At 45.7% G+C, this 70,317-nt stretch overlaps 3 protein-coding genes and 1 non-coding gene across 7 annotated transcripts; 3 read left to right on the top strand and 1 right to left on the bottom strand.

Moving 5' to 3' along the window:
• Nucleotides 1-830: 830 nt before the first annotated feature.
• LOC118089148 (leucine-rich repeat-containing protein 52-like) lies at nucleotides 831-4,607 on the top strand. Its single transcript, XM_035123564.3, has 2 exons — nucleotides 831-1,491; nucleotides 4,357-4,607. Exons 1-2 carry the CDS (start codon nucleotides 831-833, stop codon nucleotides 4,605-4,607), a joined length of 912 nt encoding a protein of 303 aa, XP_034979455.3.
• A 6,372-nt stretch (nucleotides 4,608-10,979) lies between these two features.
• Nucleotides 10,980-21,940, top strand: MGST3 (microsomal glutathione S-transferase 3). Of its 3 annotated transcripts, none has more exons than XM_088674867.1 (6): nucleotides 10,980-11,673; nucleotides 14,173-14,296; nucleotides 16,289-16,362; nucleotides 17,730-17,787; nucleotides 20,392-20,464; nucleotides 21,726-21,940. In XM_088674867.1, exons 2-6 carry the CDS (start codon nucleotides 14,180-14,182, stop codon nucleotides 21,833-21,835), a joined length of 432 nt encoding a protein of 143 aa, XP_088530993.1. In that variant the 5' UTR covers nucleotides 10,980-11,673; nucleotides 14,173-14,179; the 3' UTR covers nucleotides 21,836-21,940. The 3 variants fall into 3 exon arrangements, with proteins under 3 accessions (XP_088530993.1, XP_034979738.1, XP_060132625.1); XM_035123847.3 differs by having other exon boundaries at nucleotides 10,980-11,028; XM_060276642.2 differs by having other exon boundaries at nucleotides 10,980-11,025.
• On the bottom strand, nucleotides 11,466-11,535 carry TRNAL-GAG (transfer RNA leucine (anticodon GAG)). The gene has a single exon. It is a non-coding gene; the product is annotated as a tRNA-Leu (tRNA).
• A 2,834-nt stretch (nucleotides 21,941-24,774) lies between the features above and the next one.
• TEDC1 (tubulin epsilon and delta complex 1) lies at nucleotides 24,775-45,067 on the top strand. Of its 2 annotated transcripts, XM_035124114.3 has the most exons (8): nucleotides 24,775-25,013; nucleotides 26,881-26,959; nucleotides 27,562-27,764; nucleotides 30,390-30,557; nucleotides 31,119-31,217; nucleotides 40,882-40,968; nucleotides 44,008-44,211; nucleotides 44,469-45,067. In XM_035124114.3, exons 1-8 carry the CDS (start codon nucleotides 24,888-24,890, stop codon nucleotides 44,865-44,867), a joined length of 1,365 nt encoding a protein of 454 aa, XP_034980005.3. In that variant the 5' UTR covers nucleotides 24,775-24,887; the 3' UTR covers nucleotides 44,868-45,067. The 2 variants fall into 2 exon arrangements, with proteins under 2 accessions (XP_034980005.3, XP_088530991.1); XM_088674865.1 differs by lacking the exon at nucleotides 44,008-44,211.
• The last annotated feature ends 25,250 nt before the right edge of the window (nucleotides 45,068-70,317 follow it).

Genomic DNA, 70,317 nt, shown 5'->3' on the forward strand with positions numbered 1-70,317 from the left:
TTGTGGGGTGCCTCAGGGTTCTGTCCTCTCCCCCATGCTTTTTAACATCTACATGCAGCCGCTGGGAGAGATCATCAAGGGGTTTGGGCTGGGTGTTCATCAGTATGCGGATGATACCCAGCTCTACCTCTCTTTCAAATCAGAACCAGTGAAGGCAGTGAAGGTCCTGTGTGAGTGCCTGGAGGCGGTTGGAGGATGGATGGCGGCTAACAGATTGAGGTTGAATCCTGACAAGACAGAAGTACTGTTCGTGGGGGACAGGAGGCGGGCAGGTGTGGAGGATTCCCTGGTTCTGAACGGGGTAGCTGTGCCCCTGAAAGACCAGGTGTGCAGCCTGGGAGTCATTTTGGACTCACAGCTGTCCATGGAGGCGCAGGTCAATTCTGTGTCCAGGGCAGCTGTCTATCAGCTCCATCTGTATGCAGGCTGAGACCCTACCTGCCTGCAGAGGGAGACCCAGCCAGATGGGCAGGGTATAAATAATATATTATTATTATTATTATTATTATTATTATTATTATTATTATTATTACTTGGAGATTGCCAGGCACCCTAGTCTGCCTCAGGTACAGAAGACGTACACTCTCTCTTGTGTATACATACACACAAAGCATGCCCAAAACCTGTGTAGGGATGACCCTTGGGTGACATAAAGGTGTCAACTGGCAGTCAACGCGATACAGAACAGCAAGTGGCCGTTTTGCACATTCAAGAAAGTGAGCTCCCTGCCCCAGGTGCTTCAATTGGCAGTTTGCCCGAGATGTTGACAAGCAAAGAGTTTGCAGAAAGCAGAGCACCTTAGCTCCCCACAGGATCGGTGCAGAGAAGAAATGGCTCCCGGCCCAGAATGGAGTGGAGAACATGGGGGTGCGAAGGGAGCCGGGAACTGCTTGCGGTGGGTGGTGCTTCTCCTAGGAATTGGCAGGACGGCAGAAGGTGTGTCGTGTCCCCAGGGGTGCACTTGCGAGTATCTGGTTGTGAACTGCACAGGGAAGCAGCTTGCAGAGTTCCCGGAGAGCATCCCTCTGGACACCAGGCAGCTGATCCTGGCTCAAAACCAGCTCAGCTACTTGCCGTCTGTGGAGCTGAACTTCCTCAGCGACTTGATCTATCTCGATTGCAGTGGCAATGCTTTGGGCCAGGACCTGGACTTCACCTTTGTGAGCATCATCAAGCTTGTCTACTTGGACCTCAGTTTCAACAACCTCACGCTGGTCACGTTTGGGACCTTTTCCCAGCTCGGCAGCCTGGTTGTGCTCAAGCTCTCCGACAACCCCAGTCTGGTGGAGATTGAGAAGGACTCCTTTGCCAACAACACCTGGCTGAGGCACCTGGATGTGAGCCGCTGTAGCTTGACGTTCATCGATGCAATTACCATCAGGGACCTGCCCAACCTGAGAAGCCTGGGCTTAAGCGGGAATCCCTGGTTCTGCAACTGCTCCTTCATGGAACTGTGCAGCTTGATAAAAGAGAGTGGCATAACTATCCCAGGTGAGTGGGAAATGCTGAGCATCTAGGGGAGGGTGTCCCATCTCCAGGTGAGCTGTAGGGTGAGCACTCAGCTGCTGGGCTGAGAGGGTGGGCAGTCTGTAGACTCAGGACAACTATGTCCCTCTGGCGTTTGGTCAAGTGCCTTTAAAAATACTGTAAGTCCTAAACTATTGCACCAGGAAGGTACTTTCTTGCCGAAGTTAATGGGAGAATAATAAGAAGCTCTTTGAAAATGTCAAGCAAAGGCACACAAAGATTTCGTCTTGCCTCCTTCTCCCCTCATTGGCCATCAAGGCGACAGAAAGCTGTTTATCCTGAATTTCTTGTGATTTCCAAGTCAAAATATTGTGTCCAAGATTCTCCATTATTCTGAGTAGAGTGTTTCTTGCTTTATTACCTGCAATTTTGCTGATGCCATTCTTTTCAGCTGTTGTTGCATGATAATAAGGCTTGCCGTATTATCATGGTAGTTTTTTTGGGGGAAACCCATGCAATTCACAAAGTTTCGATCCTTCCCTCGCACTTTTACCAAAGCGGGGGCCCTTTCCCATTAATTCCCTTTCTGAATCGTTCCCTCCCTTCCCATATTCCAAGCAGAGATAAAGCTATGCTCCCAGAAGAATATTTCTATTCCTGAGTCGTAACTCTCAGAGAAGGGGAAGGGGAAAGGAGAAGGAAGCTGCTTATGTTTCAGGGAAGGCAACTCAGTTTCCCAGTTATGTCACACAACTCACCTTATAGCCTTGCCACTGCTGTTTCAAAGAGCAAGCAACACTGTTTGTGTGTGAAATAGACACGTCCTTTTGCATTCCTCTGCGCCTTGTTTGAGAGCAGCGGTTAAATTTTAATGCTGGCTGCAAGCTGATCTGGCTACGAGAGCTCCTCTTTCCTTCTGGAAATGAAATAAGACACACCCTGCTCCATGCCAGCCGGTGGCACAAGATGGCACATCATGATAACTTTGTGGATCCACTTGACCGCTGTCTTCTACAACATGAGAGCAGGGCAGGCAACCTTCTCCCTCGCAGTCTTTGAGAGCTGCACTAGGCGAATGGTGGAAATCCAATAAAGCTAGGTGGTTCTGGTGCCAGAGTTGGGTGGTCCAACACGGCATGAGTTCTGCCAATGGCATCACCACCGTTTGGGCAAGCTGGGACACGGCTGGCGCTGTGGTCTAAACCAGTGGTCCTCAACCTTGGGCCTCCAGATGTTTTGAGACTACAATTCCCATGATCCCTGACCACTGGTCCTGCTAGCTAGGGATCATGGGAGTTGTAGACCAAAATTATCTGGAGGCCCAAGGTTGAGGACCACTGGTCTAAACCACTGAGCCTCTTGGACTTGCCAATCAGAAGGTCGGCGGTTCGAATCCCCACGATGGGGTAAGCTCCCGTTATTCTGTCTCAGCTCCTGCCAATGGCTCCCCAAAGATCTCTCCAAACTAGGAGATAGGGAGCAAAATGGGCAAAAGAGGTTCTGTGTAAGGAAGCACAGAGTGACCACACCGCCACAAAGATGGAGTTGGGCTAGGTCATCTTGCCCAACTCCCAGCCAACCCAATGCTACAGGATCCTTAGTACATGGGGGGTGCGGGTGGCGCTGTGGTCTAAACCACTGAGCCTCTTGCACTTGCCAATCAGAAGGCTGGCACTTCGAATCCCCATGACAGAGTGAGCTCCCATTGTTCTGTCCCAGCTCCTGCCAAACTAGCAGTTCGAAAGCACGCCAGTGCAAGTAGATAAATAGGTACCGCTGCAGCAGGAAGGTAAACGGCGTTCCGTGTGCTCTGGTTTCTGTCACGGTGTCCCACTGCACCAGAAGCGGTTTAGTTCTGCTGGCCACATGACCCAGAAAGCAGGGGCATAGGAAGATAGGGGCGGTAGGGGCCAGTCAGATCAGCCACATCAGCCCTGCTGACCAATTGAGTGACAGATGTCATAGCCAGATCACCCTTGGATTCACCCACTAACACGGATTAATAATAGCTTTTCATTCAGTATTCACCAAGACAATTATTTCGGAAGGATTACCAACCCCCCCCCCAAAAAAACCAACCTCAGTTGCAGAAATCTTTCCCCCAAAAGTGATGGAGAATTCTGCCTCCCCCTCCAAGAATATTTGGTCCCTGGGAATGGGTCCAGTAATCAGTCTATTGGGCAGTAAGCACTCTAGCCTGCCATTTTAGATGCTTAGTAGAAAGACAACAAACAAAAATGCTGATTTATTTTTGTTTCCTGAAATGTATGGTATATACCACTTGCTTACCTTCCAAGTCCCGGACTGCAGAATCCGGGACCGGCAGCCGTGTGACACCGGAAGTTGTGTCGACGTAACTTCCGGTGTCGTTTTGCCCTTCTATGGGCACCCAAAATAGCCGCTGCCGGCATCGAAAGTTGCTTCTACGCATGTCAGGAAGTGCGTCGACGCAACTTCCGGTGTCGCTCTGCCCATCTATGGGCACCAAAAATGGCCGCCGCCGACACCGGAAGTCGCGTCTATGCACTTCCGGGCATGCCTAGATGTGACTTTTGAAGCTGGCGACGGCCATTTTTGGTGCCCGTAGAAGGGCAAATCAGAAAAAAATGGCCGCCGGCAGGAGAAAATAACGGAGAAAAACGGGAGACGAAGTGATACGGGGGACCACCAGGAAAAGGTAAGTAAAAACGGGGGTTTCCCAGGGGAAACGGGGTACTTGGCAGCTATGCACTTGCCTGGACATGAAAGCAAGTTAGGTCTGAGTTTAAAGGGAAGGGTGTCTTCCTGGGTCTGCAGAGGACCAAGGCCACAGGCCTGCAGACAGGTCCTTAATTGACATGTTGTTTTATGCACAAGTCGAGACTTGTCACCCTTGTGTTTCTTCTGCAGACTCTGACAACGTCACCTGTTACAGCCCAGCTTTTGTGCATGACTTGAAGATGCTGGAAGAGGCACAGGAGCAACTTAATTATAAATGCTTCGTCCATTTTGATGACCAAGACTATCTTTTCCTGGGGCTGGTTGGGTTCTGCATCTTCTCTGCCGGCACAGTGTTTGCCTGGCTCTTGGGAGTTTGCGCGGCTGTGTATGAATTCTTAACTGGGACAGGAGATGAAGACGAAGAGGACAGGGGCGAATGAGCCTAGTAGACTCTGAAAATGGGCTTGGTGATATATTGAGAGCGTCATCCTACGTATCTTTACTTGGAAGTAAGCCCCACTGATCACAGTGGGACTAAGACTGCAGTCCACCACACATGTCTTAGGAAGCAATTCTTTTTTTAAAACAGTGGGGCATATTTCGGAGTAAACAAGCGTAAAATGCCTGAAAATAAAGACATCCTCAGAATCATATTTGAAACTCTATGACAGCAAATGCCAGCAAATTACCTTACTGGAATAGTTTGGCTTTGGAGAGTGATATTATTCTGTTAAGATGTTGCTACTATGCCTGGCGCTAGATTGGAGCGCAGCTTTCCTCATATTTGGTAATGGCTCAGAATGGCTCTTTACTTGCAATAGAAATATTATTAGCGAGATGCAATGCGATAGCAACCCTTTCAGATGCTTACTGAAAACATGAGATGTGAAGCGCACAAAATAAGTTTCTAGCACGAACACTGCTAACTGCCAAGGAAAGACGCACAGACACACACCCCACCCCCAATTAATTGAGTGTAACTACTGTATATCTCAGGTTGAAACTATTTTTCACTGGCTCTCCTTCTCAGCCTGAGATGGCTGACCTTTAAAGCCCTAAACGTCCTCGGCTCAGTATACTGTACCTGAAGGAGTGTCTCCACCCCCATCGTTCAGCCCAGACACTGAAGTCCAGCTCAGAGGGCCTCCTGGCAGTTCCCTCACTGCAAGAAGTGAGGTTACAGGGAACCAGGCAGAGGGCCTTCTCGGTAGTGGCACCCGCCCTGTGGAATGCCCTCCCGTCTGATGTCGAGGAAATATCTGACTTTTAGAAGACATCTGAAGGCAGCCCTGTTTAGGGAAGTTTTTAATGTTTGATGTTTCATTGTGTTTTTGATATTCTGTTGGGAGCCTCCCAGAGTGGCTGGGGAGGCCCGGGCAGATGGGCGGGGTGTAAATAAATAAATAAATAAATAAATAAATAAATAAATAAATAATTCTTATGCACAAATTGACAAAGTGAAAGTTACTTTGTTGTTGTTTAGTCGTTTAGTCGTGTCCGACTCTTCGTGATCCCATGGACCATAGCACGCCAGGCACTCCTGTCTTGCACTGCCTCCCGCAGTTTGGTCAAACTCATGTTCGTAGCTTCGAGAACACTGTCCAGCCATCTCGTCCTCTGTCGTCCCCTTCTCCTAGTGCCCTCCATCTTTCCCAACATCAGGGTCTTTTCCAGGGAGTCTTCTCTTCTCATGAGGTGGCCAAAGTATTGGAGCCTCAGCTTCAGGATCTGTCCTTCCAGTGAGCACTCAGGGATGATTTCCTTCAGAATGGATAGGTTTGATCTTCTTGCAGTCCATGGGACTCTCAAGAGTCTTCCCCAGCACCATAATTCAAAAGCATCGATTCTTCGGCGGTCAGCCTTCTTTATGGTCCAGCTCTCACTTCCATACATCACTACTGGGAAAACCATAGCTTTAACTATACGGACCTTTGTCGGCAAGGTGATGTCTCTGCTTTTTAAGATGCTGTCTAGTTACTTTGCCATGGAATAAATCAGAGGTAGCTGTGAGTGGAGAAATTTCACAAATAAATGAAGTATTAACCTCTCATTTACCCTCTCTCAAACCCACTGCCATTCAGCTTCCTCCCTGTTTGAGGAGTTGCATAAACGTGACCCATCAATAAAGACTTGTGCTTGTATATTGCCTTGGTTGATGTATCGCCTTTTCTTTTCTTTTTTTTTAAAGAGATTTTTATTAATTTTTCAAACAAGAAATACACAAACAAGACATATAATATAACACTGTCCCTTCATTTTCCCTCCACCCACCGGTCCACTTCTGCCACCAGTAGGGCCCGTGTGCTTTAGGAAACAAAGGGGTCCAATTGTGAGTTGAGTTCTGCTTCCCCCCTCCCTCCTCCCTCCATATCCCCCCCCTGCCACTGAGAGAACAGGGAGGAAGGAGTTATGGGGATCTGCATCCCCCAACTCTTTCATAATCATATTAATAAACCTAGAAAAAAAAGAGAAAGAAAGAAAGGAAAGAAGAAAAAAAACAAAAACAAAAAGAAAATTGGGAAGAGTTCAAACTTCCCAGTTCTTATTATTTTGACATCTTAATTGCGACTCCCTCGGTTGTCTTCCTCATGGTTTTCCTTGCAAATTCTAATTACTTGTAGCGAATTTTCCAACTCAGCTTCAAATCTTAATCTTATAATATTAACTCAATCCTCCTCCTTTTTCATGCTGCCCTCCCACAGGTCCCCTCCTGCCACAAGAGGTGCCTGCAGGGTACAGCACTTCCAAGGTTCCATTTCCTCCTCACCCATCTGGGCACCCCCTGCCACTGAGTGCCTCAGAGTAAGGAGAGGGGGGCAGGCAGCTTTCTGCCTAAACACCTCACTTAACCTGCAATAATTTACAGTAACTTAAAAATTCTTTCCAAGCCATTCTTATACTCCCTTAAGGAAACATAACACTTTTTTCCCTTTCTTTTTTACATTCCATCTCTTCTCCCTAAGTCTTTTTCCCCCAATTGGTTCAGCATTTCCATTGTCATGCCAAGATTTCGAAGACCGTCTTTCAGAAACCAAAACAATACCTTTTAACTAAAGTTTTTACCCCACACCCATTCTTTCCCAAGTCCATCTCCAGGCCTTTGCCCCCCCCCCTGCCCCTGTCCTTCCCATCCCTCAAACACCCCACTCCACATTTTAACCCCTCCATGATCTTCAAATCCATTAAACTTTAAGTCCCTTAGTCTCTCATCTTCTTGTTCTGGTTGTTTTTCTTCCTTTTGGAAGTCATATTTTGCTTCATCCCAAACAAATTTATCACAGTCCAAGTCCTCTTCCAATTGTTTCTCCTCACACACAGTCTCAGAATCAGCAGTCTCCAAATTTAGATTTAAATTATCCTCTAAGTCCTGGACTTGGACTTCAATCTCAACTGGTGGTAAGTTGGGATGATGCCATTCCTTGTAGAAATCTTCCCATGACAGCAAGTAGTTCAGTACAGTCTCCTGGAAGGCTCGAGACAGCTTTGTTTTCATACCTCTCGTAACCACAGATAAACAGGGGGTAGGGAACAATGGGTACTGGAAAATTCCTCTCTCAGACGATCGACTCCATTTTGGCTGTTCTTTTTCTTGATTCTTAACTCAGTCCCAAATCCATTCTTACTTCCAATTTAAATAGTTCTTTCACTTTTACCAACAATTTTTCCTGTTCACAGCAATGCAATCAATCCACCTGGTCTTTTGACAGTTTGACAGCTTTTGACAGCTGTCAAAACACTATTCCCCTTAATGCCGCTGTACCTCAAGGGGTGCCGGACTCGGGGGCTGAGATGGTTCCAAAAAGTCTTTTTTCCCTCTCAGGACCACAGTTTCAAATTCTTTCGTTATTCAGCTTTGGATTTTTTTTTCCAAACGCCTCCCAGTTTCCCATTAGGAAGAGACCGGCTTCCGTTTCTTTAAGTCTCTCCTATTTTCCAATCAGCAAATTTAGGATCCCGATCAAAGTTCCACTTACTTCTTTAGGAATCTTTAGTATCAAATCGGAAGAATCCGCCGCTTGCCGGGTCAGGACTCGGAGCTTCGCTTCCCGGAGGTAAGATGTGGCCCAAAATGGCTCCCGCGGTTCAACCCCACCGGCTCACGATCGCTCTATTGAGCTCTCGGGCGGCGGGGGATCCGCCAAACGGAGCAGCCGCTGGACGCCTGAGTCATCGGAACTCTCGATCCGATGCTTTTACGGGGAGTCCGCTCGCTCTGCGGACTTCCCCCCCCCTCCGAGAAGCCAGGGACCTCGGCACACGAAGTCCCTGCGTCCTTCTCACCGCCGCGACGAACCGGAAGTCCCCGATGTATCGCCTTTTCATAGCTGCCAAGTTTTCCCTTTTCTCACGAGGAAGCCTATTCAGCATAAGGGAAAATCCCTGTAAAAAAGGGATAACTTGGCAGCTATGCGACTTTTTCTTTAGGAACCGTGTGTCATAAAAGAATTGCCAAGTCTTTGGTGTTTTGGCCTCCCTAATCTGATATGTGAGTGTATGACATAACCTCCCACATTTTTTGTCATCTAGTCCACATGGCTGGGAGAAGATGGAAGACGCCACTAACCCAGCCGGGCTGTCGGAGGTACCAGGCACAAGCAAGATAGTCACTTTCTTCACAGGTACAACAGAGAGTCACTGGCCGGGTCTCCCCAGGAGGGAAACATAATCAACCAATCAGATGGTACTCATTGTGTAAATAATGTATATAAAACCTGAGGTTTGCCGGGGGGGGGGATTCATTTTTTTTTAAGATAATTTTTATTGGATTTTACATATAGGAAAAAAACAATAAGAAAATACAAAAATTATAAAACAATATCATCAAATCTTATTCTCCAATACAGTGGAACCTCGGTTTATGAACACCTCGGTTTACGAATTTTCGGTTTATGAACGCCGCGGACCCATCTGGAACGGATTAATTCACTTTCCATTACTTTCAATGGAAAAGTTCACTTCAGTTTATGAACGCTTCAGTATATGAACAGAATTCCGGAACCAATTACACCCATGCTTCAGGTTAAGTACACTTCAGGTTGAGTACTCTGCAGACCCGTCTGGAACGGATTAATCCACTTTCCATTACTTTCAATGGGAAAGTTCACTTCAGTTTATGAACGCTTCAGTTTAAGTACTCAGCGGGCCGTCTGGAACAGATTAATCCACTTTCCATTACTTTCAATGGGAAAGTTCGCTTCAGTTTATGAACAGACTTACGGAACCAATTGTGTTCATAAACCGAGGTACCACTGTATTCTTCACGTATTCTTCACGTAAATGACCAAAAGATAGAAAAAAGAAAAATAAACCTAAATTAATACTATATTACTTTAAATCTAAACATTTCGGACTTCCTCATACCCCCTTCTTGAGTTCTCAATAATTCACTAGCTATTGCAGTTTCCAACTCTAAAATCACATTCTTTCTTCCAAATTATAACATCTTTTAAACTATTAACTATTAACCCTTCACACTTCACATTACTATTTTTTACCTAATATTCCCTACCCTTTACCCAAAAATATTCAAACTTAGCTATCGAACTCTTTTACCCCTTTTTATTCCCACCCACAAAACTAAATCTACCCCCCTTTCAGCCAGCTCCTTAATACATTCCGAATTCAGACCATTTTTTAATCAGTCCATAAAAATTAATACAGTTCTCCCTCATCCCACTCCTGCTCTGTCCCAATCTAAATTTTGCCGAATCCTTTCGGGGGGAGGGGGCAATTCAATCGCTGTTCCTATGAGCTGAAATAAACAGCATGAAATTACTTCTGGAATCTAAGTATATTTCAGGGTCACTGCAAAGCACGTGAGCCTCGGCATGGCCTTAGTAGTACTTCTCAGAGCTTTGAATCTGTTATATGGAGTGTGTTGGTGCGTCTTTAGTGTGAGGGCTGGGGAATGGGGGTGTCACATTTTGGGCTTGCTCCCCGTCCCTCCCCGCCCATTCAACAAAGCAGTGTGTGGCCTGTAGGTTGTGTGTCGAAATACTCTTGCAGTTCACTATTTGGTATGAGTAGTTGGACCGCCCTGAGGTGCAGGATCATAAGGAATGTACCGGTAGGTAGCACTGGAGTCTAAAACCGCTGAGCCTCTGGATCAGAAGGTTAGCGGTTCAAGTGACAAGAGTTCGAAAGCATGCCAGTGGGAGTCCCAGCAAAGGAAGAATGGATACAAAAACATATGGAATAGGCAGAAATGGCGAAACTTACTGGAAGAATAAGAAATCAAGATAACAAACTTTTTTTATATATAAAAGAATGGAAATGGTTCCTTGAATATTTACAGACAAACTGTAAACAGGTAAGAACATTGGCAGGATTATGGTAACAACCTGCAGTAGTTTCATAACAGTATATATTTAAAGTAGATGAATAAATGAGCAAATTAAGTTAATTTTGGATACGCAAAAGAAGATATTCAAAATAAATTTAAGGAACCGCAGAAAGAGGGGGAAGGAAGTCGAGTTTTGAAACGTCAAAAGAATTGTAAAGTTAGTGAAATGTATAAACCTGAAAACATAAATAATTTTTGTTTTTTCAAAAAGGCTAACTAGGCAATACTTTTTAAAACAAACAAACAAACAAACAAACAAACAAACAAACCGAGAGAGAGAGAGAGAGAGAGAGAGAGAGAGAGAGAGAGAGAGAGAGAGAGAGAGAGAGAGAGAGAGAGAGAGAGAGATGTGCTACCGTAAAACTTTCCTTTCTCCATTGGAGAGGGCGCTCTTGCGCGCTCCGCGTTTCGGAGCAGCCGCGCCCTCGGGTGGATCCGCCCCGACGTGGGCTGGGCTTCCCTCTTGGCCCGGGGCGGCGCTGCGTTTCTCAGCCTACTCTTGCTGGGCGGCGGCGGCGGTGAGTCCGGGTCAACGGGACGGGCGGACGGGAGGGCGAGGGTCTTCGGAGCCGGGCAGAGCTTCCCGCAGCCGTGCGCCCTGCTCCTGCTCGGCCCTTTCCCAGGCTCTCGGGCCCGGTGTCCCCTGGCTCAGCTCCGGGCGTCGCGGGCCAAGTTCCTCCCGCCCCGTCCGCGGGGGCGCTTTTGCCCTTCACGGGCGGCTCCCTCCCTGCCCCGGCGGCGAAGCGGCTGCTGGCGACTCCCAGCCCTCGAGTGCGAATCCTGCCGGCTGCAAGCCGCTGCTGGTCGGGCTGAGATTGTGGCAAAGCTTGACAGCGCGTTTGTAAAAACGGCAGGGCTTGTGAGCGAAACCCGGCCAAGCATAGAAATCATAGGGGTGCAAGGGGACCCTGGGCACCATCTAGTCCAGCCCCCCTGCAATGCAGGAGTATGCAGCTGTCCCATGCGGGGATCGAACCTGCAACCTTGGCGTTCTCAGCACCACGCTCTCACCAACTGAGCTAAACATGCCAGAAGATGGGGCTTTGTCCACGGCTGGCAGGATGCTGGATGGCAGGGCCAGCCCCTTGTCCTGGAGGGTGCCCGTCCTTCAGCAGAAACTGCTGACTTTCAGCCGCGTGGAATGAGCAAGGGCTGTTGGAGAAGTGAGTTGGTGGAGAGTAGATTCCCTTGCACAATTTTGCAGCAACTGGTTTGCGATTTCCTAGTGCCGTTACCATTCTCCCAAACCACATGTGTGGACTTGACCTGATATATCTGGGGCAAATCACGCTGGCTGCAACCTGCTCAGGATGACTGAGCCTTGCAAGGGATGTGGTGGGCACGGCAGTTGAAGATATCACCCATGTACAGTTTAACTTGTTGGGGTGAAAGGACATCGGGTTGCAGATAAGCGCCCTTGTGTGTTTGGACTTTACACCTTAAGGGCTCTTGGTGGGGCAACTTTACACAAGGCGAACTCGCTCGCTGTTGCTTTTTCTTCCGGACCAGGCGTTGCAAGTCCCAGGGCCCTCAACTTTGCCCAGACTTGGCTGCCTCGAGAAGTGCAATTTCCTCTTGTCACTGAGACATAGTAGAGGAAAAATCCTGCGAAAAGGCAGCCTCTGCCCCAGAACATTTTATAGCTGCCTGCTGGGCATCCTTCCGTCTTTGTCTTCCTCTTTTCCAGTACTTCAAGCTTAGGCGGTTCCTCTGGGTGCATTGCTGGGATTTTCCGCCTACACGGCCTAGGATTTCTGCTAGAGTATTGTGGGAGGGGGCTGTTGCTTGAAAAAAGCCTCCCCTGTGTGTATAGATTTCAACTTCATAGGCAAGGTTGGCAGATACCCGGAGATCTGGGGTGGTCTAGTTAAGACAGAGTGGGGTATCTGGTGTGTTTAATGCAGGCATTTGAAGATAGAGGGTGCCAGGGGAAAACATGCCAGTACGCCTGCACCCTGGCGCATGTATGTGCTGCAACAGCTACCCTTCATTCCTCGATTCTGCAATGACTTGTTGCAAAGGCATCGTCCGCCTGTCTGATCTGAACATGCGCAGACTGACACAGTAATCTAGAGTCAGGAGCATTTTGGGGCACATTAATTTTATTAACAGCCACTAAAATAAGACATTGCCCTCCTGGGGCTTGTTTATGGAAGAGAGATAACATCGTTGGCCTCTGGAAAAATAGTGCTGGCTCTCATTTCTGACTCTTCAAGTCAGAGCATGTTGATTGCTCTAGCTATAATAGTAGAGAAATACTGTAAACAAGTTTTTCAGGGGGGTCAGAAAAATGACCGACAGCAGCATCGATAAATCTCAGGAGGGAGGGAAGGAGCTCAGTAGCAGAGGCACCACCACAGAAAAGGCTGTGTCGTTACTTGCTGTTTCATTATATTTGCATTGCTTATTGCGTTGCTTTAATTATTCTTAAACTATAAGCTACCATTTGCCGTTTTACAGCTGAAAGAAGGAACTGAAATTACTACAAGAAAAAGGGGATAAAGAAATAGATGTACCGTAGGCCATTGCCCCAAAGGATGTGAACTGCCTGGGGCTACAACCCTATAGTTAGTTTCTGAAGGAAAATTCCACTGAATTTTGCAGGTCTTACTTCCAAGCAAACATGGAAGTCAAGCAGGGTAAAGGTAAAGGGGCCCCTGACCATTAGGTCCAGTCGTGACCGACTCTGGGGTTGCGCGCTCATCTCGCATTATTGGCCGAGGGAGCCGGCATATAGTTTCCAGGTCATGTGGCCAGCATGACAAAACCACTTCTGACGAACCAGAGCAGCACACGGAAACACCGTTTACCTTCCCGCTGTAGCGGTTCCTATTTATCTACTTGCATTTTGATGTGCTTTCGAACTGCTAGGTTGGCAGGAGCTGGGACCAAGCAACGGGAGCTCACCCCACCACAGGGATTCGAACCGCTGACCTTCTGATCAGCAAGCCCTAGGCTCAGTGGTTTAACCACAGCGCCACCTGGGTCCCTTGTAGGGAGAGCGAAAGAGCAGAATATGCCCTGCAGCTGATCCGCACCAAAACTTTGTGCGTTTTAATTGAGGAGAAAACAGAGAATGTGGGCTGCAATGCAGACTGTGCTCTCCCCTCTCCAGAATATCAGCAAGGCTCGTCCCTTAACCCCACTGCGTATCTTCCCCTTTGGTGGTTGCACCAAACGCAAATTAGGCTGCCAGGTGGATGAACACAACTCACCCGCGTTCTGAAATTAAGATTGGAGATCAGCGAGTTCGGGAGGAAGGCAGCAGAAATGCAGGTTGAGTAGAAGTTGATTAAAGGCACAGATAGTTCTGATTACAATAGTATGTTTTTTCCGACCCCTGACACCCAGTGCCGACATACCAAGGACTTTGGCATCCTTTCTCTACTTCGAGTTAGGGTAGCAATGGAACTGGAAGCCGGCTTCCGAGTTGCTGGACTGCAGAGACTGGCTCCCACTGTGTTTCTGCTCTGCTCCTTTGTATGACCCTCAAATCCCTTTCCTATTGTGCTCAGGGTCAGGAGGCTTCTCACTGTGACCTGTTGTTGTCTGTCTCTTGCTACCAGAGTGATGTGTGCTTGCCCACTCTGTGTGTCTTTGGGGGGGGGGAGTGATTCTGATTCTTGGGCTTGGACTAACCTTCCCCTTTTCCCTCTCCTCAGTGCCAAGATGGTGGTTCTCTCGAAGGAATACGGCTATGTGATTCTCACCGGTGCGGCCAGTTTCATCTTGGTAACACACCTTGCCATCAATGTGGGGAAAGCCCGCAAGAAATACAATGTTCAGGTGAGGGGGGGGGGCATTGCTGCATCAAGTCTCTGGGAAGACAAGAGTACAGACGCAACATATCCAATATAATCTGATCATTCTGCTTATTTCCTGCGGGGTCTGTTCTTCCTTTTTTCAAAGAACCATGTTTTTTTAGACCTCATGGCCAGTGGCGTGGGATTTTTCCCCTTTGCTGACTGGAAAGTGGGTGGGTTCCCTCTCCCCCTTCCTTTGGTGCGCTCTTGAGTAAGCCATGCGCAAATGGCAACACTGCAGGCAGCTAATGCTACTTTCTGCCAGGTGACATGCTGCCTCAGTGGAACCTCCATAGTCAAAGGCAGTGTACCTCAATGAGTGCCAGTTGCTGAGAGGGCTCGTCCCTTCATGCCCTGCTTGCAAATGCCCAAGTAGCACATGGGTGGCCGTTGATGGGAACGGCCTAGATAGACCTTGAATCTGTTCCAGTTCTGGTGTTTGCACGCATTATGTAGGCAGGCCTTGAAGGTGGCTCAGGGCATCCTTGACAGTAGATTTGATATTCATATCATAGCTTCCAACTCTCTCTTGGTTTTTTTAATCTGTGAGGACTTGGGCGAGGAATTTGTGAGTTGGCTTTTGCCAAACGCCCACAGCTGGCAGCGCTGCACCAATGTTTCTAATCTGAAAGCTGCCGCAGGGGGAACGAGCTGCGTGGCCGCTCTTGCCGGCTTCTGTGGTTCTCAGCTGCTAGCATTGCTTGGAGAGAGGGTGAGCCGTTTTCCAGGGGTCTCCAAAACAGAGGAGCCTTCCAAGAAACCCTCCGCTCCAAATCGTGCACAGAAAATACTTCCTCTCCTCTTCCTGGAAGGCTTTGCTGCCACAGTTGGGAAGGAGGCCAGAGGGTGTGTCTGCTCGCTAGTGAGTCATAAGCCTCTCTAAAAAACAACTGGAGCCGGGCTTTGTGCATGCTTTCTCGTGGCTCAGGAATGGGTGGGGGGACTTCAGCCATGAGACTGGCAAGCCGTGTCCCTACCACTCCTCTTCCTTGGCACTCTCGCTTCTGTGTTAGTTCATTCCTGCAAAGAGCCTTTGAAATGCACTTTTCAAGCAAACATAAAGGGAGAAGAAGCAACTTGGGAGGGGAGGGTTGCTGCTGTTGTGTTTGGGCTCTTATCCCCCTTGTGGCGAGTGACCTGGCTTGTTTCACCTGCTATTGTTGACTTTTGCTTTGAGACGCCATGGCTTCTTCCAGGTCTGGCCGGAGACCAGGCTGGAGAAAAGGAGAGTTTCTTCCTCTCCTGCCATGGTGGGAAGGCTTGCAGGCAGAAGGCAAGAGAAAGATGGCAGGAAACAGCAGGAAAGTCTCGCACAAAAGGAGCACGCTCAGACACACGATATGTCTGCGAATGTGCGTTTCCGGCAAAGTGCAAAACAGAAACCCAGTCAGTCAGTGGCTGCCATGGCTCCCATTCTGTGTGCCCATTGGGTGTGGGAATAGAGTAACACATTGATCACTAGGTAGCATGTGGAACACTTAAATGGCTCAGGACCGCAATACTTCAAGGACCGCCTCTTTCCGTATGGACCTACCCAGACCCCGAGATCATCTTCTGAGGCCCTCCTTTGTGTGCCTCCTCCTCGAGAGGCCCGATGGGTGGCAACACGAGAACAGGGCCTTCTCTGCAGTGGCTCCCCGCCTGTGGAATGCTCTTCATTATACACCTTTAGGCGCCAGGCAGAAATGTTCCTTTTTAACCAGGCCTTTGGTTGATCTGATTGACATCCTATGCCCTTTTAAAATGTGGCTCTTTTGTAGGGGGGGCTATTGGGTTGTTGTTTTTATTTTTATTATGTATTTTGTAGTTTTATATTTTGATTTTATCTGTGAACTGCCCTGAGACCCCCGGGTATAGGGCGGTATATAAATTACAACAACAACAATAACAGCTTTTAACTCCATAGTTGATGAGGTGTGGACATTTACTTTCTCACTTTCTCTCTCCCCCTCCCCCCACTAACCTCCCTCAAAAGTACCCAAACATGTACAGCACAGACCCTGAAAATGGACATCTCTTCAACTGTATCCAGAGGGCACACCAAAACACGTGAGTATCCCTCGGCACGAGGAATTTAATTTTGCTTTCTTAGATGTTTTAGATGTCTTAGATGTGGTGCAGATGCTGCTGCTTTGAGAAACCATTCTCAGTGCAGCAATCCCTTCCGTGCTGCCTGTAGCAGGCGTGATACCTGAGGAAATCCATATTCTAAATGCCTGTCCCAGTTGTGGAATCATAGAATCTTAGAGTTGGAAGGGACCCCAAGGGTCATCAAGTCCAGCCCCCTGTGATGCAGGAATCTCAGCAAAAGCAGCCTTGAGAGATGGCCCTCCAACCTCTGCTTAAAAACCTCCAAGGAAGGAGAGTCCACCGCCTTCCGAGGGAGTCAAAAGGCTCTTGCCGTCGGAAAGTTCTTCCTGGTGTTTAGCTGGAATCTCCTTCCTTGTAACTTGAAGCCATGGGTTCGAGTCCTACCCTCCAGAGCAGGAGAAAACAAGCCTGTTCCCTCTTCTGTGTGTCAGCCCTTGCAATAGTCTTTTGGCTGTTGAGTGTCTTGCTACGGCCAGTGGCTTGTCAGTGAAAGGCTTGTCGGAGGCTAGGGTCGCCAGACTCAATAGAGGACAGGACTTCTGTGCCTTTAATTGCCCTGCTCTCTTTTGAGTCTGGAAACCTTAAAGAGAAACCAGCAGACCCTTTGCTTGGAAATTAAACAAAGGGTCTGCTGGTTTCTCTTTAAGGTTTCCAGACTCAAAAGAGAGCAGGGCAATTAAAGGCACAGGAGTCCTGTCCTCTATTGAGTCTGGCAACCCTATCGGAGGCAGATAGTCCCTGGGTGGTTCAGGAGTCTGCATTGCTGGAGCTCAGAGCTCATGCAACAGCCAGGAAAGGTGGGTTACGGAATCCTGAGGAAATTTCCAGCTTGTGGAAGTGAAATTTTGCTGACCTTTCCTGTTGAGAGAGAGCATGCGATTCCTACATCGATATATGTTGGGAGTCCCTGTCTTTGGACCTTTGCACCTCAACTGTGTGCCTGCCTCGGCCTTCCTTTCCTCCCCTTTATACCAATCCTCGATACTCTGCTCTGAACCTCCTCTTAATTCGTGTGTGCACACCCCAGAGGTTGGAACGGGGAAGATGCAGTAAGGAATACCCTGTGCAGAAGAGCAGTCTTTGTCTCCTTGGCACCCTGACAGAGCTGCAGAGGCCCGACTTTTCCGTAGCAGGAAGGAATCATTGCAAGCGTGCAAATTACTCAGGGGCAGCTGTGAAAATCTGCTGCCTTCTTCCTTGCAGCCTCTTGTTGAGGATGATGGCCTGGTCTCTGAGCCAGCTGGCACGAATGAGGGAGCTCGTTCCAGGCCATTTAAAAACAGAAACAAAAGCCACAACACACACCACTGTCTCTGTCCTTGCAGGTTAGAAGTGTATTCCTCCTTCTTATTCTTTCTTGGAGTGAGCGGCATCTACTTCCCGGTAAGTACCAAGATGAGAGAGACTTTGGGGTTTGTTTTTCCGCGGCCTGCTCAGTGGGAGTAAAGCCCGGGTGTGACTGTGAAGCCCAAGGTACTTGATTCCCTGCTGTAGTTTCTCTGGAGCAGAGCTCAGGAACATCCATACTGGTCAAATCTGGACAACAACAACAACAAATTCTTTCCAGTAGCACCTTAGGTAAAGATAAAGGGGGCCCTGACCATCAGGTCCAGTCGTGTCCGACTCTGGGGTTGCGGCGCTCATCTCGCTCTATAGGCCGAGGGAGCCGGCGTTTGTCCACAGACAGCTTCCGGGTCATGTGGCCAGCATGACAAAGCTGCTTCTGGTGAACCAGAGCAACGCACGGAAACACCGCTTACCTTCCCGCCGGAGCGGTCCCTATTTATCTACTTGCACTTTGATGTGCTTTCGAACTGCTAGGTGGGCAGGAGCTGGGACCGAGCAACGGGAGCTCACCCCGTTGCAGGGATTCGAACCGCCGACCTTCGGATCAGCAAGCCCTAGACTCTGTGGTTTAACCCACAGCGCCACCTGGGTCCCTAGAGACCAACTAACTTTGTCATTGGTATGAGCTTTCGTGTACATCAGGCATCCCCAAACTTCGGCCCTCCAGATGTTTTGGACTACAATTCCCATCTTCCCCGACCACTGGTCCTGTTAGCTAGGGATCATGGGAGTTGTAGGCCAAAACATCTGGAGGGCCGCAGTTTGGGGATGCCTGGTGTACATGCACACTTCTTCAGATACCAATATATACTATTAATACCAACAGAGTATTAATAGTAATAATAAAAAAGTGATAAAACATCAAACATGAAAAACTTCCCTAATCAGGGCTGCCTTCAGATGTCTTCTAAAAGTCAGGTAGTTGCTTATTTCATTGACATGGAAGGGCGTTCCACAGGGTGGGGGCCACTACCGAGAAGGCCCTCTGCCTGGTTCCCTGTAACTTGGCTTCTCGCAGTGAGGGAACCGCCAGGAGGCCCTCAGAGCTGTACCTCAGTGTCTGGGACTGAACGATGGGGGTGGAGACGCTCCTTCAGGTATACTGGGCCGAGGCCGTTTAGGGCTTTAAAGGTCAGCACCAACACTTTGAATTGTGCTTGGAAACACACTAGGTCTTTCACTAGGTCTTTTAAGACCAGTGCTATGTGGTTTCAGCGGCTACTCCCAGTCACCAGTCTAGCTGCCGCATTCTGGATTAGTTGTAGTTTCCGGGTCACCTTCAAAGGTAGCCCCACATAGAGCGCATTGCAGTAGTCCAAGCACCAAGTCGTATAGAGCATGATGTTGTTAGCTCCTCTCAGTACAGCCTGCCAAGCGCTTCCCCACTGATCAGAAATTATCAGTATTCTTATGCTGCCACACAGCTTAGGACAGGCATCCCCAAACTTCGGCCCTCCAGATATTTTGGACTACAATTCCCATCATGCCTGACCACTGGTCCTGTTAGCTAAGGATCATGGGAGTTGTAGGCCAAAACATCTGGAGGGCCACAGTTTGGGGATGCCTGGCTTAGGAGCAGTGTTTTTTTGCATGGTAGGGGAGAGCCTTTAACCTCTTTCCTACCCTCATTGCAGCCATTTTAATAGAGAAAGTGAGACAGACAAACAAGGAAGGTCAGCTCAACTTGAGATCTACAAAAACCTCGAGCTGGTGTGCTTTCCCACCCACCCCTTTTCAAATTTGGGAGCAAGCGAGAGAGAGCTGCTCCTTGCACTTTTAAATTAGTCCTCAAGATATCATGGACCCAAGTTGTCAGTGGCTTTGAACCTAGCCCAGTAGCAGAAGGGCAGCCAGGGCTTTAATGTTGGTGTTACATGCTGTTGGCCCCCACCCATATTCTAGTTGCCATATTCTGCACTAGGTGGAGCTTCCAGACGAGGCCCGAGGGCAGCCCCCCCAAAGAGCACAAGGCAGCAATCTAGCTTTGAGATTACCAGCTCATGGACTACAGGAGTCAAGCTCTCCTTATCCATAAATGGATACGGCTGGTGTACCAGGTGAAGTTCGGAAAAGGCACTCCTATCCACAGAGGCTGCTTGACCCTCTAATGACAGTGACGTGTCAAGGAGGGCCCCAAAACTCCTTTACAGGAGGGTGTAAATCAAGTCCAGACAGGTAGTTGATCAATTTCCTGGACACGGGACCACCGCTCAACAGGGTCTCTGCCTTCTCAGGACTGAAACACTGCTTATTGGTCCCCGTTCTGCACTCCAGTGTGTACAGGCAGCTGCTCCTAATTCAAACGTTACCATAGACTTGTTGGAAGGGGCACAAGGGTCATCTAGTCCAACCCCCTGCAATGCAGGAATCTCAACTAAAAGCATCCATGACAGATGACCATCCAACCTCTGCTTAAATACCTCCAAGGAAGGACAATCCACAGCCATCTGAGGGGAGTCTGTCGGAACAGCTGTCAGTGTCATCATACTGATGAGCACTCACTCCAAAACTTCTATCGACTGCCCCCTTTTGTTCCATATAGATGTTAAAACAAAACTGGAGACAAAATAGAAGCTGCACATTCTAATCAGCACAGCCCCCCCCCAAATGAGAAGTGACTATTTCTGCTTTTTTCCCCAGCGGGTTGCTACAGGACTAGGTGCATCTTGGATCATCGGAAGACTGCTTTATGCTTACGGCTACTACACAGGAGGTGGGTTTATGGGGCTGGTGAACGCAATCCGTTCATCACCTGCAGAGTTTTCCTTGGACCCCAACTGGATCTGTTGCCAAACTCTTCCATGCACTGTGCAAGAGCTTGGAAACGGGAGCAAACAGTTGGGAATCAAGAGGAATGGTCTGCCTTATGCTTCCCGCCCCCCCTCCCATAAGAGTAGGAAGCTATGTTTAGAATGAAAATAGTGGGATTTCATCCCATTATGCAATGCCTTAACTCCATCCTCCTTTGCAAGAAAAAGAGATACATTCTCTGGAGCACATACTGAAGTGTTGACTCAAGAGTATAGAAGCACACTGATAATTTCATTGTCCCCCCCCCCCAACAGCTTTGGGGGGTGGTGGTTTTACAATCAAGCAGAATATAAATTTTGGGAAATAAATAAAATAAATATTTCACATATGGAGCACTAGAGGATGTACACAGGGGGTCCCAAGGTTGCACACACACACACCCCTCCAAACACACCCCAAAATCTCAAAACTATTGGACTTCTCCCCGCTTAGAATCAGCTGGTTTTTGTTATCAAATTTATTTATTTGTAAAATGCTTATACGTAGACCACCATCTCATGCATAACATCAAGGCAGTGTGCAACAATATTTTACAAATACATTGTTGCTGTTGTCATCAATCTGTCTTGAGAGACAATGGAGTGCACCTTCCAGGGTGAAGTCAAACGGCTGGAGAATCGCAGCGCCTGCTGTGGCTGCAGAGACTGGTAACTCTTAACTGCTGCCTCCTGCATTGTTTTTCCTGCATTAGGAGCACCACAGTGACCTCTCTGGGGTGCAAGCCTGGGCAGTGTGCATGGAGGTCCTCTCTGGAAGGTGTGAGGAGGAGCAGTCTAGGAAAGCAGAAATAGTAGTTCATGAATGTGTTTCCTGCTGCCATTTGGCCACCAAAGCCTCTAACTTTTTGTACTGAAGCCTGTGTCTTGCCTTTGATAGCATATCTTGAAGGGGGCGGTAAAAAAATTAAAACCTGATGTTTTAGAGGTACCCTTTGTGGGCAAAACAACCACTGAGTTTATCCTAGGTAGATTGCAGAATAGCGTGCACGGCTGCACTGCGAGCCAGCTGCCCTTTCTCCATCCTGCACGCTTTGAAAGTTTTGGCGCTCTGGCTGGGTAGCTGAAAAGGAAGGCTTCTCGCAACAAGCGGAGCTGGAATATCAGCTGCTCGCCTTGCTTCTCGTACCAAGTGTGAGTCATGTGAACCTCACCTTTTCCTTACAGATCCCAAGAAACGAAACCGAGGAGTCCTCGGCTCTTTGGCACTTCTCGGATTGGCAGGGACCACCGTTTACTCTGCTTTGGTGCATCTTGGCTGGGTGTGCGGTAACTAGATGGACACCCCCTCTGTGGCTGCCTGGAAAGCCTTTAAATCTTTCAATAATGCAATTATATTTTAATTATAAAAAAAATCAAATAAAAGCCAACATTAACCATAACTGCTCTCTTTCCCTTCATTCTTGATATAATCTGTTTATAAGCCTTATTCCTCTCCACACCAAACACTTTCCCTGAGCTCTAGCCCTGCACAGGCAGCACATGGTAAAAAACTGGTTATTTTTTTAAATTATTATTATTTATTGAATTAATATACCTTCCTATACCCAGAGTTCTCAGGGCGGTTCACAGAAAAGATAACAATATATAAATTCAAAATAAAAACAATAACCCAATAACACACACACACACACACCCCACAAAGACCCACATTTTAAAAGGGCATAGAATGTCGATCAGGTCAACCAAAGGCCTGATTAAAAAGGAACGTTTTTGCCTGGCACCTAAAGGTGTATAATGGAGGTGCAAGGCAAACTTCCCTGGGGAGAGCATTCCCCAGACAGGGAGCCACTGCAGAGAAGGCCCTGTTTTTGTGCTGCCACCCTCCGGACCTCTTGAGTTGGTGATGCTTGCCAGAGGGGTGTGGAAGACCTGCCAGGGTGACCATGCCCAATGGAATTGTATGCTTAAGAACATAAGACAAGCAGATCTAGTCCAGCAATTCTGTTCTCAGAGTGGCCAACCCAATGTCTCTGAGAAGCCCACACGGAGCCCATGACTGTATCAGCATTCTCCCACCAACTGATTCTCAGACGCACGCTGCCTCTTACCGAGGGAGTAGAATGGAATTGTCAATATTGTCTGTGAATTTTATCTCTTCCTCCTATAAAGCTTGTTACAGGTAGGTAGCCGTGTTGGTCTGACGTAGTCAAAACAAAAAAATAAAAAAAAATCCTTCCAGTAGCACCTTGGAGGCCAACTAAGTTTGTCGTAGGTATGAGCTTTCGTGTGCCTGCACACTTCTTCAGGTACACTGAAACAGAAGTCACCAGACCCTATAAAGGTTGCACAGTTTTAAGTACTGCCTACTTTAATCTCCGTGGCATCTACTTACCTGAGTTTCCACATAGCTGCTCTCGCACTGCATAATCCAACTTGAAATTTTTATGCCGAATCTTGGAGAGTGATAAACATTGTTGCTGTTCTTAAGACATATATTGGTGGACAGCAGAGTCTGTCCATGTCTGCCCTGCCAAGCCAAAACGCAGGATGCCACTTGGAAAAGATGCCTCACCCACTGCCAGTTCATTTTTGCATGCTGCTGGCTTGAGACAGGGGACAGGGGGCAGGGGACTGCTTCCAGTGTCCCTGTGAGGAACTCTTTCCTCCCCAAAGCTGGCCTTTTGCTGCATTTTTGTCTCCTAAACTGGCCCAAGTTGGTGGTTCCTCTAGACCTGTCCTCCTTGCCATTCGTTTCAGGATTGCTGGCTCTCCCGAGGCTTAGCAGGGGCCACAGCATAGGAGCTAAAAGGGGGTGTCTGGGAGATAAAAAGTGCAGCTGCTGTAAAAGGGATGGGGCCAGTACGGTAGTGACACGTGGTTTGGGCGAGGATGTGGAGCCTGGCTACAGACACCGCCTTGGAGTTTGCAGACTGTTAGTTCTGCAGTAGGGAAACAACTAGAAAAACCTTTCAAGCTATGCTGAAACCACCTGCCGCTGCCTCCTTTTTGAACTTGCATTCCTCCCCTCCGTTGCGTTGAGGGCCCTGAAGATGGAACTTCATGTTTTTCAGACAAGACCCTGATACCTAGTGATCTGATATTCACCATGCACAGCCGAAGTGTGCAGAATTGTGCGTTGGGAGGGGCAGTAACTTGGGAGCCTCAGGTTTGCTTTGCAAAATCTGGGTTGCTCCGGCGAAAACCTCCATGTGCCCAGGCTTGGGAGGGGGGTGAATAGTCTACATACTGTACTTCAAAGTAAGTTCAGTGAAACACAAAAAGGCCCTACTCAACAAGAAGGCATAGAATTGAGGCTGTGCCTTTTATTACACAGCAGGCAACACTGGACTGTTTGCAGTGGCATCCGCACCATATTTTATTTTACATATTTTCCATTGTGGTGAGAGTTGGCACTTAGGCGAGTGCCATCTGAATTAGGGTTTAGCTATTATTCACTCATTCCACATGCAGCCCAACTTTGAGGCGGGCTTGCGGCTTTCCTTTGATCCAATGCAAAGGGAAAATGAGCAGCAAACCTGCATGTAAGAGGGCAATCCAACTACACTGAACTTTGATTCAGGTATTATTATTATATTTATTATTATTATTTTATTGAATTTCTATATTGCCCTATACCTGGAGGTCTCAGGGCGGTTCACAGAAAAAAATACAAAAACCACTATACAGTGGGTTGGTCTCTACTTTTCTCCAAAACCACTTGGCCGATTACGTTCAAATTTTGACACAACGTCCCAAGCGAATATGCGAGTGTCCATATACAGGTTGTGTAGATAGATGTCACACCTATGCCAGGTAAAGCAGGTAAAACCCACTGTTCGGAATACAAAACTCACGACAGCCGGGGATGCTGGGAGCACAGGAGAGGCTGCAAAACAGCGTCTTCTAGCGACCACCCCAAAATCATCATCTATACAGCATGCATATTTATTACATTTGTGGTGCGCCCTCCATCCGAAGAGCGCCCCCTGCAGGCCACATGCTACTCTCCGCACTCGCCCCGTAAACTTCTGGTTTCTCTCTGGATGGCCTCCGCCGCGCATGTGCTTGCTCCCTGCCATGCGCAGTGAGCTTCGAGGCGCGAAGACGAGGAGTAGGGCAAAGGGGCGCGAGGGAAGGCGTCGGGAGGGCCCCCTGTTGCGCATGCGCCGGCCGTGGTCGCGCGCGCTTCCTGTCATGCTCAGTGAGCTCCGCGCCTCGCTTTGAGCGACAGGCGCGAGGAGGAGGGGAAAGGGGCGCCTGGGAAAGGAATCGGGAGGGCCCTTGCCGCGCATGCGCCCGCCGTGGGCTCGCGGTTCCTGCCAAGCGCAGTGAACGCCGCGCCTCGCTTTGAGCGAGAGGCGGGAAAGGGAAGCGGCGCCGAGGGCGATGGCTGCGCGGGCGGCGTCCGCGTCGCGTCTCCCGGCGGCCGTGGGGGCTCTCGGTGCCGCCTTGCCCGGGCCCCGTGTCCCCCCGGAGGCCTTCCGCCTCGCCAAGCTCGGCCGGCCCCATGCGGTGGGTGGAAGGCGCGCGGGTGGCCTGTCTGAGGCCGGGCGGGATCCCTCAGCCCTGCTCATCCTCATGCGTTCATTTCGCGAAACCCCCCCCCCCAATAAAGCAGCAGGAACATCGGAGCGTTTGGCAGGGGGAAAATGGGAGAAAGATTTTAAAAAAACCGAGACAAAGGCATCGCCTCACAAAAAAAATTGTTCCCCGTGGCGTTTCCGAGCGCCCGGGGTCGTCCTTCAGTTACCCAGCAGGTGCCGAAGCGAGCGCGGCAGAAAGAAGGCGCCGGCCAGTTCTCAAGAGGCGGGGAGTTCCGCAGGGTGGTCGCCACCGCGCTCCGTGGAGAAATACGCGGGGGTTGCGTGGTGCCTGTAGTCGGGTTGCTATTCCCCCGGTAGAATGCGATCTCGTGGGCGAAGTGGACCCGAGTTCGTTGTTAAGAGCTTCCTTTGCGCCTTGAACTCGGACCCCCCAGCAGATCGGGCATTAATAGAAGTAAAGCTTTGTTTATATACATATACATATACATACACATACATACATACATATATATATATATATATATATATATATATATATATATATATATATATATATATACACATATACATATACATATACATATATATATACATATATATAATGCAAAGCAAACTTAAGCAAAAACCCTTTAAATATCAGTTCATGAAAAGGAGGAGGGCCCAGCCCAAGTGTTTGCATAAAATATGTCCCCTCCCCCTGTCTTTGGATCCGCATTCTGCAAGTCCATAAGGGGAAAGCTCTGCTCCTTTCCTTTGTGGCTGAGCTAGATTTTTTTTTGGGGGGGGGAGGCTTCCAGAGCTATTAAGACTCATTGCTTCAGTCCTAAACACATTTATAAGGGACTGAAGTCCCACTGAATTGGTCACAACTGCATAGTTTCTATAGCAGAGCTTTCCAAACTGTGTACTGTAGTGACATATTAGTGTGCCGGCTGCAGTGTGTACCGGTAGGTGTGATGTGAACGCTCCCCACGCTCCTCCTGGTGCTGGAAAAGGGTTAGCGTTAGTTTAACGAGTCTGTAAAACTGAATTACTGTGTTGCAAAATGATGCAAAACTGAATTACTGCGTCGCAAAATGACGCATGTCTAAAAAGTGTCACCAACATGAAAAGTTTGGGAAGCTCTGTTCTAGAGCCATCTGCATTTGTCTTGGCCCAAATGTTGTTGTGATCCTTACATATGGTGGTTAAGTTAGTTTTTTTTGGGGGGGGGGGTTAACATTGGGGGAGATATGCAGCTCAGGCCTGTCTGGAGTGCTCCATTCTGTGACCTGGATGTGTTCCATATCAGCTAAGGTTACTCTCATGAGAATTGCATTCTGTTGATTTAATGTTTTATGACTGGTTGGCAAGCTTAAGGAAGGCAGCCTTGCTTCCCCCCCCCCCCCCCCCGGTTTGTGGGGACTGCAGAGCAGAACCTGCATTCTTCAAGTTCCACTTTGGTGGCACGTTCCTTTTTGAAAAACGAAACCACCTAAAATTGAATAACAACACTGGGTAGTATTCAGCTTAACTTTTTCTTAGAGCAGACCCATGGAAATTAATAAGTTAACACCATTGCTTTCAGTGGGTTTCAAACTTAAGTTGAATACCACCCACTGGTATTCTCTGCTCCCCTCTGCACCATCAGAGGGAAGCTTGTGTGTGTGTTTGCGGAAGGGGGATTAGTGGATTCCTTTCACCCAGTTGAATTGCATTGTAAACAATGTGCATGCACACAAAAGCTCATACCAATGACAAACTTAGTTGGTCTCTAAGGTGCTACTGGAAGGAATTTTTTTAAATTTTGTTTCAAATACAGCAAATGTTTTAGTGCTGTTGTCTTTCTTAAACAGACTGTAGTATTCTGGAAACTACTGTACTCTCTTCTGAACCAATTCCAAGGTGGAGGATGGATGGAGTCTACTGACACAGGTAGCAGATTACTATTAATCTGGGAACATATGTTACTAATTTTTTGGCAAAAAATAGTAATAAGTATATGCATAATACAGAGCTTTTCATTTGTTTAATAGATACTTCCATTAAAAAAACAACAAAGTAGAACAACCACATTAGGAAAGAGCCACAATTAGTAAAACAGAAGAGTAAAAATATCTAATACTGTAGCTATAACCAAGTCTGCAATCGCCTCAGCTGTTGCATTGTCTTGGGAAATTAAAGGCTTCTGGCCTGGCACCAAAAGGGCATTCACATGATCAAGAGAACCTCCCTCGGGGAGAGTATTCCATGTTTTGAAAGCAATCTAAGTCATCCAGTGAACTTGCTGTAGGAAGTTGGAGGGGAAGGTTGCATTGCTGTTATTTGCATAGCCCACTTGCAGTGTGAATTTATTCTGGAGCTTTGTGACGACTGCTGCCTTATCTGCCTTCCCTGTATAGGGAAGCTTTTTAATCCGCAATTTTTTTTTTATAATGTTTTTATGTATGTTGGAAGGCGCCCAGAGTGGCTGGGGCAACCCAATTATTAAATGGGCAGGGTACTACTATTAATAATCACCATCACCTGCTTCCTAGGTACCCAAGTCAGATTCGTCAGGAGTGTGGCGTTGAGCCTTGGCTACAGAAGACCAGAATTTTATCAGCTCCCCCCTGATGGTTCAGAGGGAAGCAGAGAACTACTATTGGTATTTTCCTGGCTTCTATGCAGAATCAGCTTAATGGAGCAGTTACTGACCCTAAACAGAGTGAAACTTTGGGATGAAGCAACTGTTTGCATGGTGAGTAATTTTTTTGTTACTTTACTAATTTTCAGGTATCTTTTTTTTACCAGAAACAAGATACAGTATTGGAGGGCGGGGCTGGACTTGAATGTGTATTGCGGTTTTGTTGGCTGTTGCTTGTTTGGTGAAAATGGCAGTGCTGGTTTAAGAAAAGGCTCTTATACAATGAATGTGGTTCCCAATGCATTTTGAGTAATATCTTTAATTCCTGGTTTCAGGAATAATCTGATATATACCTTGTTGGATAGATTACATTTTAGTCTGCTTACGTGAACTGGATTACAAAAGTGGTCTTGATCCATTTTTAGCAAGAAGCATTTAGTATCAAAGCTTTCCTGAAATATATCAGTAAACATATTAGTTGTGCACCGCAGTTGTTCTTTTCATTGTTGCATTTTCTGCAACTGTTGTCAATCTTCTCTTTGCATGCAATGTCGGTCCAGTAGCTCCTTCTGTGATTTTGGGGTCACGTAGTGGAGGAGCTGACAGGTATGTGTTTGTGCTCTGTCTTACTTCTGTACTTTATCAAGCTTCGGGTTATTGGTAGGATAGATTTGCCAACAGACTGTGAGAGTAATGTTAAAGGAAACAGTTGTATTTATTGTGAACTGATACTAGATAAGTTAACTTCTGCAAAAATCTATTTTTGTTAATAATTAGTATCCAAGTATTTTTTAGAAACTTTATTCAGGACTGTGCCACTTAAAAATAAAACCAACAGTAAAATAGAAGCAGTCTAAAACATTACTGTACAGAAGAAACATATTTAATTTCAATGTCTACTTGGACTTTGTGGGAACTGGGGCCAGGCACGTTTCCATTTGTCATGGGGAAGCAGGTCTGAAGAGGGGAGGCCGTGGACCAGATCCAGAGGTTTGGGGGCCAGAGGTTCCCCACCCTTGTTTTAGAGGAAGCCCTCATGAGGCAGTTTACATGGGGGGGGGGGAACCATAAAACTGCAAAAATTAGACGCCAGAGACCAAAGCTGGAGCTTGTTGTATAGTAATGCCTGATTTTAAATATGCTACTGCATAATATATCTCTTGGTCGCCTGCAAAATGGATTTGTTGAACTTTGCACCTTGTTCCACAACCCACTTCTGCAAGTGCTACTTAAATTGCCGATAGGTGGCAGCACAGTTATAGTGGAAAGTCTTTTCTATAGGAAAATTGTTCCACTGAGCAATGTTTTACACTTGCAGCAATGCAGAGGCATCTTGCGCTTGCTTTTTCTTGTAGAACACAGTTTCCCAGCTTGCTGCTTATGTTAAAAATGATCAAAATATAAATATTTGATGCTCCCTAAGATAGTGTAATTGTGCCACAAGTATGACTCCAATGGGGCTCTTTGAGAGTTTGCAGCATCATACAGCATCTACAGGCAATGTGTTCTGCAACATACAATAGGGTTTGGGGTAGCTAAGAGAACAAGGGCACAGGTCCTTCCTCAGTTTTACTGGCTCATTGCACCCTCAAGAACTCAGAATGATTTTTAAAAGGTTTGCAAAAGATTTATTAGCTTTTGTGCCAGCCTTGTTCATGTGATCACTGTGCTGGTGGGCGATTCAGCTGGCTTTTTTCCCCTGCTCCTTGTCTCCCTGTTTAGGGAGGCTTTTAATGTTTAATTGTTTTATTTCATTTTTCTGTTGTAAGCCGCCCAGAGTGGCTGGGGAAACCCAGCCAGATGGGCGGGGTATAAATAATAAATTATTGTTATTATTATCTCCCATCTCTGCCTGAGTCCAATAACTTAGTTGTCCTGGTTGTGGACTTTATGGGGAGGACATTCATATTCCCCGCTTCTTTCAATGGATTCAAAATGCACCCTAGCAAAATGGTGGCTGTGAGAATTGCTTTGCTTTGTTGCAATCACTATTCTCTGCCTTTTCTTTTGAGTGAGGTTTAGAAAGTTTTCTGCATCTCCTGAATCTTTCGTTTTTTTATTTATTGAAAACATTTTACTGCACTCTTGAGCAGAAAAAGGCTCCCACTTTCAATGATCAAGAATAATAATTCATTTTCATTTCATTGGCTTGTTTCTTATATCCTGATTGTCTTTCCTGAGGGAAGCCTAAAGTGGCTCACAGAAAACAGCAACTTGATTAACACAAAATATCAGAAAGAAAGCCAGTATAGCAGAAAAACGTATTTGCAAATATAAAACATTATCCAAGTCGTGTGAAAGCATGAACTTACTTTCAATAAATCTATTAAACCCATAAGAATTAATTCAGCATCTGTGCACAATGATGGGAGCTGCCTTGCATTCCCGCCTTAGCACAAGCAGGCAGGCTCTGGAGGAGGTAGCAGATTTGCCCTGTGCCTCATGGGGCCGGGGCTCCTCCCCTGGGCGCCGGGTGCTAGAGGAGGCGGTGCCTTTGCCCACCCAGCCTCGACAGAAAGAGGCAGAAGCTGTGCATGGTGATGCTAATCGTCTCCATGGCCGTGTGCATGCATGGTGGGGGGCCACACCAACTGCTGGTTTGCAGCCCCCCCCCCCCGAAGAGTTGCAGTGGCAGACTGTGGCTCTTTGATTCCAAAAGCTTAGCCATTCCTAGTCTAAAGATAAATGTATTGGGGAAAAGTTTTTTTTTTTCCAAGATTTTGTTCCTTCCAATTTTAGTGTGATACCCCTTTGAAAAGCCTGCAGGATGGAGAAAGCCTGGCTCCAAAATCTCATATGAAAGGCCAAAGGGATGTCCGATACCTGCAGTGGTTAAATGGCCGTCTGCAGTTCCAGTGGCGAAAATACCACTCAGAACAGCAAGAACAATGCAAGCTCCTGAATAAGGTAATGATTTGGCTTGTAGATATTTTATCTTTCTGCATTAAGGTTGTAAGTAAAACTAGTTTTGGGTTACAGGTAGGTAGCCGTGTTGGTCTGAGTTGAAGCAAAATAGAAAAATAATCCTTCAGTAGCACCTTAAAGACCAACTAAGTTTTTATTTTGGTATGAGCTCTGAAGTAGTGTGCATGCACACGAAAGCTCATACCAAAATAAAAACTTAGTTGGTCTTTAAGGTGCTACTGAAGGAATTTTTTTCTAGTTTTGGGTTGTAGATGTAACCCATCTAACATTATTTTGCTGTAGACTACACTTCACAGAAAAAAAAATAACAGCAAGCTGCTTTATTCAAATCCTGAGAATTTTTCTTTCTTTCTAATTTTAAAGATTGTGGAGAATAAAACAGAATGAAAATTTATTCATAGTTTTCTTTAGAAATTGCCATGCGTGCTCATAATCTGTTAGCCTCAAGTGTACCAACAGTATTAATGTATTGATTACATGATAGGTGATGTGTACATGTATACAGATAGATATAATTTCTAAACCCACATCTCTCTGTTCCAGGTACATTCATACACAATTGGTTCTCATACTGATCCCATTATTGGCCATTTCTCCATCACAGAAGCAGATGTTGTAAGGCAACCAGAGAATTACAAACAGGTAATCCTCCTTTTATGGCATTGTGAGCTATGTTCGAAACTATGGAGAATTCTGTAAATCAATATGTATGCCAGAATTGGAGGACTAGATTTTCAGTCCTCAAGCCATAATCCACCAGAAATGGAAGACTTCCTAGCTCCGTGATTCCCCAAGCGGACTGGCTGGTCTCTTGATGTGCTGGGTGCCTAGATGCAAGTTGATGCCATTGGACTGTGCCAGCACCTTGAGGCCTTCACAAGAGAATTGTTACAAGCGCTTGTAATCCACCCTTCACTCAGAGACACCACAGAGATAATCTTCCCATAGACACACACACTGTGGACCTCACTTGACGGGAACATGGAGAGCCAATGTGTGTGTGTTGTGTAGGTTGCATGCATTCCAAAGAGCATGGCACTCTCTCACATATACCTAGAGTCATAGGAAATTACGTTCTCTATAGCATGCACACTTTAAAAAGGTCAAATTCCAGCCTCTAATTTCCTCGAGGCACAGGAAATAGAGCTTTGGGCTCCTCCCCTTCATGCTAATAGATTCCAGTATCTTCTTCCATAGAATCCTTCTGGTCCTCAGCTAGCTAGGATCTACATCTGTTTTGCTTCTAATTGGTGGTATTAAGTGTTTGTTGGCATTTACTTTCCTTTATCTTTGTCCCTATACCTGTCACCCCAAGTTTTTAAGTCCTTTTTTGCTGATTGTATCAGTCTACTCAGAACTTGGTACCAGGGTTTTGTTACATTTTGGACTTCATAGCTTAATTTTTACTGCTCTTTGGACACAAAACAAGGAAAACGAAAACACCAGTGAGTGCTATCTACTACCTTAGGGTGGCTCTGCATTAGCTTGGCAGTAGAGAAATATCCAAGTGTTTGGCGCTAAGGAGAGGGGGGGAAACATTTAAATAATTCACATACAGACATGTTTTTAAGAATTATCCAGCTAAAGCCTAAGTAGCCTTTGCATATTCAAACCATGCCACTCTGGCATAAGTTACTTTGTTTATTTAAAGGATTTTGCTTCAACTTTCATCTTACAAAGACCAGAGGAAAAGGCAATCTCTGCCCTCTGGCTTACAATCTAAAAGGAAAGGGGATGAGGATGGAGTATGTAAAAAGCAAAGTCAGGCAGCAGTTCTTAGTTACAAGGTTCAGCAGGCCATGCAGCACAGTGGGAGAACTGCTGCTTCCTCTCCTAGGATAATAATAATAATAATAATTTATTATTTATACCCCGCCCATCTGCCCGGGTTCCCCCAGCCACTCTGGGTGGCTTCCAACAAAACAAATTCTAAAATACAGAAATCCATCAAACATTAAAATACAGAAATCCATCAAACATTAAAAGTTTCCCTAAACAGGGCTGCCTTGAGATGCCTTCTAAAGGTCTGGTAATTGTTGTTCTCTTTGACCTCTAGTGGGAGGGCATTCCACAGGGTGGGTGCCACTACCGAGAAGGCCCTCTGCCTGGTTCCCTGTAACTTGGCTTCTCGTAGTGAGGGAACCGCCAGAAGGCCCTCGGCGCTGGACGTCAGTGTCCGGGCAGAACGATGGGGGTGGAGACGCTCCTTCAGGTATACCGGACCGAGGCCGTTTAGGGCTTTAAAGGTCAGCACCAACACTTCGAACTGTGCTTGGAAACGTACTGGGAGCCAATGTAGATCTTTCAAGACCGGTGTTATGTGGTCTCGGCGGCTGCTCCCAGTCACCAGTCTAGCTGCCGCATTCTGGATTAGTTGTAGTTTCCAGGTCACCTTCAAAGGTAGCCCCACGTAGAGCGCATTGCAGGAGCCTCAGTGGTGGCAGTTGGTAGCTGGAGGGAGCAGGGATCTCACCTGAACCCTGGCGGCAGCTGCTACTGCTTTTCCTCTTCGGTGTCAGCATAAAGGTAACGGTACCCCTGACCGTTAGGTCCAGTCGCAGACGACTCTGGGGTTGCGGCACTCATCTCGCTCTATAGGCCAAGGGAGCTGGCATTTGTCTGCAGACAGCTTCCGGGTCATGTGGTGAGCATGACTAAGCCGCTTCTGGCGAACCAAAGCAGTGCACGGAAACGCCATTTACCTTCCCACTGGAGCGGTACCTATTTATCTACTTGCACTTTTACGTGCTTTCGAACTGCTAGGTTGGCAGGAGCAGGGACCAAACAATGGGAGCTCACCCCGTCGTGGGGATTCAAACCGCCAACCTTCTGATCGGCAAGCTCTAGGCTCAGTGGTTTACACCCCAGCATTAGCATCGCTTGATATAGTAGGGAGACGGACCTTTCTCAAAACTGTATCACATTTCAGTTAAAGTTTTGTTGAATAATTACGCCACAATGGAATGAAAAAGCCAGCGTATTAGTATATCTTACTGCAAATAGTGGAGGAGGAGGAGGATACAGATTACTTTGTGTTCTAGCTTCCCCTCAAAGGATAGATCTATTCAGTGTGTGTGTGTCTGCAACTAGCCATCCTAAAAGTGTTAGCCTGCTTTTAGTGAAGCAAATAATTCATTTTCACTGAGAACTATCATAAAGTGACCAATCTGGTTCTGACAGATAATGTGTAATATTATTATTTTTTGGAAAAGGAATGACAGGACGTTTCCAATTAAAATACAGTTATTTCACCAGCTGCCAGACTTCAGCACCTGCTTTTAAATGTAAAGAAATTGCCTTTCAGGGTTTATCTTCAGCATAGTTTTATCTGTGGATATTTCCAGTCACTATTTTTGTATTTAATTTAAAACTATCATCCAACCATATTCCAGAGGCTCAGAATGACTTGCAACACTTTTAGTATTAACATAAACAGTTCAAACAGATGTGTATAATATATCAGAATGATGGTCACATCTTGAAATAACAAGTAATCTGGGTTGCCAATCTGAGATGGTTCCAGCTACTATGTAGGGATAGATCATAGATGTGCAAGCAGTTTGCCCTGAAATGCAAGTTCTCCTTCTCTGCCATGTAGTTTGTGTGATTACTGAAGGCGGCCCGCACCCTTTGCTTCCCTTCATGGTGCTCCCTGGCAGATCACTGCTGCCTCTCCTCTTCTGTTTGCTCTTCTTTAGTCCCACGACCTGTCACTGGTCCTTTTCTTACCTGCTTCAGATTTGCAAGGCAGTCACAATGGACAAAAATGCAAGCCTAAGCCAGGAGTATCCTTAGGGAAGATGAATGTGCTTCATGCTTGACCTCTTGACAGGGTAGATGGCAGTTTCCTGGGATTGCCGTTCAGTAGGTAATGAGACAAATGGGAAAACTGTCTGGCTTGCTGAGCAAATGATGAACATTGTGGTGACACTTTTGCCAGGTGGCCAGCTGCAATATGCATTCATTCTCCTGAGATCACCGTGTGCAGATCATCCCATTCTGATGGTACTGTATTACATTATTTTGTAATGTAACACAATTATTGTGCGGTAGAAATATTTGTAATAAGCTCCTCTAGTGGTTCACAATTAAGATAACAAAACAACAACAAATATATAATACGAGCTGAAAGCAACACTGCAGCAATCAAAACAAACAAGGCTGAGCCGTTGTTAATTCTCAAAGGCCAACGGAAGCAACAACATTTTTACTTGTCTGCAAAAAACAGGCTGTTCCCTGCAAATGAAATTGAATTTATTTAAAGCATTTTACCATCCTCTTCAAACTAAAAAAAAAAAGCCCCCCAGAGATACCAGTAGTAAAACCATCTCTCCCCTCTGGCTCAGAGACTTAAACAAAAAAAAGACTCAGAAGGTAAAGGGATTGGAGGGAAAGGGACAGGCAAATAAAAGTCAGGTACTGGGACCAGGGAAGGGCTAAAGGGATTCTGTGTGCTTTCAAGAAATAGCCTGTCACCCTGAGCTTCCTTGAAGCGACTGTAGTGCAGGGTGTGGCCTTGCTTGAATCTGCCGGTGATCTCATTGCACAGGCTGCAGCAGTAAAGGTTCAGGGGAGTCCAAGTGACACACCCACATGCCAGGGCAGAGGGTCCTGCTCTTCTTCCTCACAGAGCCATGGGTTCCAGTTGCCTCTGGGAGGGGAAAGGCTCAGTCTGGACTGGCCTGTAGAGAAAGTGTTGTTCTTGCTTTTCCCATCGCCCCTGCTAAGAATCTTTGGCAGGGCCTCATCTGCTACTGCCCCAGGTTTGGTAGCCACTGAGACACCTGCATAAGCAGGCTGGAATATATCTCCAACCCTGCCCAGCCCCGGCATGCTACCTATGGGGATTCCTCCGCCACCGGCAGAATATGGAATCATCCTGGCTACAAGAGACAATGCTGTAATTTCTCTACTGGTAAATACAGATGATAGATAGATAGATAGCACTGCTGAGATACCAAGGAATCCATTAAATCTCCCCTTCACATTAGAACAAGTGTGATATTTGAGATCCAGAGTACCTGAAGCTCTGCTTGTGGATGTGAATGCATCTGAGGTCCCCTGCAACATATTTCTTCAGGTATTATTTTTTTAGCTAGGCAATTAGTGCCCCACTGGGAAGCCCTGGCAGCGTTCCAGTAATGTTTAATAATGTTCAAGCTGGTCATTTCTACTTTGCGGCATTATTACCTTGAGCTAAAATTTTCCCTTGGCCGTAATCTGTCACCTATATGTGCCCTCAGCTGAAAATTTTCCACACCAGAAAGAGAATTAATAGAGCTGCAGTGCTATAGTTGCTGTCACCGTTTTAAAGGGAAGCTTCAGAAAAGAGTCATTGCTTGCCACATTTTATTGGCCAAGCACGTGGAGTTATTGCTTCTTGAAAAATGATACTCTGACTTATCAAGGCCTTTATAAATTACTGGACTGTGTAGCAAACATACTTTTTTCCGATGGTTGCTGTTTATGGTGCCCCCCCCCCCAAAATATGGAAGTCTGTGGCCACCCTTTCCAGAGATTTAACCTGTCCTGGGACCTGATGGTTAAGGGCAGGTACTAAATTGAAATCATTATAATAGGCTCCACTCTGAGAACATTTTGATGGACATGAAAAGGTGTTTCTGTGCAAAATTTTCTGTCATTTATATTCATTTCTTAGGAGAACTGGAAAAGCAATATACAATATTGACAAACTTGAGTGATCGTTCAAACAAATTAGGAAGGATGTGTGGTCTTCCCCTCTATACCTGTTGTGTTTCCTAATCATTAGTTTGTTCAGTTTTCTCATCCTGGTCCCAATCCCTGGACTTGGTGCAGGTTTCTTTTAGACTTGCTACATAATTTTTTCTTAATAGATTCAGCAGCATTCTAATGAATGCATTGAAGCCGAAAATATTCAGATTCTGAATGATCTGTGAGGCACACTAGCAAAACCATTCAAGTCCATGGCTGACATCTGTGGAGAGACAAATGAGGGAGAAACAAACTGCAGCCGGGCACTGGAGGCAGCGGGACTCAGGAGTAACAGCAATTTCGCCAGCGATATACTTCTGAGTAAAACCACCATCATGGTCTGCCTCTCATACCGGCAGAGGGAAAAACAATTGGCGAAGCACTGGTACAGCTTGTTCCTCCCACTGATGCCCCAGGTCCCTCTGGCTTGCATGAGAGCAGGAGGGGCATGGGGATTGCTCAGCTGAGGGGCGAGAGCCTTCTCGCGCCCTATCTGGCCTTCTTGCTTGCGAGGAGGCAAACACACAGCCAGCTAGGCACAGGGAGCCTCTCCCATCTGCCTGGCTAGCTGCTTGTTTGCCTCCGTGGGAGCAAGTGGGATGGGCTGCTGGTCTTTTTCCTCCAGAGCGATCCACCAGGAGGAAAGAGATTGGATTGCACCTCCCAGCTGAACAGTCTTGATGCTTCTCCGGCTTGTGTGCAAGTCGGAGAAGGATGGGGCTGCTCAGCTGGAAAGTGTGAAGCTGCTTCCTCCCTGGTGTGGTGAGGCACTGGGGTGAAACTGCCTCTGTGATTTCACCTCCACACCTAGCAGTGCTGTGGTGGGAAACAGTGTTTTGAACATTACGGTTGATGACCAGATCACAATGTTTGCCTGGCAATACAATGCAATGTTGAAAACCTGACATTGCCCAGCCCTAGTGTGAGGGACACCTCATGAAGAAGTGCCCAATATTTCTCTCCTTCCATGTGAAATTGCTGGTTACTAATCACTACCTTGTCGTGGCGAAGGGGCTTGAATAACTCAGAAAAGCTATGAGCTATGCCATGCAGAGCTACCCAAGATGGACAGGTCATAGTGGAGAGTTTGGACTAAACGTGATCCACCTGGAGCAGGAACCGGCAAGCCACTCCAGTATCCCTGCCAAGAAAACTCCATGGACAAAAACAGCAGTGCAGTGGAAGACAGGAGTGCCTGTCGTGCTCTGGTCCATGGGGTCACGAAGAGTCGGACACGACTAAACAACAACAACAACAAAATCTGAGTAAGGCAGTGTACCTCATTAGAATAGTAAATTACACTCTATGGCAGATCTATTAGTAAATACCCTATTTCAGGTTTTGACAATTCATTTTTTGTTGCTTAGTCGTGTCCGACTCTTCGTGACCCCATGGACCAGAGCACGACAGACACTCCTGTCTTCCACTGCCTCCCGCAGTTTGGTCAAACTCATGTTCGTAGCTTTGAGAACACTGTCCAACCATCTCATCCTCTATTGTCCCCTTCTCCTTGTGCCCTCAATCTTTCCCAACATCAGGGTCTTTTCCAGCGAGTCTCCACTTCTCATGAGGTGGCCAAAGTATTGGAGCCTCAGCTTCAGGGTCTGTCCTTCCAGTGAGCACTCAGGGCTGATTTCCTTAAGAATGGATAGGTTTGATCTTCTTGCAGTCCATAGGACTCTCAAGAGTCTCCTCCAGCACCATAATTCAAAAGCATCAATTCTTCAGCAATCAGCCTTCTTTATGGTCCAGCTCTCACTTCCATACATCACTACTGGGAAAACCATAGCTTTAACTATACAGACCTTTGTAGGCAAGGTGATGTCTATGCTTTTTAAGATGCTGTCTAGGTTTGTCATTGCTTTCCTCCCAAGAAGCAGGCGTCTTTTAATTTCGTGACTGCTGTCACCATCTGCAGTGATCATGGAGCCCAAGAAAGTAAAACGTCTCACTGCCTCCATTTCTTTCCCTTCTTCATAATGATGGTCTATTTTTAAAAGTTTGTTGAACGTTAACTAAAATCCTCCTCCCCCCCCCATTGTAATGCACTGAACTAATTTAATGTGTTGAGACTGCATGCTAAACATATTTGTAGTCTTTGGAATTTTCATTTTGCATTTATATAGTGCTTTGCAGTGTTTACACATAAACTACGACAGTCATTCTTACAACAACCTTTTAAGGTTTGTATTTTTTAATCACTATGATGCCTTTGGGTGGTTGAGGCAGAGAAATATGGACTAGCCTCAGACCACAAGTACATTAGTGGCTGAGATAAGATTCGAAACGAACTTTGTCGCCACTATATTATGGAGGGAGAGTGAGGAACAGGAATTTGGAGGCAGCTGGGAAACATCAGATGTACAGCCCCACAGAGACTCCTTTCTAGCTCCAGAAACCTACATCAGCAGTTTGCTTTTGTCGACAGATGGCTGCCAGAAGGCATCCTTACCATTTTGCTTTGAGGACTCCAACATAGTATATTTTGATTTCAGTAAAGCCTTTGACAAGGTTCCTCATAATATTCTTTTTGGCAAGCTGCTAATATGTGGGCTAGATGATACTATTGTTAGCTGGATTTGTAGCTGGTTGGTCGATCATACAAAAAAAAAAAGTGCCAGGCAACAGTTCCTCATCAACCTGGCCCAGGAGTGACTTGTGGGAACTACATTCATAGCTGCCAAGGTTTCCCTTTTTTTAAGGGAAATTCCCTTATGCTGAATAGGCTTCCTTGCGAGAAAAGGGAAAACTTGGCAGCTATGTACATGGCTCAACTTCTTTGTAAATGATTTGGACAAAGGAATAAACCATCATATTTTTTGCAGATGGCATCAAGCTGGGTGGGTTAGCTAGTGAATTAGAAGACAGGAACTGAATCCAATATGGTCTTGACGGGGTGGAGAACTGGGCCAAACAAAATTAATTCTCTCAGAGATACGTAAACTTTTAGGCTGAAAGAATCGGATGCACAACTAGCTCGACAACAATATATGTGAAAGAAGTATGTTAAGGTTTCACTAGAACACAAACTAAACAGCTCTGTGATGCAGCGAAAGAAGGCTAATGCACTTCTCAGCTGCATCCACAGAAGTGCAGTGTCCAGATCACAAGGAGCCAAATTGTTCTGTTGGGCTTGGTCAGACCTTCCTTGGAGTACTTTTTTCCATTTCTGAGAACCACAGTTTAAGAACATGGGCAAATACCCAGTGGAGGGTGGCAGATGGTGCGTGGAATGAAGTCCAAGTGCTAGGAGAAAAGGATGAAGGAGTTGAGCAGTTTTGACATGTGTGGCTCCAGACAGTGAGGCCCAAAAGCAGCGGCTTCCAATTACAAAGCAGGATTTCATTTAAACAGTAGGATGAACTTCCTTCGCGTATGAGTTGTTTGACAGCGGAATAGACTTCCTTGGAAACAGCTAGGCCCGGTTTTGTTAGCCATTTTTAAGCAGAGGGCAGGATGGCCGCCTCCTGCGGATGCTATAGATTTCCTGCATTTGCAGGACTGGGTGGCCTTAGAAGCCCCTTCCAGCTTTCTTCTTATTTGCCTTGGAATGCAACTTTACTTTCAGCAAAGCTAGGACTCTCACTGACTTTGGTTTTTGCTTTGAGAAGATTCCCCAAGAGCTGCTCCTCCAACTTTCCCCCATTCCATGCCGTGTTGCAGCTGATCATTTGACAGTGAGATAAGGCATTTCATTGTTAGTTGTATATATTGAATCTGTATTGTTCAGCTAGATATGTGAAGTCCCGGGGAGGGAAAAAATGGTAGGTTTCTCCCCCTGCCCCCCAAAGACTTCTTTCCATTTTTTCCAACAGCAAAGGAAATTTTGGAGGACACTGAAAAGGACACTCCTGTGAAATATTATGTTCCCTTTGGAACAGGAAATGTTTTCGGAAACATTCAAAATGTCTAGTGTGGAATTTTTTATGCAAGGCAGTTTTCAGCATGAGATAATGATAATTCCTGTGCGTTCTGTGGATCAGGGCTGGCTAACCTTTCTGGCCCAGGTGCCAACCTTCTGGGGCTGCATCCCAGCAGTGGGTATCGCTGGCATACACAAATGCACTTGCTGACACAGGGATGCAGCTACCATGCAGACCAGGCAAGGTGGGGGTGAGTTCTCCCCACTCCTCAAACACCTGGGGAGGGTGTGATTTGCATCCCCCTGCCTGCTCTACTGCTATGTCTTTTTTTTCCTTTCTGCTGCAGCTGCTATCAGTGGGGCTTGAGGGACCTCTGGTTGTCAACTGTGAAAACAGGACTTTGGGCTAGAATGGCCATTGGCACGTTGGCTCTTCTCACCTTCCTCTACATCTGCATTAGGCGGATGTGATCTACCACCACCCCCAATATATGTGAAGAACTGTAAAGTGCTACATAAATGCAAAGCATTATTGATATTGATGGGAAGCTATTTTTAAAAAAAATCTGGCTTCAAAACCTTGGTGGTTGGTGTGCAGAATTTGGATCGATCTGTTACATAATCCTATCTGATCTGTGCTGAGTGGCTGTGTTACTTTCGGTCTCATAGCAATAGTGAAAAAGTTTCCTCCCCCCCCCTTTTTGTGTGCAGTTGTTGCAGTTCGTTGAATCTGATAGCTCTCGACTCGAAGCCTTTCTCAAGTGGAAGCTCCTGGAACCAGTTTACTGGCAATGGATGGTATGATTAAATACTTGAGGGACAAGTTACGTATTTTGTGTATTGTTTTTCTGGGGGTGGGGGAAATGTTACACAGGTATATTTTCTGGGCCTTTTGCTCCAGAGTGCCTGCTTAAAAGGTGGAGAAGATTATCATTATGAATTTAAATAAACCTCATTAAAAGCTAGGCAATGTACAATGCTTGCTCTAGATCAGGCATGTCCAACCAGTAGATCGCTATCTACCGGTAGATCCCTGGCTGATCCTGGTAGGTTGCGGGACCCTTATTGATCATGGGATTAAATAAAGTTTACCAAAAGTTAACAAATAAAAGCTGAAGAATTCTGGGCAATCCTAACCCAAAAAAGTTCAACAACTCTGGGTTCAACAACTCTGGGCAATCCACCCATCCCACGCACGCTCTTCCTCCCTCCAATGACAATGGGTAGATCACTGCCATTTTTTTTTAAAATACTGGGAGTAGATCGCAGTCTCTTGGGAGTTGGATGTGCCTGCTCTAGCTCTAAGACAGTATTTGTGGTGGGTGCTTGTGTTGAGGCCGATGGCAGTGAATGGGCTGCCCTCTTTGCTGATGAGAATGTCAAAGCAGTAATGTAAACTTGGTTCTTGTAAGCCTTGCCCCACTCCAAAACATTCTCTGGCTCCTTCGGCACCATGCCTGCTCTCCTTCCCTGCTATGATAAACGTAACTCTCAAATTAGGAGATCTTGCTTCAAACCACATGTATTCCATCTTTTTTGTGTATTTACCAGTACCAGTAAAAGAGAGCTTCCTAAGAACTCCCTGTGCTGCTTAATTTTATCTCAATTGCAATGCTGGACTTTGGCTGACAGGAGCGAAGCGCCATGCCATACATCTGCAGTAATTGTAAATGAAAGAAATGTCTGTTCTTCTCCTTTTGTACTTTTAAAAATATGACAGTATAAACGTTGCTGTAAACAAAATGCCTTCATTACAAACTGCAGAGCACTAAATTTTGTGAGACACCAGAATTGCAGTCAGGTAGCATTGTGGAATTGCAAATTTCCCTGGACAGTGTTGAATGATTTTAAGAATCAATAAAATCCTCTTTACAGCTGATGAAGGCTTCAAGAGCAAATACATATAATAACCATTCAGCACATTTACAGCTGTGGAAAATATTCCTTAAAGACAATGAGTTGACAGAATGAGTATTTGGATTCTGTTCCCATGTAGCAAAGAGGTTAGGAATCTTTCTGTAAAGTAGTTCAAAACCCACAAATGCATTTGCACTGACTTGCATAGGAGCCGCTGATAACACTTTTAACATACCGACTTGAGCACTGGTGAAATCGCGCAAGGTTTTGTGATATACAGATGCAACAACAGCAAATAGCTTTTAGGCTAAGGTTACTACCTGGATTTGGAAAGCGTTTTGAAGTCTTAAAGAGGGTGGTTTGTTTTGTTTTGTGTTGTGTGTTTTTTTTTTAAATAAGCTTTATTGATACCAAAAAGAAATTAAACGATACAGACCAATAAAATCTATAAAGATAAAAAACATACGTCTCATTTCATTATTAAACCCACTTTATCCCTTTCATCCCACCCCTCCCCTATCCCTCCCTATCCCTCCCCCCAAACTTCTCACCCTATTGTTGAGCTTATCCTTATGTTCCACATGGTTTTTACATACCTTAATTCATTCATTTACCACAAAGATAAAAGAAAAATGTGTATACATATTGTATTAACAGTTTTGCATATTGTCCTAAGAGTGCTCGTGACAGAATTGTTAGACATCTGAGATTATGTTTGGTGTTTCCAATTTATTCTTGATATAATTAATAAATGGTGCCCAAATTTTTATAATTTCATCTGAGTTCTTTCCTCTGATTTCTTCATAACTTTTCGCTAAATTATAATAATTAAATAATTTTATTTGCCAATCTTCTTTACTTGGTATTTCCGAGGTTTTCCAACTTTTTGCAACTAATAATCTGGCGGCTGCTACCGCATAGCTAACTACACCCCTGTCATTTGGCTTGATGTCCTCAGGTATCATTCCAAGGAGGAACATTTCGGGGCTTTTCCTGAAGGAATATCTCAATATTTTTTTTAATTCCTTGTATAGGGTTTCCCAGAATTCTCTGATTATACTACAGTTCCACCACATGTGGATAAATGTTCCAACCTCCTTTTTACACCTCCAACACAGATTATTGCTCCCTGGATACATTTTGGACATTTTTAGTGGGGTCAAGTACCACCTATTCTGCAGAAGGTCTCCGGGAGAGTCTTCTGGGGAGCCGCCGACGTGTCGGGTGGGAATCGCCTTCCCAACCTTGCATGGGGGGTCGTTTAGCCGCACGAACCCCCCCGTTTCTCCAGCTTAAAGTTCGGGAGTTACAGAGCTCCCGTTTTAACCAGCTAGCGCTCCGCGGTCAGAACCGGAAGTCCGTTTTGTTTTGTTTTTTAAAGGGACTAGCTCGACATAGAAGCAAGCACCCAGTTTCTAGATTCCAGACCTGGAACTCTTCCAGCTCTGCTTGAATCTTTTAAATATTTGCAGTATATTGGGTAGATAATTTCTATAGCAAGCAGCTGTTTTTTGCAATATAATCCCTTAATGCAGAAATGGTGTAGTATTCTAAGGTTTTTATCCCTCTTTTTAAATTTAGCAAGGTTAGTAATTTTAATTTTGGGCAATTCTTTTTAAAGTGATGTGTCTGTGTTTCCTTCCAAGCCATCAACAAAAGGATCAAAAGGTGGTGTGGTTTTAGTTATTGGGGCAGAGATTTAAGAAGTCTTGCAAAGTCTCTCCCGACACTCACAGTTTTTTGCTCTTATGGGGTACCAGTTTCCATTTGCAAGTGCCTAAACAAATCCTCTTGCTGGGAATAAGCAACTTTTCTGTATTTTCTGAGAATAGAATATGTTGCTTGAGAACTGAACTGCATACTGTTTCACAAACAGGTTGCTTGTTTATCTGTTGTACCAATCTCTAGACAAATGTGGCATAAGTTCCTCATTAAGAAAAATTAATGCAACTTTGGAATTCCCCTCCCCCTACCTTCCAGGAGACCCTTTTCAGTCCTGAAACAGAAGATGCAAAACCCCACGACATGTTTAACAAGGACACTATTTTGCCAAGTGCTGATCTGTATTGTTATGGCATTAAGAGAACAATTCAAGAACTGGACAAATACAGGAAAGATCTGTTGACTCTATATGATGGGCTGGATGAGCTTATAGCCTATAGGAAACTGAGCTGCTGTGGAACGGTAAGGGTTGATTTGGGGGCCTGTTAGAAATCTAGACTGATTGATTTCATAAAACTAGACTGATTGATTTCAGAACTCTGTATTTATGTTTTTGGCCTGTTAATAGAAATCGTAACAAGATGCCTGGGGTCCTGTTTATAAAGACAAGAAGGGTTGCATTGAGCTCTGTTAATTAAGACTGACAAAATAAAACTCTGTTCTCTCATTGCTCTTTTAGAGCGCATATTATCAGCTGAGTTGTCCTTTCCTCTTCGCAGGCCCGAGCAAGAGAGCAGGAGCAGCTAGGAGAGAGCGAGTTTTGCGCGGCTGTTAAAAAAGCACAAGACATCGTCGAGCTGAAGCTGTCTGATCTGAAATGCCACAGTAGTGGCAATAGAATCGGCGCGATGCATGGACCATACAGACTTGTATTTAAAGGCAAGTGTTTAAAAACAACCAAAACGGTCAGGTCAACGAAACCCCAGAAATCCATCACAGAAGGTGCAACAGCAACAGATGTGATCAGGGATCTGAGAAAAAAAGAAGCAAGGCTGAAGGCAGAGCTGAAGCGGAGACAAGAAGAAGGCAGGCAGAAGATTTATGAAGCTGCCCAGGGACTTGGCCAGGTGCTTTGCATCCCACCAATGAAAAGACCGCAAACCAGAGATGCCGACTGAAGGTAGAAGTTGGTGCTGTTCATTAGCTTTGAAGGGAGAGTCTTGGGCCTTCCATGAGACTGTTGTCTGTGCCTGCTCCTATCTTCTAGGAGCAACTATCTTGTTTACTTGATTACTGTGATCTTTCTTGCATCTTGGATTTTACTGTAGAATGAATGTGTGTCTGTGTGAGAATAAAATTAATATTACCTTTTTAAAAATGTATCTATATTTGGTTTTTCAAATTACAGTTTTACAATCACATACCCAACATAGAAACAAGATTCCAAAGAATATCCTGGACTTCCCTCATCCCCTTTGTGGATCTTATTGTTAGTCATTTCCTCCTACATCTTTTGTAATAATCCAAATATTTTGCAGCCCAATTATATCCCAAATTCACCATTAAACTACAAGTGTTATTCCAATCCTACTAACAGTTTTAACTGCTCACAATGGTTTTATAAATTTTCCCCATTCTTAAAAAAGAAAAAAAGAAAAAGAAATCCCCATTCTTTATTTAAATTTTTATCTTCCTGATTTCTGATTCCTCTGGTCATTTTTGCCATTTCGGCATAATCCATCAACTTAATCTTAAGAAGAAAATTAATATTACATTTAATTAACTACTTAATTGATATAATGACAGAATTAATGTTAGCGGCCGTCTGCAGGCAGGAATTACAAGTCTCCCTCCCCAATCCCTTTCTCGTGTGTGTATCTGTCAGTCAGTGCTCAGTTTCAGTGGAGATAAAACAGTCCTCAACTAGGCAGAGGGCACTAAATTGCCATGCTAAATATACAGACAAGATGTGTTTGATTCTTTTTTAAAAGGGGGGGTATACCATAAGCAGCTTTGCTTAAACCAAGGTAAAGCACCCTTTGTGAAATCTGTTTAAAGGGTGTTACAAAATACATCTTTCTCATCCCTGCAGTAGACAAAAGCTGGGCTTTCTTTCAGCTGTATCCTCTAGACCAGTGTTTCCCAACCTTGTGCCTCCAGCTGTTTTCGGACTACAATTCGCATCATTCCTGACCACTGGTCTTGCTAGCTAGGGATGATGGGAGTTGTAGTCCAAAAACATCTGGAGGCACAAGGTTGGGAAACACTGCTCTAGACCACAGTGGCACCTAAGAAACAGCATCACTGAAGCCCTTTGGAAGGGGCTGCCCATGAAGATGGGAAGTACTGTCTCCACAACAATGAGCATGGCCGTGATCCATTGGTTTCAGTGGATCTATTCTGAGTATGACTTGGTTGGATGCCATCCGTTGCTTTTAAGTTCAAGAAGAAGAAGAAGACCTTTATCCAACTGTGGAAGTGGCATGTCAGCCAGCAGAGTGTGATAATGTTTAACATCATATAAATAGGCTGTTTTATTTGCATTGGTTCTGTGGGTGTCCTCAAGATAGCACTTTCATTGCAATAGCACTGAATGTTGGGGAAATGTAGGCTGATATTTTTTCCTACTGGGAAGATGGAATTCATTCTCTTAGTAGTGCATCCAGTGTTGTGAATGCTCTGCAAAACGTCCACACCGTTCTGTGCACACACACACACACCTATACGCACCAGTAATGAGCTATTATGCTACTGTTTGTAGACTGGAGCAGTTGTAAATATAACATTAAAATGAAAGCTGCTTTTTTAAAAAAAGCTTTAAATGCCTTAGAAGTGAACAAATATAACAGATACAGTGGTACCTTGGTTCTCAAACTTGAATCTGTTGCAGAAGTCCCTTTGACTCCTGAAACGTTCAAAAACCAAGGTGCGGCTTCCGATTGGCTCCAGTGCCCTGGAAACAATAGCTGACCGCCGCATCAGACGTTCAGCTTCCGAAAAACATTCTAAAACCAGAACACTTCCGGGTTTTTTGGTGTTCAGGAGCCGATTTGTTTGTCCATTAAGCCATTAGTGAACCAAGGTTCCACTGTACTTGTATTTGCAAAATGTGTTGCTTCAATATCCTGACTGTTAAATGTGGAATCATGAATGCCACACCAGAAAGCACCAGCCTCGTGGGATAAGGGTAAACATCTTAAGCACTCCAGGATCATCCATAAGATTGCACAAATCATGCTTGGTTCGCTTTGTACCAAGAACCAAGCATATGGTTCTGTTTTATCCTTGCAGCTCACAATAAGAATGAGGAGAAACAATGTCTACATCTGGACTCGGCAAAATTTATGGGACAAACTTTTGTCATCAGCATTCAGGGGCCTGCTGAGTGATCACTGAATCTCTAGTGTCTGCAATGAGACTGCCACCTCCATTTCTGGAAGAAATGTAAAAGGGTAAAGGGACCCCTGACCATTAGGTCCAGTCGCGGACAACTCTGGGGTTGCGGCGCTCATCTCGCTTTACTGGCCGAGGGAGCAGGCGTACAGCTTCCGGGTCATGTGGCCAGCATGACTAAGCCGCTTCTGGCGAACCAGAGCACCGCACGGAAAAGCCGTTTACCTTCCCGCCAGAGCAGTACTTATTTATCTACTTGCACTTCGTGCTTTCAAACTGCTAGGTTGGCAGGAGCAGGGACCGAGCAACGGGAGCTCACACCGTTGGGGGGATTCAAACTGCCAACCTTCTGATCGGCAAGCCCTAGGGTCTGTTTAACCCACAGCGCCACCCGTGTCCCTTTATGCAATGTATGTGATATAAATAGCCCACAAAAAGCCTAATTTGTTTGAGTGGTGCTGTCTTGCCCTTCTAAGGACTTCTGAACTTTCACCTGTATGGGAATTCCCCATCTCCTGGCACTGGTGAAATGGAGGAGCTCCACCAACTGCCTCCCTTGGTTGAAGCTAGCATAATTATTTGATTGTTTTAATGTTCTTATAGCCTACCTTTTAGAATAAAAATCCTCAAGGTAGCTTACAAAACCAGCAATAAATGCAAATAGATGTATAAAAATAAGATGCTAAATTCAAAATGGTGGGTGGAATAATACATATTTTGGAATCTGATGCCTTCCACCCTAGTGAGAAAGAAAGAAAGAAAGAAAGAGAGAGAGAGAAGGGGGGGAAGAAATCTGAGGCTTTCTGTCTAAAAGGTGCATTAAGGGGCAAGCTGCATGCTTAACAACTGTTCACTCGCAAAAAGCAGTTCAGGGGGGTCTTCTGTGTAGATTGGAACTGTGGTGTGAGGAGAAGGGGTGGGGCGAGTAACCTTTCCTTCCTGAGCTGTATTCCTCCTCCCAAAAAGCACACTGCTATTAGCATCCGAAGAAGCTGTATCCAGCAAATACCGGTAGCACCTTAGAGGCAAATTATGATGACAGGATGATTTCCTGTGGGAAAATAGCAGAGATGAAATAGTTAAATCTGCCTTTCCCTGTGCAGGGAGGGATACTCTCCCTCCTGCTCCCAGACATACATTTATCCAATTTATGCCATCCCTTTTAAAGTTGCTTTCCAAGGCAAAAAAAAGTGGGAGACACCTCTTCTTCTTCTTCTTCTTCCTCCTCCTCCTCCTCCTCTTCTTCTTGGTACTGTCAGTCTCCTCAACACACAGGTTCCGCCCTGTGGAATGCCCGCCCATCAGATGTCAAACAGATAAAACAACCATCAGACTTTTCAAAGACATCTGGAGGCAGCCCTGTTCAGGGAAGTTTTCAATGGCTGATGTTTTAGTGTGTTTTTAATATTCTGTCGGGAGCCACCTTGAGAGGCTGGGGCAGCCCAGTCAGATGGATGGCATATAAATAATAAAATTATTGTGGTTGCTGTTACAGGCAAAGTAAAGTCATATCTCTGCCGTTTGGCATTTTAAACATTTAAACAACTCAGCTCCCGGAAGTATGCCTCCAAAATAACGCCACCACCTAAGTAGTGTACAACTGCTGGTATTGGGGGCAGAGGGAGAACTTTATGTTCCAATGGCATCCCGGTTTTTACTTTAAAGAGTAATGCACCCACTTACGTTTGACAGTTCCCTGGCAAGCAATCAGCAGCGGCATATGAACCTAGCCACCCTCAGCTTGGCAATTGGACCATGGTGAGTTACAGTCTTTGGTTTCCTTCCTTGAAACTTCCAGGGGGTGACTTGTAGCTCTTCCTACATTTCCCCCCCCAAAAAGCCACTACCAGCTGCAGAACCAAACTATAAGGTCAAACTATGCAGAGGTCAGCACTGGAGCTTGCAGTTAGGAGCCAGCATAGAAATAACAAGCAGCTCAGCAGGGAGGAAGAACATCCTATATTTAGGCTCAGCGTTTTGTTTTCAAAAAATTTGGCTAGAACAGAACTCCTGCTGCCTTTTCTATCATGGCACTCAAGGGGCAGCCTTGCCCCAACCTGCTGACCATTTGATGTTTTAGACTGCATGTACTGACTGGGGCCGATAGGTGTTGTAGTCCTAACCATCCCTAATGGGATGCGGGTGGCGCTGTGGTCTAAGCCACTGAGCCTCTTGGGCTTGCCAATCAGAAGGTTGGCAGTTCGAATCCCCACAACGGGGTGAGCTCCCCGTCCCAGCTCCTGCCAACCTAGCAGTTCGAAAGCACACCAGCGCAAGTAGATCAATAAGTACCGCTGTGGCGGGAATGTAAATAGCATTTCTGTGCACTCTAGTTTCCGTCACGGTGTCCCGTTGCGCCAGAAGCGGTTTAGTCATGCTGGCCCCACGACCCAGAAAGCTGTCTGTGGACAAATGCTGGCTCCTTCGGCCTGGAAGAGGGGTGAGTGCCACACCCCATAGTTGCCTTTGACTGGACTTAACCATCTAGGGGTACCTTTGCCTTTTGGTCCTAAGCAGGATGCCTAGTTAGGGAAGTTCCCCAAGAAGAAAGCAATTCGTTACCAGGCAGAACAGGTAACAACAAGGCAAGACTTGGAACAACCCTGCCTGCTGATTCTTGCCCCAGAGGTGCCGTGTTTCTCCAAAAATAAGACACCGTCTTATATTTATTTTTCCACAAAAAAAACCACGGTGGCTTATTTTCAGGGGATGTCTTATTTTTTAATTAAGTATGGTACAGTTTAACCTGCAAGGTTAAACTGCCTATCACTATGGCTTATTTTGGGGGTATGGCTTATTTTCGGAGAAACATAGTACATGTGGAGCCTCAGATCTGAACTTCATGGGGGACAACCTCCATCCCAGTCTGGGCTTCTTGATTTGTGTTTATGAAACGCTCCTCACTGAAAATCAATCTGCTTAATTTCTTTCCTTCTTTCTTTTTTCCCCTTGCAACTCTCTCTGACCACTGAAATACCTCCTTCTGCTTTTGCGATCACTCGTAGCCAAGTAAGATAGTCTTCCATGAACACGGTTTTAACAGTGAGTCCATAAGTGATTGTGGAGGCCAATTCTGGATCCACACGTCCTTCCCCAGTGGAGACATACCGTGTTTCTCATATTATAAGACATGTCTTATATTTATTTTTTCCTCAAAAAAACACACTATGGCTTATTTTCAGGGGATGTCTTATATTTTTCCTCCTCCTCCTCCTCCTGCCATGGCCGGTATTGCTGCTGTGCCTATCACTATGTCTTATTTTCGGGGTATGGCTTATATTCCTTGAATGCTTAAAAATCCTGCTATGGCTTATTTTATGGGTATGTCTTAAAATATGAGAAACAGGGTAGGTTTCCGGGCGGGAGTTGATCACAGTGAGGGTTTGCCAAGCGTGCCTTCCTCTTAGCACGTTTCTCCCTTTCGTCCTGAGTTCGAGCGTCTTCCAAGCCCATGACACCTTTGCTAAAGGCTGTTCTCCTATTGGAGCGCTCGCAGGCCAGTGTTTCCCAGTTGCCGGTGCTTCTACTACATTTTTTTTAGATTTGCCCCGAGAGAGTCTTTCAACCTCTTTTGTTGACCACCAGCATTGCGCTTTCCATTTTAAAGTTCGGAATGGAGTAGTTGCTTTGCAAGACTATAATCAGGCATCCACACAACATGACCTCGGCTTCATTGTACCGAGATATACAATGACATGGAGAGATGTATCTGCTGCTAGAGAAAGCAATTATTTAAAACCCAGTTCCTCACAAAGGAGCTTCTAAGATCTTGCAAGCCTCCCCATGTCCTTTCTCTTCCCTTTCTTTCCCGTTGCCCTTTTCTTTGCTGGTCAATGGGGCTCCCAGTGACCTGTGCAGCCCATCCAAGCGGCCGGGCAGGGGAGCAGGTGGCAGCCCTTGGCTGGCAGCAGCCTTTGCTGGGAAACAGCGAAGATCAACAGCCCCAATCCACCCAGTAGATGCAGAGCCAGTCCACCCCTTTGACAATAAATGCCGAAAAGTGTGAAGTGAGGTTTTTTTAAAAAATAAAAAAATCCAGCCGCTTTTTATTTGTTGGATATAATAGTCTATTTTGGGCTTCTTGGGCATTTAGCCTGCCATTTAAAACATAGAACAATTAGTCATTTATAAATGGCTGTAGCACATCTGCAACGTTATAGCCATCACCATGGCAACAGCCTGCAGAAGCCGAGGAGAGGAAGTGCAGAGAGAAAAATGAGAACCCTGACGTTTTTTGAACACCCCCCAGGATGGGCTAGTAGATTGAGAGGCTGCCACACCCTCAAGAGCAGTCAGTCACCTCTTCTGTCTGATAGTCATTGAGCCCTTTGATTTCCAAACTCCTTTGCAGTCCTTTGCTTACTTACCCGGACAGTGTCCCTGCTTGAAATTCACTCTCGCTTTGCAGCTGGAGAAGAGAGGCTGAGAGCAGCTACTCCGTTAAGACCACAAGGAATCTCTGTTCATGCAACAGAGCCAAGGATACTCACGGACGGGGGGTGAGACCATGACTCCTAGCCCTACCCTAACTTTAGCGCAGGTTCACCTGGGGCTCTGAATGCAGCCTAGGTGCACACATATGAATGGAGGCTGGGGCAGGGGCCAGCAGGCAGAATCCTGCTTCCAAGAGTTCGTGCCCCCACAAACGTTATACTGTATGTGTGGAATTAGAGGCTGCAGCAAGCATGTTGGGAACCTGAATCAAAAACCCAGGGTCAGCTCGAGGGAATGTCACCGTTCTGAACCACCTGTTTTAGAGCGCCTCTTGGCCGTGATGTAAAAATTGGGGTTTGGCTTTTGCTTCCCAATTCTCCATGGGGCTCTGAGTCCATGATTGGTCAGGATGGAGGCAGGATCCGGCGGAAAGCAAGGCAGGTCTTTATTATTATTATTATTATTATTATTATTATTATTATTATTATTATTATTATTGCAACAGAGGGAGGGACCCTGAACAAAAGTGTGCAGGAAACCTTTAAAGACTTTGGACATTGCCCAACCCCCTGAGCCAAAGACCACCCCAAAATCATCATACATACAGCATAGGAGGCGGGTCTGCGGCAGAAATCCTGTCTACCAGGATACCTGATAATGGTCACTGGTTGCATTACCTGGGCAGCCTGGCCATTCATTTGTGATAAGGTTAATACTTTAGTTCAGGCATCCCCAAACTCGGCCCTCCAGATGTTTGGGGACTACAATTCCCATCATCCCTGACCACTGGTCCTGTTAGCTAGGGATCATGGGAGTTGTGGGCCAAAACATCTGGAGGGCCGCAGTTTGGGGATGCCTGCTTTAGTTCCTGAATCCAGGTCACAGGCTCACCCTAATCATACACAAAGGTAAAGGTAAAGGGACCCCTGACCATTAGGTCCAGTCGTGACCGACTCTGGGGTTGCGCGCTCATCTCGCATTATTGGCCGAGGGAGCCGGCGTATAGCTTCCAGGTCATGTGGCCAGCATGACAAAGCCGCTTCTGGCGAACCAGAGCAGCACATGGAAACGCCGTTTACCTTCCCGCTGTAGCGGTTCCTATTTATCTACTTGCATTTTGATGTGCTTTCGAACTGCTAGGTTGGCAGGAGCTGGGACCAAGCAACGGGAGCTCACCCCATCACAGGGATTCGAACCACCGACCTTCTGATCAGCAAGCCCTAGGCTCAGTGGTTCAACCACAGCACCACAAAGATGCCCTTAAAACAGGATTTGTAAGCAAAAATACAATGGGAAGGCAGAAGAATGTTTGAGATCATTGGGAGGGTCAAAATGGCTTCAGGATTGCTCTCCCGTGCTATTTCAGACACATGGTTTTTTATATTTAGAAATGTGTGCATTTATGAATATTTATTCTATATTTGAGAGCTTAGAATTCTTATGACAGCCGTTCCCAGCTAGCCTCATCATCTCTGCCCAGTGTTAAGATTCACTTTTGAGCCTGGAAGGAGCAACGGCAAGTCTTCTTTTCCTAAAATGCGGAGCATGTAAAGCAAATCGCACAAGATGCATCCGAGGGAACCGTGTGCCAGAAAAAGAATTCACCAGATGGTGAGCGTCTGAAAGGGGATTAAGTTATCACCTGAGGGAGGCCAGTGGGGAAGAGTGTTCTGTGCTCCAGGAATAAAACAAGCCTCCTGCTTGCCTTCCACTGAACCGTCCCCGTCCCCCCACTGCCTTACTTGGCAAATTTGCCAAGTTGCAAACACTTTGGAAAGGGCTCGAATCTCCCCTCAACACATTAAGAAAAGCCTTTTGTCAATCCTGACAGTATTACAAGAGAGAACTTTTTTTTGTGAGGTAGCAGGTCTTAAGATTCATAAAGATAAAACCAAACTCTTGGTTAAAAATATGAATGATGAGAGTAAGAACAAATCACAAGATGTATCTGGATTAAAGATTGAAAGTACGGTTAAGTATTTAGGTGTATGGGTAACAATCAACAATATAAAATTGTATAAAGATAATTATTTAAAAACCTGGGAAGATATTAAAATAAATTTGCAACAGAATGAATCTTTCACTATTAGGCAGAGTGCCAACTATAAAGATGAATGTATTACCTAGAATGTTATTTCTGTTTCAATCAGTTCCGGTGATTGGCAAGACAGATGGTTTCGACGCACGGCAAAAAGATATTTCTAAATATATTTGGCAAGGAAAAAAAACAGGAATAAAGAAAACGGGAATAAAGAAAAAAAGGGAATAAAGTATAAAATATTGATAGATGCAAAAGAGAGAGAAGGTTTTTCCCTGCCGGATATTAGACTATACCAGGGATCCCCAAACTTACCCGACTTCGGGCTGGTTCCTCCAGCGGCAATTGCATGGCAGGCCAGAGGGCAGGGGGACATGCTCCCATACGCGCACACACTTGCTTTTTCTGGTGCGGTGCAGCGACGGAAATGGCTTCTGCACATGCACAGATGTCATTTCCGGTGCACTTCCGGGTCGGCGCAGCACCAGAAATAGCTTGTGCACATACACCTGGGAGCGTGTTCCCCCGCCCTCCAGCCCGCATGTGTGCACAAGCTATTTCTGGCGCCGCGCTGACCCGGAGATGGGCAACCGCACCGCGGCGCACCAATAAGAGCAGGCAGCAGGAGTCGTGGGGGGCCACACAATTGGCTCGTGCGGGCTGCATCCGGCTCCCGGGCCTTAGTTTGGGGACCCCTGGACTATACTATGAAGCATCTTGTCTTTGTTGGTTGAAGGAATGGGTAGCATTAGAGAATTCACATATTCTAGACTTAGAAGGTCATGATAATATTTTCAGTTGGCATGCTTATTTATGGCATGAAAATGTGAAAATACACCCTAATTATAATTAGGGGGAAATGTATAGATTATGGAATAAATACAAAAATCTATTAGAGGTAAAAACGCTACTTTGGCTCTCACCGTTGGACACTATAGTGGTAAAGATGTTGGCTGTAAGATGTCTCTTTCTTTGACAATGTATCCACAGTTCTTCCTTTTCTAAGGTTGAAACTGATTATAATAGAAATGTTACCCCAACTGGCCCTCACTGAGGCTGAATAGTCTTGGTTTAAAATGGGAGAGGGAAGCAGCTCATCTTTGCTGTCTCTAAATGGGATGTCTCCGACATTCTGGATCTGGCTTAAGCAAATAACATAATGCTAAGTGAAGATTTATTTAGTTAAGCTGCCTTATATTCATTTTGCTTTGCTTTCTGCCATTCTATTTTTAAAAGTTGATACGCATTATTTAAATTCCTTTTCATTCATTCGTTTTGCTGAGCTTCTCCGCGTGTCTCCTGTCATTCATTCCCTTATTCACTTCAGGCATTTATGAATCATCCCTCCCCAACACAGAGTAGCAAACAAAATTCATAGAATGTGGATGTGTAAATTCGACCCTTTAAAAAAACCCAAAAAACTGAAGAGCCAGCTGGAGTTACAATGGTTACAAAATATGCCAGTCAAAAGGAAACAAGTTTTGAAGAGCTTGCTGACACAACAAAGATGGAGCCAAGTGACTCGTGCTTTGCCTAAAGTGAGCCCTACGACTGAAACACGCCCCTCTTGCATGTTTATCAGGAGGGCATGTTTTGCTAACCTAAGAAAACAGGGAGGAAGAAATGACTCTCCAAATCCTACAGGGAGTGTGGAGGTCGGATGGAGAACAGACTATTGCAAAAGAGGCAGGGTCTGAAGTTCTTCTGAATTTAATTTGCACAAAATAAATATTTCACAGAGCTGGCACAGTGGGAAATGTATCTCCATATTGTGCTGGTTTTGATAAGCTCTGGTTAACCAGCCTGCTCTGGTCCTTCTTGCTGCCCAGTTCTGCTGCTTCCGAGGCCTGTTGGGGTAGCCTACATAGTCCAGGGAGGTCATGGGCTTCAAGCATAATCTTTTGCTGGCTGGTACCAGTTCATATTTAGATTTAAACCTATTGGCTTGCATACTAAAAAGGTAAGGTAAAGGGACCCCTGACCATTAGGTCCAGTCGTGACCGACTCTGGGGTTGCGCGCTCATCTCACATTATTGGCTGAGGGAGCCGGCGTATAGCTTCCAGGTCATGTGGCCAGCATGACAAAGCCGCTTCTGGCAAACCAGAGCAGCACACGGAAACACCGTTTACCTTCCCGCTGTAGCGGTTCCTATTTATCTACTTGCATTTTTGACGTGCTTTCGAACTGCTAGGTTGGCAGGAGCTGGGACCGAGCAACGGGAGCTCACCCCGTCGCAGGGATTCGAACCGCTGACCTTCTGATCAGCAATCCCTAGGCTCAGTGGTTTAACCCACAAAGGTACCTTTTAAAGCTAAATTGGCAAGAAGGTATCTCAGTGGTCAGAGAGAGTTGTGGGGGGGGGGGAGAGAAAGAAGGAAAGAAATTAAGCAGATTGATTTTCAGTGAGGAGCCTTTCATAGACACAAATCAAGAAGCCCATACTGGGATGGAGGTTGTCCCCCATGAGGTTCAGATCTGAGGCTCCACATGTACCTCTGGGGCAAGAATCAGCAGCCAGGGTTGTTCCAAGTCTTGCCTTGTTGTTACCTGTTCCGCCTGGTAACAAATTGCTTTCTTCTCAGGAATCTTCCCTAACAAGGCATCCTGCTTAGGACTAAGAGTTAAAGGATCCCTGGACGGTTAAGTCCAGTCAAAGGTGACTATGGGGTTGCGGCACTCATCTCGCTTTCATTCTGAGGGAGCCGGTGTTTTTCCGCAGACAGCTTTCCAAGTCATGTGGCCAGCAGGACTAAACCGCTTCTGGTGCAACAGGATACCGTGATGGAGACCAGAGTGCATGGGAAAGCCGTTTACCTTCTCGCCATAAGGTAAAGGTAAAGGGACCCCTGACCATTAGGTCCAGTCGTGACCAACTCTGGGGGTGCAGCGTTCATCTCGCATTATTGGCTGAGGGAGCCGGCGTATAGCTTCCAGGTCATGTGGCCAGCATGACAAAGCCCCTTCTGGCAAACCAGAGCAGCACATGGAAACACCGTTTACCTTCCCGCTGTAGTGGTTCCTATTTATCTACTTGCATTTTGACGTGCTTTCGAACTGCTAGTTTGGCAGGAGCTGGGACCAAGCAACGGGAGCTCACCCCATCACAGGGATTCGAACCACCGACCTTCTGATCAGCAAGCCCTAGACTCTGTGGTTTAACCCACAGCGCCACCTGGGTCCCTACCTTCTCGCCATAGCGGTACCTATTTATCTACTTGCACTGGCGTGCTTTCGAACTGCTAGGTTGGCAGGAGCTGGGACAGAGCAACGGGAGCTCACTCCGTCGCAGGGATTTGAACCGCCAACCTGATTGGCAAGCCCAAGAGGCTCAGTGGCTTAGACCACAGCGCCACCCACGTCCCTTGCATACTAAAGTAAGTGAACTGAAAGAAGTTAATGGGAGGAAAGTCTCTCTCCCTAGTGCAGCTGCCTGAGCCCTGCCTGAAAATCCTCTACAGGGAGTTGAGGGCCCTCTGGAAGAGTGTGGGATGGGAGGAGCTGCTGGATGGAAGGAATTCACCCCTGATCAAGTGGGCCCAATTTTGGCTAATCTGCCACACTGTTCAGGATGGCTCCTTACTCTTTGGGGTGGGGGATGGGAAACTTGCCTCCTGCGAACACCCTCCCATTAATTTCGCTTAGGATTTGAGCATGGAAAATGGAAATATTAATAATAAGGTTATTATAGATGTTATTGAAACAAAAAATATAAAATAAACAAAAATAACAAACAGCAATAAATACGAAAAAATAATAATTACAAAATCCAACCAGCATAAAATCAAGCTAGCCGCACAAAATATGAAGCATGGAAACAGAGTACCCCCAAGGAAAAGGAAAACTTCACGACTGAGTACATGACAGGGCAACGCAGTTCAAAATGCCTGTAAAGTGGGGGCTAATGGGTCTCTGGAGAGAGCAAGGGTCAGAATGACTGAAAAGGGCTTGTTCTGTGTCCCAGCCAGCTTCACTTCTGGTGATTAGTGGGACCCAAAGCAGAGCCTCCCAGGGGTGGCCTCTGTGGGAGGGCAGCAGTTTAGGTGGGGAAAGAGAGTCTTAATCTACATTTTACAAGAATTTGCCTTGTGGAGAATGCAGATGAAGCTGTCGGGGTGACCTGTGACTCTCTGATAGATGATGACAAGCCTAGCCATGAGCGCCGGACTCGGAAGACGTTGCTGGGCTCGGAAGATGTGAAGCTCCCTGTGTCCAAAGTACCAGTAGCTGCACCAATCAATCTTGAACCTGACCTCTGCATGCCTCTCCTTGCTTCTAGCATGCATAACACTGGCCGACCTGACTTTGGGGTGTGCTTTGTGCTGCATTGCAGAATGACTGTGCCTGTGAACTCCTCATGTTCAATTCTGCTACCCAACAGGGGTTACATAACATGGTTTGAGTGGTGCTTGGTGTCAGCCAGGAGGTGGAACTAGTGGTCAACAGAAGAGGTTTAAAGACTGTCTCAAGGCAAATCTTTAAAAATGCTGTATAAACACCAACAATTGGGAAACACTTGCCTGCGAGTGCTCCAATTGGAGAACAGCCTTGAGCAAAGGTGTCATGGACTTTGAAGACGCTCGAACTCAATATGAAATGGAGAAACTCACTAAGAGGAAGGCACGCTTGGCAAACCCTCACCATGATCAACTCCTGCCCGGAAACCAATGTCCCCACTGTGGAAGGACGTGTGGATCCAGAATTGGCCTCCACAGTCACTTACGGACTCCTTGTTAAAACCATGTTTATGGAAGACAATCTTTCTCGGCTACGAGTGATCGCCAAAGAAAGAAGAAGGAGGAGGAGGAGGAGGAGGAGGAGGAGGAGGAGGAGGAGGAGGAGGAGGAGGAACTAGTGAAGCAGAGGATCTATTACAAAACCTCACATTTCTTGTTATTCTAGTATTTATTTACTGCACCAGTTCCTAATTGGGAGCAGATTTACACCAAGACCAAGCGAAACATTGAAGGTGGTGAGGAGAGTACTAAATCAATATAAATAATGGGAAAGGTAAGGAATGGGATAGGAGACTGTATTTAGATTAATGTGCAGCCTTGTAGGTAATTACACCTTCTAGCTGCTGTGCATCTTTAGGAAATGTGTGCCAGGAAACAAAGTTTTTCCATTAAAGTTCAGGTGACTGCACTTACTCAGATTCAATCAGCAAAAAATATAGGGGCCCATCAAAATGAACACAAAAGCAGCACCCCAACAGTGAGACGAAGACCTGATTCATTGAGGTCATCTCGCAGAATTTTTTGTTTCTGGCTTGACCCCTGTACCTACTTAACTAGGACTTACTTCTGAGTATGGGATTGCACTTAGAGTCCATGCTCACTTTTTTTAAAAATGGCAACATTATCAAAATGCATTTAAATTATCAAAATCTAACAAAACAGTAAAACACACACAGTATACTGTATAAAGGACTGATCCATTTGGATAACTGGATAAGCACATCTAAAGATAGCAACCTATTTCCATTATTATTTCAACCTTTATTGATTATTGATGCAGTTGAACGTATGTTTCTAAGGAAATTAACAGCACAGCGCTATATGTGTAAGTCTTATTGAGTTCAAAAGAGCTTGCTCCCAGGGAAGTGAGTAAAAGACTGCCACCTTCTTTGAAAGGCTGTACGTGAACATAAATAGCACAAATGTGTTTTTATTATTGTTTGTGCATATTCGAGTATTCGTGTTTTGCTCAACTCTGCCTGCCTCCTCACTTGCCCAGTTGTTGTTTCCACCAAGTCAGAATAGAAAAACCCAGGGCTCATTTGGGGTTACTCTATTCTGAACACTTAGGACGCATCCTGAGAAATCAGGTCCTCCCTAACAGAAGGGCGCGTGTTGCGGTGCATCCTGGCAACCAGACCCTGTGTTGTGGGTGGGAACGTTTGGATGGCCACAACAGCCTATTGGAGGTCCCTCGAACCTGGTTGCAATCTGACCAATGGGATCACAGCTAAACCGATCAAGGGACTTCTATTTAAGCCTGTGCATGTGTCTCTGAGCTTCCTCTTTTGGGCTCAGTGCATTGGAACACCTGCCCACGTCTCCCTATATTCAGGACTTGCGCTTGACCTTGCTATGCCATTGTGTGTCGTTTGTCGTTGGGACAGGGGCACGGCAGGAATTTTCCCCACTTGGTTCATTGGCTGGTGCAATTTGGGCTTTGCCTGCTGCGTAGCAAATCGTCACAGCTTGTAAGGTTGCGGATAGGCTCTGGTTCAGATGATAGGGAGTGGCAGAACGCTCTAGCCTTCCCTATGCGATGGGTATTCCTCTAAAGGAATCCACGGACTCATTGGTTGGTCTTCCCTGTGAGGGGTTGTGCCCGGAGCCTGAGTCCAGGGGACATCTGGGTAGAGGACTAGAAGACCCCCCTGCTTGCCACTGTCCCAGGTGTTCACCCGAGGCTGACCTATGATTGGTGCCCAGAGTCAGCGCTACCTGCAAGGCTGCAGGGAGCTAGTCGAACCAGAGCCTATGCAACCACTCACTTGATTGAAATCAATAAAGTTGTGGCCTAAATTCTTTCAAAAACCAAACCAAAAATTTGAGTCTCGTCTGAATTTATTTCGAGGGGTGGTTAAAAGGTCTACACACGCAACTGGTATTTACTAACATTGGGTTGCATGGTAATTTTCAAGAGGTTCTCAACTCGGCTGCAGGCATCCATCACTAAAACCATCAATGCAACCAGGGAAAAGAGGTTGCCTGCCAGGGATGACGCAGTGCACATGATAAGGAGAGGATGTCTTTAGAAAACTAGTCCAAGAAAGGTCTGTAATGGTGTCCATGCCCCCAAGCCATCCCAGACAAGAGACCTACTTTAAGACAATGGTCCTACCTGGAGAAGACTTCTCTGTAGGGAAACGGTTCTCTCCCTGCAGCCTTAAGAGCAACTTCCAGGAATGGATCAGACTTTTTCTGATGGCTTCATTATTTTTGTAAGCGAAGAAGCCTTCAGACCATCAAGGTTTGGAAGAATCCGTTAAGTCCTATTGTTGGTTATACTCAACATATATGCCTGGGAATTCCATCACCTCCTGACTCCAGTTCCTTCTTTTTTAAAAAATAATTTTTATATTTGCTTTTCAATTATACCTCGCCGTCAACACATACTACGTTATAATCATACATAAAGTAATAAAGAAATAATATAGATATATGGCATGAACAAAGGATAATACTGTAATAACTACAACAGAACTATATTCCTCCAAATTATTTAAATCCTATATATCTTAACTTTTACTTCCTTTCCACAGTTTCCTTTCTACTGTCCTTTAAACTGTGTTTTCTTAATCCACTAAATTGTTTTCGTTACCGTACATATTCTCATGTATTAACATCTACTGCTGAGTATGTTTTTAGCCTGTTATGCTTATTTTCTTGTTATAATATTTCCCTCATATAATCTGTATGCAATGTCTAATCCTCTTTCAGCCTCTTGTCATCTTTATTTATTAATCTGTTTGTCATACTGACCAGTTCTATATATTCAAATTATATTTTCAGATGCCATCCTTCTCTTGATGGGACTGTATCTGTTCTCCATTTTTGTGCAATTAGGACATATACATCCATATGGGGAAATTGTTTTTTTTTTTTTTGGAGGGGGATTTCTGTCACTATTATTCCCAGAAGAGAAGCTTCTGGATTTTGGGGGCTGCAGTTCCTACCTCAACCCATGCTTTCCCCTTTTCTGGAAAACGCTCCTGGTTTCTAGAATATGGCTTCAAGCTATGAGTTCCATGTTGAAGGTCCACAGAACAGCCTCACATCATACAGAGGGAAAACCACAAGGGTGTTTCTACTGTGGTTAATAGCATCTTTTTCTGCAATGTTTGAAAAGGATTCACATCGCTCAGGAAGGATATCGCGAGGGAGCCAGGTGGCGCTGTGGTTAAACTACTGAGCCTAGGGCTTGCTGATCAGAAGGTCGGCGGTTTGAATCCCTGTGACGGGGTGAGCTCCCGTTGCTTGGTCCCAGCTCCTGCCAACCTAGCAGTTCGAAAGCACGTCAAAATGCAAGTAGATAAATAGGTACCGCTACAGCGGGAAGGTAAACGGCGTTTCCATGTGCTGCTCTGGTTTGCCAGAAGCAGCTTTGTCATGCTGGCCACATGACCTGGAAGCTATACGCCGGCTTCCTCGGCCAATAATGCCGAGATGAGCGCCACAACCCCAGAGTCGGTCACGACTGGACCTAATGGTCAGGGGTCCCTTTACCTTTAATAGCATCTTTTTCTGCAATGTTTGAAAAGGATCCACATCGCTCAGAAAGGATATGGCGAGTGCTTCTTACCACGTGTTTTCAGACACTTTAAACCCTCCAGAAAAGACAGCCAGCCCACAGCGGCAACCTGGCAATTGAGCTTTTACTGTGACAGGCAAAGCGGTGCTTTGATGGTCACGGGAAAACCCAGTCCAGGAGGTGATTTATTTTCCACATACCCTGTGGAAAGGAGAATTAAACAATGAAAAATTGATTTTCCAATTACTATCAATTATCTTTCTCACTAGAATATTAAATTACTCCGAGGCCTTGGGGACCGCTGTGGAATTCAGAAGGAGCCTCACTTTATATGGGCAGACAATTAATTCAGAAATTCATTAAGGCCCTTGTAGTAAATGAGAGTGCATGAAACCAGTAAACATCTTTAATTAGGGGACCTGTGCTTGCTCTCATGAGCTTCGGGTACTCAAGGCACTGTTGACACTGGGTGGGCTTTCATGCCGAGTAGCCTGACAAATTTAATTACTTATTTATTACTTGGGGAAATTGACAGGAAGCTAGAATTATGCAGGATGCTCCACAATGAAGAGCTGGTTTGCTCTCCCATCCTCAGTTAGCTGGGGACACTGTAACTTTTCATTTTTTTAACCTTTTTACAGCCACTTGCACAAAGTACAAGGCGTATTCAGAATGGTCATCATTACAGTGGTACATCGGTTTATGAACACAATTGGTTCCGGAAGTCTGTTCATAAACTGTTCATAAACTGAAGCGTTCATAAACTGAAGCGAACTTTCCCATTGAAAGTAATGGAAAGTGGATTAATCCATTCCAGACGGGTCCGCGGAGTACTCAACCTGAAGCGTACTTAACCCGAAGCATGGTGTGACGACCCTGGTCCCACTCTGCCTTACTATCACTGCGACACAGGAATCCAGAGGGGAAAACACCCACCCTCTGGTCCTGCCGCCTCAAAAATAAACCCCTTTTACTAATGGGTTTCTAAGTAAGGAGAGCCTTCCAGCCTGCGTGACCTGGTACCTTAAGAAACTCTAGGCTGTCCCCCAGGAATAACCTCTTGCCTCCAGTAAAGGGTCTCCCTCAGTTGGATTCCCCCACTGTAGAAGTTTGCCCTATGCACTCTGGCAACTTCTTGGCACCTCAGGTTACCCTTCTAAGCCTCCTCCGTGTAACTTCAGGACACAAACTGCCTGAGGTGAGTTTTGCCCTCTCTTGAGCCACCACGGTCGTGAGTCCTGGTACCTCGCTGGAAAAAATACAGACGGACCTCTTGTTGGCAAAAACAGAGATGAAGTTTTATTGTGTTAAAAACATAAGTGATTCTTTAACGTGTCATTTATTAATTAGCTTTGTTCCAGTTGTACAAAATAAACTCAGTCAAACATTTTACTTTGTTTTCCTAGCCTCTTAACTGTCTTCATACAAGCCACCTCATAACACCACACCACACCTTCCTCCCTCTCCCTCCTAACTGACCAAAACCGACACTCCCTCCTTTCAAACCGGGCACAGTCCCGCCCCCATCAGAGTTCTATGCCAGTCAGGCTGGAGGTGGGTTAACTCTTTGCCAGCCGGGCAGAAATAAACATTTTAAAAGTGCTTCAATTTGTCACATATCTCCCCCCCCCCACAAAGACATTGCGTCGGCTTGCTCTTAATTAACTAGAGCAATGCCAAAGCAATGGGCTTGGGGTCCAAAATACTTCAATGCATTCTATAACATTCATATTACAAAGTCAACTAAATTAACATCTCATAAACTTGTACACAGATAAACCATGTTTGGCATGTGTCAGATTATAACGCCTAAGCACAAATGTTCTGCTAGGGTTATCACCGTTTCATATAATAATTTGCACCATCCTATACCTCTCAAAAAATACCTGGATAAGGCGTCCGCTATGATGTTTTCCTTCCCACTTATGTGCTTACCCTGTGTCTATTACATGAGTTGCTAGGCTGGTCCTCCCTGGGATGTTTGAGAAGATCTGGGCAAACTGAGCAAGGACTAATTTTAACTGCTCCTTTTGCTCTGGGGTCAGACTTTCATCGAATGACACCTCTGCTAGAGTTGTGCCATTCCTCAGCTCTCCCCACCCAGTTAAATGAATTCCTTGGGTCATCTTCCCCTTTACTTGTAACACCAACTTATTTCTGTCAAAATAAGGCTTAAGTAAATTTACATGAAAGTTTTTACATCGGTTCCCTTCCCCATCTAACTCTACCAAATAGTTCACCGCTGATATCCTCTCGACCACTTTGAAGGGACCGTCCCACGACATCTCCAACTTCTTTCGACGTCTTGTTCTTAACACGAGCACACTGTCACCGGGCTGGAAAGATCTGTCTCTTGCGTGTGCATCATACCACTGCTTCTGTCGACGCTGTGCCTGCTGCAAGTTGTGAGCAGCTTGCTCCCGTAGCTCTTGAAGGTCGCTCTGCAGCTCCTGTAGATACGTCACAACATCAGGGCTGTCGATCTGCTCTTCCCCCGACCACGCTGCTTTCATCAAGTCTAGGGGTCCTCGTGGCTGTCGTCCAAATAGGAGTTCAAAAGGACTGAACCCTGTGCTCTCCTGCGGCACTTCGCGATAACCGAATAGGAAGTGTTGCAGCCTCTCATCCCAGTCGTTAGGATGATTGATGGAATAGGTTTTCAGCATCCGGCTCAGGGTCGAATTAAATTTCTCCGTCAAGCCATTCGACTGTGGATGATAAGCCATAGTTTTAACATGCTTAATTCCACAAAGAGTTAAAAGCTCTTCCATGGTCTTGGACGTGAAGGATGTCCCTAAATCTGTTATAATTTCTTTGGGGAATCCCAGCCTTAAGAACACCGACATGAGGGCTTTTGCTACAGTCTTTGAGTCAATGTCCTTTAGAGGTATTGCTTCTGGATAGCGCGTAGCATAATCCACGAGGCATAAAATAAATTTATTCCCCCTTTTTGTAACTCTGGAGATAGGCCCGAGGATGTCCACTCCTACTCTGGAAAAGGGCTCAGTAATTACGGGAATAGACTGTAACAAGCCTCGCGTTTTGTCCGCTCTTTTGCCTGCTTTTTGGCAGATCACACAGGACTTGCAATACTCTTTGATGTCTTTGCCCATCCCAGGCCAGTAAAATCTTGCTTGGATTCTATCACTAGTCTTCCTAATGCCTAGATGCGCTGCTGAGGGTGCGTCGTGTGCCATTTGTAGCACTTGCAACCGGTAAGCTCTTGGCAACACTAACTGTTTCTTCCTTTCCCAAACAGCAGCAGTTTTCCTCCTCCTAGAAATTCTATACAGTCTTCCCTCAATGGTGGTAAATAAGCAGGGGTTCTCCACAGTTACTTCTGCAGTAGGACTTTGTGCTTTACCCCACAGCTCTTTTATAGTTTCATCCTCTTTTTGATCACTCAAGAATTGGGCACCGTGCTCCTGGACCACTGGCACGCTAATCAGCCCTTCACCCTCACTAGGATCTATGGGTGACTCTATAACTGCAGGAGGATTACTCTCAGTGACTTGAGACTGTGACCTAGTTATCACTTGAATACGGTGCTTCTGACTAGCTAGGTCATTCCCTATTAAAAAGGGCACCTCCAATTCATTTAGGATTCCTACTCTCCATTTGCCACAAAATCCTTTGTAGGTAATATCCACTTCAGCTAATGGTACTTCAAAATGTGGGCCCCATATGCCTTTTAAACTATAGGACTGACCCTTGAGGTACTGCTCCTTTGGAACAAATTGTGATTTGACAAGTGAGACTTCTGCTCCTGTGTCCCTCAAACCTAAAAAAGACTGACCATTTAATTCAATTGGCTCCATGTAATCTTGATTGCACTCCTGCTCAGCCCTCCAGACCTGTAAGACCTTAGAAGTAGTCTCAGCTGGACTGTCTGCTTTCTCTGAGCCTTCTGTCTGAGGCGAGCTATTTTCCTGTGACTGCATTACCAGTTTTACTTGTTTAGCTGCAGTAGGTGTAGTTTGCGACTTAACCAGCAGGGGGCACCTGGCACGTACATGGCCCTCACGATTACAGAAAAAACAAGTGATTTTCTTAGACCCTGTCTTGTCAGAAACTGATTCCCTGACAGGAAAATTTTCTTGCCTGTCTTTATTTTCTCTGTTTCTCCATGGATTACCCTTCTGTGAGTGTTTTGGGAATGCTATTTCATTGAAATCTCCTTGTAGTTCGTCTAAGACCTCGGCAACCCGTGCCACAGTTTTCAGTTTTTTATCCCTCAAGAACCAACGTAAATTGCTAGGGATTTGCTTAAAAAATTGTTCTAAACAAATTAATTGTTTTAACTCATCAAAGTCCTTCACTCCACTCCCTTGAATCCATCTGTCAAGTAATTTATCTAAGCGGCTAGCTAGTTGGGCATAAGGCTCTTTATGTTCCTTTTTTGCCTCACGAAAAGCCTTTCTGCTTTGTTCAGCCGTGAGTCCACATCGAACCCTGACCCTTTGCTTAAATACTTGGTAACTTGACAGCTCTTCTTCCCTCAGGTCAGCATAAATTTCACTTAGTATCCCACAAATTTGAGGTCTTAAATAAAGCATCCAGTTCTCCTCAGGTATTTGAAATTCCACACAAACGCGTTCGAAGGTAAATAGAAACGATTCGACATTATCGTCTTTTCCAAATTTGGGGAACCTTTTTAAATTAATTGCGATACTATCATTATTAACTGGGCTGCTAGTTAATTCCGATCTCAAACGTATCTCTTCAAGCTTCATTCTGTCCTGTTCTAATTGTGCCCTTATCCTCTCTGACTGCATTCTCTCCTCAGCTTCAATTCTAGCTTTTTCCCTCTCACTTTCAGATGCTAACTTTTCCCTCTCAGCTTCAATTCTGGCTTTTTCCCTCTCATTTTCAGCTTCAATCCTAGCTTTTTCTCTCTCACTCTCAATTCTAGCTTTTTCCCTCTCCCTTTCACTTTCAATTCTGGCCATCTCAATTCGTAGTTTCATAAGTTCTACCTGAGAATCTGGGCTTCCCTCAGCCCCTTCCGTTCTTTCATCTCCTTTTGCCTCTCTGGGTTTTCTTACGTGAGTCATTTTCCTCACAGGAAAATCCTGACAGACTCAAACCAAACTAGGCGCGTGAGCTTTTAATTTCGATCACGACGCTGCCACCAAAAATGTGACGACCCTGGTCCCACTCTGCCTTACTATCACTGCGACACAGGAATCCAGAGGGGAAAACACCCACCCTCTGGTCCTGCCGCCTCAAAAATAAACCCCTTTTACTAATGGGTTTCTAAGTAAGGAGAGCCTTCCAGCCTGCGTGACCTGGTACCTTAAGAAACTCTAGGCTGTCCCCCAGGAATAACCTCTTGCCTCCAGTAAAGGGTCTCCCTCAGTTGGATTCCCCCACTGTAGAAGTTTGCCCTATGCACTCTGGCAACTTCTTGGCACCTCAGGTTACCCTTCTAAGCCTCCTCCGTGTAACTTCAGGACACAAACTGCCACCTCCCTGCCTGAGGTGAGTTTTGCCCTCTCTTGAGCCACCACGGTCGTGAGTCCTGGTACCTCGCTGGAAAAAATACAGACGGACCTCTAGTTGGCAAAAACAGAGATGAAGTTTTATTGTGTTAAAAACATAAGTGATTCTTTAACGTGTCATTTATTAATTAGCTTTGTTCCAGTTGTACAAAATAAACTCAGTCAAACATTTTACTTTGTTTTCCTAGCCTCTTAACTGTCTTCATACAAGCCACCTCATAACACCACACCACACCTTCCTCCCTCTCCCTCCTAACTGACCAAAACCGACACTCCCTCCTTTCAAACCGGGCACAGTCCCGCCCCCATCAGAGTTCTATGCCAGTCAGGCTGGAGGTGGGTTAACTCTTTGCCAGCCGGGCAGAAATAAACATTTTAAAAGTGCTTCAATTTGTCACACATGGGTGTAATTGGTTCCGGAAGTCTGTTCATAAAGTGAAGCGTTCATAAACTGAAGCGAACTTTCCCATTGAAAGTAATGGAAAGTGAATTAATCCATTCCAGATGGGTCCGCGGTGTTCATAAACCGAAAATTCGTAAACCGGGGTGTTCATAAACCGAGGTTCCACTGTATATAGTTAAAGAATAAAAGCAGAATTTCCTGAATGCCTAGATTCAGGTCTGAAGCAAGTACACTACTGTGTTGGTGAGGGAGCCCCAGCAGAGATTTTAAATCACAAAAGATGCGGCAAAAGAAAGCATGGAAACATGGGCTGTCAGACCTTTAATATATCACCACCTAAGTTTTTTCGTTTTTGTTATTGTTTTTTTACAAAGCTTCCTTTAGCATAGAAAGATACCACAGGTTTGGTAAGATGATTTACTTACAAACCCATGCATCTCTGGGTTATTTGTGGGGCATAGGAATTTGTTCATATTTTTTTTCAAAATATAGTCCGGCCCCCCACAAGGTCTGAGGGACAGTGGACTGGTCCCCTGCTGAAAAAGTTTGCTGACCCCTGAGTGTAGACCATTTGCAGTCCTTAACGGTCATCAACAGCTATCAGTCTGTCAATCACCCACTCCCTCCACCCTTCTGAGTAATACCCCCCCCCCCACCGTCTGACTATATATAAGCGTCTGGGGACTTCTGCTTCAGTGTATCTGAAGAAGTGTGCATGCACACGAAAGCTCATACCCATGACAAACTTAGTTGGTCTCTAAGGTGCTGCTGGAAGGAATTTTTTCATTTTGTTTCTTTGCTATTGGGCGTGTTATTGGTGGCAAGGGCTGGGCTTGATTGGCTGTTGGTGCAGCAATAGGGCAGGCGATTGGCAGCATCTGCCACTGAGGGGACAGTGGATTGGTGGCATTTGTGATGCGTGCGAGTGGCAGCATAGGTCAGGCGGGCGAGCAATTTTTGGCATATACCCCCCTTAAAAAGGCTCAACAACTCTGGGCAATCTTCTCCCAAAAAAACAACAACAACTGTCGGCATTTCCCCCCATTATCTTAATTTGGAGTCCCCCCAAATAGGGGGCATGTTCTACATGGGAAAATACGGTATATACCGATTACTTGACTTTCTCAAGGGGAAGTATGTGAGATTTTAGAGTTACAGCTAGTGACTTGAATGAGAAATTTGATCTGCCAGCATTTCTGTATGAAATATAATGCTATAAGGTCAATTTCCCCCTTGAATTGGTGACATTTGTGTTAAAAACACTGCCTTGCTTTTTATTCATGAATTTTAATGTGCCAGGAAGTCCTTTGGAAAGTGCCAACCTGTGAGAAGCAGGCCCTCGTGCCAGATCCAGGGCCCATTTGGGTGACCATGAAGAGGTGGGTGCCACCTTCAGGAGGGTCATTTTCAAGGTCACACTTTATTGCATCTACTGGCTGAACAACTGTCACAGGACTACATGGAATTCCTCCTTATTTATTTATTGTATTCCAGTTATAAAACAATTTACTACACCAGAATTCAACTTGTACCACATCCACACCATAAAGCACTTTAAACAGTCATGGCTCCCAAGAATCCTGGGAGCTGTAGTTTGCTAAGGATCCTGGGAGTTGTTAGGAGGTCCTAATTCCTCTGGCAGAACTACAATTCCCAGAGTTCCCCATGGAGAGGAATTAGATGCTAGTCACACCGGGAACTGTAGCTCAGTGAGGGGAACAGGGAATCTCCTAAAAGCTCCCAACCCCCTTGGAATTCTTTGGAGAAAGCGGTGATTGTTAAATTGGTTCAACTTTAAATGTGCTGCATGTGGAGCTATGTTTTGAAAAAATTATTAGCACAATTACAAAACACTCAAAGGATGCTATTTAGGGCTCGATGGAGTAAGGAAGAAAAATGAAAGTTCACTTCTTGAACACGAAATGATGATGAGACAGAGATTAATGAAAGCCTGTACAGTACAGAACAATATTTGGGAATGAATTTTTCCGTTTAACAGCATTGATCAGAAATCATTTTAACTGGTATTTGAGTCCTTTAAAAATAAGTAAAACAAATAATTCTGGGAGGCATTTGGGTTGAAGACATGTTGTATTATAAGCAGATGCTGTTCGCATGTGGTAGGATTCTATGGTTTTCGAAGGAGGTAGCTAAAGCTATTAAGAGCCTGAGTTACCATAAACACCATTAAAGCTAAATAAAAAAATTCCTTCAGTAGCACTTTAAAGACCAACTAAGTTTTTATTTTGGTATGAGCTTTCGTGTGCATGCACACTTCTTCAGATACAGTGAAATAGGAGTCCCCAGGCACTTATGTAGAGAAGGGGTGGGGAGGGGGTGGGGATGGGGAGGGGAGGGGAGGGGGGATCACTCAGAAGGGTGGTGGAAATGGGTGATTGACCACCATTTGTATTCCAGTTATAAAACAATTTACTACACCAGAATTCAACTTGTCCATCCACCACCCTTCTGAGTGATCCCCCCTCCCCTCCCCATCCCCACCCCCTCCCCACCCCTTCTCTACATAAGTGCCTGGGGGCTCCTATTTCACTGTATCTGAAGAAGTGTGCATGCACACGAAAGCTCATACCAAAAT

The sequence above is a fragment of the Zootoca vivipara genome, chromosome 7, assembly GCF_965207765.1.
Source record: "Zootoca vivipara chromosome 7, rZooViv2.hap1.1, whole genome shotgun sequence".
In the NCBI taxonomy this organism is placed as follows: domain Eukaryota; kingdom Metazoa; phylum Chordata; class Lepidosauria; order Squamata; family Lacertidae; genus Zootoca; species Zootoca vivipara.

What these genes read in the sequence shown, in the direction of transcription:
- MGST3 (XM_088674867.1), top strand. Translation starts at nt 14,180, where the DNA reads ATGGTGGTTCTCTCGAAGGAATACGGCTATGTGATTCTCACCGGTGCG. An exon ending in CAGAGGGCACACCAAAACAC is followed by an intron (nt 16,363 to 17,729) that starts GTGAGTATCCCT and finishes CTGTCCTTGCAG; the next exon opens with GTTAGAAGTGTATTCCTCCT. An exon ending in TGAGCGGCATCTACTTCCCG is followed by an intron (nt 17,788 to 20,391) that starts GTAAGTACCAAG and finishes TTTTTTCCCCAG; the next exon opens with CGGGTTGCTACAGGACTAGG.
- TEDC1 (XM_035124114.3), top strand. Translation starts at nt 24,888, where the DNA reads ATGGCTGCGCGGGCGGCGTCCGCGTCGCGTCTCCCGGCGGCCGTGGGG. An exon ending in ATGAAGCAACTGTTTGCATG is followed by an intron (nt 27,765 to 30,389) that starts GTGAGTAATTTT and finishes TTCCAATTTTAG; the next exon opens with TGTGATACCCCTTTGAAAAG. An exon ending in CAGTTTACTGGCAATGGATG is followed by an intron (nt 40,969 to 44,007) that starts GTATGATTAAAT and finishes CCTACCTTCCAG; the next exon opens with GAGACCCTTTTCAGTCCTGA.
- LOC118089148 (XM_035123564.3), top strand. Translation starts at nt 831, where the DNA reads ATGGCTCCCGGCCCAGAATGGAGTGGAGAACATGGGGGTGCGAAGGGA. An exon ending in GAGTGGCATAACTATCCCAG is followed by an intron (nt 1,492 to 4,356) that starts GTGAGTGGGAAA and finishes TTTCTTCTGCAG; the next exon opens with ACTCTGACAACGTCACCTGT.